Source organism: Lolium perenne, chromosome 2, assembly GCF_019359855.2.
Source record: "Lolium perenne isolate Kyuss_39 chromosome 2, Kyuss_2.0, whole genome shotgun sequence".
In the NCBI taxonomy this organism is placed as follows: Eukaryota; Viridiplantae; Streptophyta; class Magnoliopsida; order Poales; family Poaceae; genus Lolium; species Lolium perenne.
Window position 1 is genome coordinate 196,828,224 of NC_067245.2, and position 72,089 is coordinate 196,900,312.

Below are 72,089 nucleotides of genomic sequence, written 5' to 3' on the forward strand. Positions count from 1 at the left end.
GGGGTCCTTTGTAATCACTTTGTTCTCCCTCTGTTGTTGTAATGCAAAGGTTCTGACCCCTTCTGGGGCGCTCCGCTGTTCAAAAACAAAATCAGATGAAAACTCCATGAAAACAACAGTAACACAACAACAACAAAAAATCTATTCACACTAATTCTGAAAAAGCTCATGTTCGTTGTGTCATAGAAGCATTCATTAAGCCTTGACACGTTATCCCTCTTGGCTATACATCGTCTTGCGTCAAAGAAAAGTTCCTATTTATTACTACATGCTCGCGTATGGAAACGGTAAGGTGGTATATTTCATTATTTCTACATAATTCAGATGCATACTTCTGAAGCTACATTGAATCCGCGTTTTTGTAGACCATGCACGTCAAGATTTGATGTAAGCTTTTACTTTCTTATTTATAAATCTTCAGTCAAACTACAACATTCTTGCCATCGCAGCTATTGCCGCCTGCTACTTCCTGATTATCCACTGACTCAGAAGTGTGCTAGTAACACACAAGCGCCAGCAACAAGCCCCGGAATGAGTTCAAGAATGGCAGATGATGACAGCGGTCAAAAAGAGTTTGAAGGTTTACAACATTCCATGTACTACTATACTAACAACTCATCATCTCTCCATTGTGCAATGGCCTAATGTTGTCCATACAATGTACAGTTGATTCTATACATAAGATTTCCAAAATCCAATAATAAATGTATGCAGTCATGTGACATCGAAACCCATCGCACTTTTGACAAATGCTATTTTACACCTCTCGGCTCTTGTAGGAAAGAAACACATTTTCTATCGTCTGATAGAGGGCCAGCCAAGTCATACTGTCAAGCTGGCAGAGTGAGCTTCACATTGTTCTTCAAACTGCAAGATTGGTCATCAATATTACCATTAATGCCTCGATGAGAAATGCAACATGGTAACTTGAAAATTCAGTGCGTCAGCATGAAAAATGATCAGTTCAAGAACATAATATTTCTTTACCTGTTGAGGTAATAATAGAAGAAATCTGCGTACAACATTGTCTGCACGAATCCGGCTATCCAAGCTGTTCAAGCAACAAGATCGGAAACATTATTTATCTTGTTTAATGGGTATAGGCTAAACACGAGATCAACCAAATGAGAGATGTCATACTTATCCAGTGTACATAATGTGGCTCCGTGAAGTAGCGGTAAACCCAGTTGAGAATGTACAATGCTCGGTATGCACTGCATCATGGCAGTCAGTGAATAAGAAAAAATAGTCATGGTTCCTATCAACGAAAAACTGAAAAGTATATCAAGTTTTTAAGAACCATATGATTGTGTCTTCTGAAAATACTGTTCAGGCTCATAGCATAAATTTATAGTGTCAAGATATATTAACTTTCTGACCTTAGCAAAGAAGAGTCATTTGGAGATGACAAATGCGGATTTTCACAACAAGAACTACTATTGTCCAAGTTCATTAATAGAAAAAACCCAAGCCGACTGAAAACTAATCAACCAAGTTGTGTAGCAAACAAGGCCAAAGACAAGTTTCTAGTTGATCTGGATTGCCGGTAGTGAGGTAAATGGCTGGTTCAGTTCTGAAATTTGATTTACAAATTATTTTGCATTTTCCCTCATCTCCTTTTTTTTGAGCTGAAAACTGTAGGGGAGGCCCCGACAGTAAATTTTATTAAAAAAAATATATATATGTACAAGATAGAGGGAGGGAATGTACAAAAGGGCTTAGCCCAGGGCATAGCCCAAAGGAACTACAGATCGTCTAGCCAGGCTAAAAGGGGGGATTTGAGATCATCCTTCATTCTGTAAGAAAGGAGGAAGAGGTCCCTTTTCCGTCTATTATTCATATGCAACGAGCTAATTTTTTTGTCATTCCGATCCACTGTACTGCTTTTTAAGATTTCCCTCTACTTAAATGATATTTGCAGTGATGTTGTTTCTTCAAATAACAACAGTCGTATGTGTTAACGTGAGCCCTTCACTTTAACGATAGTAACCATTACCAAGATTCTTAAAGAGAGCTCATTACAAAACAATCTTATTTAAATAGATGAGCAAATAAACACATGATAGAATGCATCAGTTTGTATATATAATAATAATCTAGTATTGCTACTATCATATCGAAGGAAAACAGGGGTAAGCAAGAAATACTAACGGAATATTGCAAATGCTCAATGCTTGACCTTGAAAATCTAAGTTAAGAGACGCGCATATCTATTATACATGAAAACTTACATACATCACAATTCATAAACCATATGGTTGGATTTGGGCTATATCACACATCATGAGTACTAGGAAGGAGAAAAGGAATAAATGGGGTTATAATCGCTTCAGATAAAGAATTCCATTTCCCTTATTCCCTACAACCCATGTAACATAAGAAAATGACTTACCCTAGGAAGAAAACGTATTGCCCAGTTAAATTATCAATATTTTTCGTACGCTGTAGTAGTACGAGTTGAGGAAGAATGGCAACAGCTTCTAGATAAATAGAAAATGTCCACATCACCTAATTAAGATAAATAAAATTGTCTGGTCATTATTTATGTAAGTAAAGGAAATGGAAGGTGAAATGAACAACATACTATCTACACGTTCAGAAAAGCTAGCTTGATAAAATACCTCCTTGAAAGTAAACTTCTCATGTATAAGCAAGGCCAAGAGAATACATGGTAGAACAATAAATTGATGTCGGAATGTGTCATGCTCCTTATCATATGATCTACGGACCATTTTGTGGCGCCTTATATACCAAACAATTGAGAATGAACTACCCAGGAAAATCAGCTTCATAGCCGTATTGTACAGGGATATGAAGCTTGTAAACAAATCCAAGTAGCGAGTAGCAAAAACAAGAGCATATAACTCTTGTGTCTTCAAGGAAACACCTACAAGGTGCAAGAAGGAAGAAACTGAATTTTAGCTTTCATTTCTTTTCTTGTATAAACAGTATTTTTATTGTACAAACAGTAATTATTCAACACAATGATCACAGGGTGCGTAGAAGAAAATAAATGTCATGAAAACACACATTTCCCACCAAGTTCTAATCTTAACCACACTGGAGTTGTGTGATGATTTTTTTAAAAAAATAGGCTCCCCTGCCAAGTCAGAGCAGTAGCTGAAGCAAAACAATACCTCAGGTCTCCACGCACATCAAACTATGTAACCAAGATTGTCCCCTGCCCTCTGAATTGCCAGCCAGGGAAAGACGTAGAATCTCAGAATCCATCCAAACAACGCCAAGATTTAGCCTCACAAAACAGCATTATGTCCCCCTATTCCCCAAGATCTAGAGCTGAATCAAAATAAGCTACCCAACAAGGCAGGACACCTGATTCTTGAGCTGGTAAATCAATCCATGAATCCGACGGGACAACACCCTAAGAAAATATGAAGAAATGTGGGCAGGGCGGTTGCAGGGGTTGTCGGTTCTCACCGGCGCAGGACTTGATGGTGTGGATCTTGAGCAGGAGGACGAGGACGCTCATGAGGTGCGTCATGTCCCCGGCGAGCCTGAAGGCGTTCATCTCGCCGGATGATCAGGGCCTGTCGTATCACGAGCGTCTACGGCGACGGCCACGGCCACGGCGCGCCCCCGGTGTGTCCCTCCCGTCGTCGTCGGTGTGGGCGCGTGGCGCTGTCTCGGGGTTGGGCTGTGAAGCGTTGAGCCGTGAAGTTGGATGCTACCCGCCGTGCACGTGGAGTGGGGAAGGTTGCGAAAATTCAGAGGTACATGGAATTTTTTTATGCAACCATATACTCTATTTCATTAGACAATCTGTTTACAGAAATTATACATACTAACAGAATATCCGTGCTTCGCTACGGAGAAAACAATAGTTAATACCTTTCAGACTTATCTAAGGCCATATACTATGTGGTGCCGGTTCAACACAAAAAGGTGTCAGAGTTGAGTCGAGCCACATTTAGCTGTTGTGTGTGAACCGCATCAATACTGCAGCAATGGGGTCCAGTTTGAATAAAAGATGATTATTTAACACCCTTTCCTACTCCTTCCATGCATGAACTTTGCTCTTCACAGTCAGGGATCAGTAAAGAATGCATTGTTTAGTAGAATGAATCGAACCAAATTTTTGATTCGCTTCTTCTGTCAGAATCCACAATGCGATGCCCTGCTATGTATAGAACCGATTCAAAGACCATTTTGGTTCGCTCTACTACAACATAGTGCATGGTCTAAGGGCAGTAAAAGATACCTCGAGGTGCAGTGTACAATTTATGCACACACAAGCAAAGGACCTTTGGCTCTAGAGCATTGTTGCCTGTTGCCTGTAGCCTGTAGGTACAATTTTAACTGTCACTTTTGCCCATATAATTACAACAAAACATGATCATGCCATTAATAACGTTGGCCATTTTGACATGATCATAATTGTTTCAACAATCACTTTTAATCAACCCTTTAAATTTTAATCATCACTTTTGCATTTTTCAAATTTAAAATGCATCTTTAAGTATTTGCAGCGGAAACTTTGAATTCATTAAACTTTAAAACTTTCAGAAGCATCTCTGTTACTTTTTAATTTCCTAAAACAAATTTCTCGTTGGTTCAATTTGCTCAGGAAAAAACTTGACAAAAATGCTTCTTTTACTATTGCAGCGGAAACCTTTACTTTAAACTATTAACTTTTGAACTTTCCAGAGGCATGTCTTTCACTTTTAATTCCTAAACAAATATCACGTTGGTTCTATTTATTCAGAAAAAAAAACTTGGACAAAATTAGCCAAAATTGACCCAAAACTTCCTAAAAAATGCCTCTGGAAAAACATAAAACAGTAAAAAAACTGCTGTTACTGTGCTCACGTGGCCCGCGGCCCACGCTGCCTGCACGCACCGAGCGGCGTACAGCAACGCTGCGCCCACGCGGGCTGTACGCGGCAGCCTGCTAACGCGGCCTGGCCCGCGTCGCTCACGCGGCCTGCCACGCTGCCCGTACGCTGTTTCCCACCGAGGCCTCCACGCGGCCCAAAACACGGCGCCGGCGCGGCCACGTACGGCGCCCACGCGCCCGCACACCGAGCCCACGCGGAGAGCCTGCCCGCACGCTCCTGGCCGTCGGATTGAATCCGACGGTCGGGCGCCTCTTTCGGCCGGTATAATTGGCCCGAACCGGCCAAAAAACCCTAACCCTAGCTTCATTTGACCTGCGCCCCTTTCTGTGTCTCTCTGTCCAGCGGCGGCGGAGAGGCTTCTCCTCCCGCGCGCCTGCCCCGTCCCGCTCGCTCGCTGTCGGTGACGGCGGCAGCAGCCCGCGCCTGCCCCGCCTAGCAGCAGCCTTCCGCGCGGCGCCGCCCCGTCTGTGAGCTCGCCGGCCACGGCGGAGCTCCTCCCTTCTCCCCCAGCCACCATACATCGACAGCGACCAGGAGACGCAGCAGCAGCGCCCCCTTTGGCCCTCTTGCCGGCGCGTGCGTGCACCCTTGCGTGGGCGCACCGCCGGCAAGCGGCTCAAGAGGTGGTGCTCTTTTCTTACCTTTGCCGGTGCCATGAGCTTGAGCAGCAGCTGCCCGAGGCGGCTCAGTGGCGGCGCGGTTTTCTTTGCCGGCGCCACGGCCAAAAGCAGCGGCAGCCGGTGTTTCCTTTCTTTGCCCCGTGTGGTTGGGTTAGGCGCGGCCAAATGGCGGCGCAGCTTTGCCCCCTCTCTTTGCCCTTCTTTACTTATTAGGGTTTCGGTTTTCTTTGGCTCACGGTATGAACTATGGTTTCGGGATCGATCTAGGGACTAGGGTTTACTTCTTTAATTTTCCTGTCTACCCGAAAACAGACAAGATCTACAACTAGCAACAGGCTCTGATACCAATGTTAAACTGTGCTAGATCGATCTTTGCCGGGTAGGAGAGGGACTGTGAGCATTTACTTTATCCCTGGAGGACAACGAACCTGTCGAAGTCGACATGGTGGTGATGGCGACGGTGAGGGCGTGAGGTCGGGAGAGGAGTGGCGGTGGATCTTCCCGTCGGCACTGCACTAACCCTAATCGGTGGGTCATCTGGTGGGGCGAGTGGCAGCTCAGGGCAACCTCGTACCGAGTGCCACTGGCCCCCACCACTCTATATAGTGCAGGCGACAGGGGCCCACCAACCAGCGAACGGTTGGGCGCCCCCGATCAGGGCGCGGTCAAAGGGCACGTCGAGCCGTTGGGCTCGAACGTGGTGGAGATCAACCTAACACGTCTATCTATTCCAACTATATATTGGTGTTTTACAAAGGCTCGGACTTGAATCATAAGGGAGAGAAAAGTAGAGAAGCGAGACATATCAGGGCATAAGGAAAATCCGTACCTAGGCCTGAGAAAAAATCATAAGCCCTTCAAAATTGTCATGGTGATGCAAATGTATAATGGGTGCCAGCCTTTCCCGTAAAACTCATAACGAACATGCGGTGAATGAGATTTTCAAAGCATCAATTTCATAATGGAGTTTGATTTAATACATATCGGTGTCAACAATAAGATTTAACATAATGTCTAACTTGGACGAAAAATAAGCTCACTTTAATCTTTATTATTTAGAACAGAGAAAAATGAGAGTCTCTAGTATGTGATCCAAAAAGTTTCTCATGATTCATTTAATGATGAGAAAATTTTCTTTCTGAAGTGCTCTTATCAATTCAGTATGAGCAAGATGCATTTTGTACCAATGAGGGCATGATGAATCAGAAGTAATAGCCCTTTGCATGAATGTCTATAAGTGATTTTCCATTACACAGAATGATATGAAGAATTTCAAAATATGTATTGATATTTAATTGATCAATCTAATGGCACACAAAATTATGAATATTCTGAATGTTAATGGATAAAAGCAAGTTGAACAATAAAACTGATAAAACTGATCCTGTACTGGATCATGCGCAATTTCCTAAATATAGCTAAACTTTGAGTTTCACGCCACTAAACTTTAACAGGTTCACTCATCTACCAAGTGCAACACCTTGATTATGAAGCTGCAAAACAATAAGAAATTAATCTCATGACATGTCTCTTAAAGCATGTGAATCAGCTAAGAAGCTGGACAACGTAGCCGAAGTAGAGCTGGACGCCTTTGTTGGTTCCGGCCATCTAGCCGAAGTAGAGCTGGACGCCTTTGTTGGTTCCGGCCATCCGAACACTACAATCCCTTGAGCTATTGAAGAAATACTGGAGACACCGCATCTGGGATCGCCTCGTTTACATGAATAGAACTAAAGAGTACAGAGACAGCTGCATAGGATGGACGTGACGAGGATGTGGAAAAGAAGCGGAGATCCGATGGCGTCGCTCTCGTGGAGCCGCCGCACGACCTCCACCTGCTCGCTCGGGAGGTTGAGGCCGAGCACGCATAAGGAGGGGGTGGCGGTGGAGCAAGGTTACTCTAGATACGTATTATGGATTGTTTCCTGATCGGTAGTGTGGTCAGTTCTTTTAACGATCGAGCCCTAGGACAACGAAGAAAATTAGCGATGGACCAAACATATAATCACCACACAAGATAAACATTTATGTCAAACAACTTTGCACAAGGAAACTCACAATAAGTAAAACTACAAATTCATCCTTGAAGAGACATGTGTCACATGGAATTGGGGACACGGACACACGGTGATGGTTGCGCATTTGATGCTGTCCGATCGAAATCGCGCGCTGGCAGCCATCCTGTTAAGACAGGCAAATTATAGCAAACCTCTTTTTTAAGAAAACAAATTACAGCAAACTTGTGTTGTACATATTTAGGTTAGCCTTGTTTGGCTCAGGTGATGTATAGATTTCCACTGCTGTTTTTAATTTATTTAAGATCTTTTCGACTATGTCCAACGGGAAGTGCTTAGAGTGGTACTTACAGAGATGCTTATAGAAATAAATCATTTTTTCTAAACATCAATGCTTTTTTATATAGGAAACACTTCTAGTTAAGCATCTAACTTGTATAAATAAGAACTATTGATTAAGAAGAAAAGATTTATTTTTAAAGCATTTCTTTAAACACCCTACATTGTACATGTCCTCTTAATATGTTGTCTCTTAGCATGTTTTTTATACGAAAATTTCACCAATTTATTAACAAACATTGACAATATAATAGTCATCAAGTACAAAGAGCCCCAAAGTAGTAAAAATCTTAGGGTATATTAAAACTTAAGAGATGGTTCATAGATGTATGAGATTGGGTTATAAACTTATTTTCTATATTTTCGTGTGAAAATTGTATCTTCGTTAAATTTTAATATAAATCAATTTCTCGTTTAATATAGTGCCACATAAAAACGTAGCAAATTGGAGTTTCATTGCCTCTCGCCGGTGACATCGCTGATCTGTCTCGCCTATTGTGGCCTTAGAGCCATAGAGGCGTGGTGAATCCCAGTCCTTGTCGACGGGAGGGCCAGCTCCTTTTTTGTTTTTTTGTTAGTTTATTTAGAATTTGTGTTCTACTTAGAAAGGTGTGGCTGTAGCGACTCCCTCGAGCTAGATTAAAGTCCTCCGTTGTGGTGATGCGTCTAGTATTGTCGGAGGGTGCATGGAGGTTTGTCTCCGTCGAATCCTGCTAGATTTGCTATGTGTTGCTTCTGATCTACACTTCTCTTCATCCGCGATGGATGCCACTCTCGTGCTCTGGTCCTTTCGAATCTTAGCACAACGACTTCACGTCGGTCTACTAAAACAAACTCTACTAAAGTAAGATTTACCCGACTCCAATGAGAGAGGGGTGAGGACGGCGACGCTAGATAGTCTAAAGATATTTTTGTAATTTTTATTACTTTTAATTTTTCATATACTCCTATCGAAAATTATGAATAAATTGGTGAACTTTTCGTCAAAAGAAAACACAGCATTCACTTTTTATACCGACCGAATGACCGATGTCTTTCTCTGGAGTATCATGTACAACCCTAATCATGAGCAAAATTGGTTAAAGCTGGACCATTAACATAGCCACGTAATTTAGATATAATAACAAAATATGATGTGCAATGAGTATTTTTTTAGTCTTATCTTCAGTAATCAGATATCTTAAATTTGTGGTGAGAGAGATTATGCTAAGAGATCATCTTTTAATTAAGAGAAGACAGATATCAGTGCCCTGATCTTTTTCTCGGAAAATATTCGATGGAAATCGCAACCACTAGTAGAAAAAGGGGCAATAGGCCCGGTCCATTTGGGCCTTCAGTCCCGGTTGCCGAACCGGGACCAATTAGGCGGGACTAAAGGGGGTACCCTTTAGTCCCGGTTCAAAGATTAACCGGGCCTAAAGGCCTCGACACGTGGTGCGGCCAGGGAGCTCGCGGTGGAAGGCCTTTGGTCCCGGTTCGTGGTACGAACCGGGCCTAGGTTTCTCTGCCGCGGCAGAGAATTGCTATTTCTCTGCCGCGGCACAGATTTAGGTTGTACCATCGTTTCTCTGCCGCGGCAGAGAAACAGGCCGTTTCTCTGCCGCGGCAGAGTTTCAGCAATGCATATATATCATTCAAGAAACCACAAAAAATCGTCATGAATATATATAGACATCGTCAACAGTACACGACATAGTCAACACAGTACACGTAATGCATGCATATTTACAATACAACATCTCCTCGACGAATATCCTCCGCCGTCACGATCTTTCGATAGTGCTCTCCACCTGGGGTAAGGACCTCGGTAATAAAGAATCCCGCGATTTCCTCTTGAATTGCTTTTATTTGATCCGCTGTTATGAGAGTGTCCCGCAGGCGTGTCATCTATATTTAAAAAAGGAGATCAATATATGAATGGAACTCAATACAATAGATGGTACTAATTAAGATTAATTGTGAAATTTTGTTATCGTACACGAGTGTGGTGTATACGGGCATCCCCACCCTTGGGACAGGCCATGTCACGCATGAAGGTGCAGACGTAGTATCCACATAAGTTATTCCCTTGTTCCTGCCTCATACACTTTACGAAAAAATAGTTCGATCAAACTAATAATCAAGCATCGTATTGAAAGTAAATATCATATATAAAGTTTCACGGACATAGCTATATATATATTAATAATTACAGGTAATCTTCAAATGTAAGCTCCGGTTTCCATTTACCCGGAACAGTATTGATGAACTGCTTCCAAGCCCTGCCCGCAAAAAATAATGAGTAAATGAGTAATTGATTAGTTGATGATATCTTCGAATTAGAGCAGATGAAGATGCCAATACGAAATTGATTGAAACTACCTACGGAGGATGGCAGCCATGTCCGCCCATTCCGCATATTCTTTACGTTTCGAGTCCATGACTTTTACGACTCAAGGTGAAGATCAATGATTAGGAGAATAAAGTGGAAAGCGCACAAGCATAGCTCAATGATTACGAGAATAAAGTGGAAGGTGCACAAGCATAATGTATGTTATATATAACACTCACTTGAAGTTGTAGGGAAAGAATATATCCTCTTTGTCTGCTTGCTTCTCTAAAAACATTACGATGTTGTCCTCTGTGTCCTTGGCGAAGTCTCGAACCGTAACTTCATGAACTGTGTTTGGATCTATGAACCCCAATGTAGGAGCTTGCCTCTTTTGTATTCCAGCTTCTTCATTCTGCATAATTAAATGTATAGCGTACACAAAGAATATAATGAGGATAATTGTTAGTGCAAATGAATGAGCTACAAACTTAATTACACAAATAAATCACTTACGAGTGCGTAGTAAATCGATGACAGCTTTGTCGAGGGCGTCTTGATTGAATAATCTGAAACAGTTCTTCTAACTCAAGGTTTATCTCGTCTTTCCCCGGAAGTAATGCTCATCTCTAAGATACACCGTGAGGTAGGCATCACCTCTTCGACAGGCTTTCAGTACCAAATCATGCAACCTTCGCATCCGAGTCCCTAGACGCGCGAGCTCGCTGTGTTTGACGAGATCAGATCCGTATCTATACTTGTTTACCACTTGAGCCGTTGGATAGTAATCTTCGTACTCAACTGATGCTCACTGAGCTCTAGCCGCCCGTTCGATCATCGATGCCGTCTCTGGATCATGATAGGGCTCCACGATGAAGTGGGGTACGGCCTGAATGTCCTGCTGTCCAAGCTGGGCGACTTTTTTTTGCTTCTTTGCTCGCTCTAGAGGACTGTCCAAGAGAGCGGTCATAATCAGCTCTCAGCTCAGGTCTCTTCATTCTCATCTCGGCAAAGTGCTTCAGCTGCTGCGGTGGAATAAACATCTTCTTCGGCGCAAGAAACGCCTTTTGCTCTTCGATCTGCTCATGTGGTAACAACTCCGGAGTCTCGTGCCCTCATTGGAGTTGATGATCTCTTCGGAGCTGTAGGAGGTGCCGCGGACCGCTTCCTCTTTTGCTTAGGTGGAGGCGGCGGAGTCTCCGACGAGGAGGAGGAGGCGGCGGAGTATTTTCACGCGGAGGAGACCGGTCATGGATAGGGGAATCATCATCGCGCAGAGGAGAATCATCACGCGGAGGAGACTGCACAGGTGGCGGAGGAGGCGGAGGTGGCACTCGCTTGTTGGCTTCTCACCTGGAAACACAATGTTCTCCTTCCGCCATTGCACGGTGGTTCTACGTGCTTCTCCCAGTTCTTTGATTTCCCCATCTTCACCTGCAGGGTGCTCAAGCACCAACCCCTCATACTCTCTCAACACTTCATCCACCATCACAACAGCAAAGTCGTCTTGGACCGGACGGCAATGGTAAGACCTTGTAGGTAAGAGGATGCCGACCGCCGCCTTGAAGGATAGGTTGAAAACTTTAACATGCAGCTCACAAGGATGGCTCTCAGTGAGATCATCCACGGGGGGGTAGCGAGGAGGCTCGACCACCTGGTCATCATCATCATCATTATCCACCGCCGAGAGGAAGCCACGCTGCTTTTCCGGTGTGGTTGAGATTGCGGCGGGCGAGGGCATTGAGCAATGCAGATCTACAGCCTGCCCCGAGCCATCCGAGATGTAAGTACTTGGGTTACCATGGTTAATTGGGCTTTCATGGTGCTCATACCCTCCTCTAAGTTAGCCAGCGGTCTGTTTCCCTTGCCTTCCTCCTCTCATGGCTTTTATCGTGAAATCTCTTCCTTTCCGCAGGAAAGCCATACTTCCACGGAACGGAGCCTTCTGTGCCTCGTGTTCGTCCGCCGTGTTCTTTGTTCCCAAGGGCGCGTGTCAGCTCATTGTTCTCTCTTTCGGGCTGGAACAACCCCGCCTCCACGTCCCTATGTGCTCTTTCCAGGGCATCAATGGGAACCTTCAGATGAGCTTTCTTATAGATGCACTTCCCTGTTTCTGGATCCAACGTTCCCCCAATCCCGTAGAACCACTCCTTGCACCGTTCGATCCAACCATGTGTTCCTAATCTGATCCCTTTATCGTCGGGTTCCGCCTCAGCTGCACTCGCCACTTAGGACGGTTAGCCCTGTATCCACCTGGACCCAGAATTTGGTGATATAGCTTCAACGCAGCATTTGCCTTATTTATTTCCGACCTTCTCTTAAATTCTTCTGACTCCGTGCTGTACTTCACGAATTCGTCCCAGTGATTTTTTACCTTCTCATTGTCCGGAGTCTTCTTTAACTTGATAAGGCGGCGCAATCTTTTCTTGTGGCTCTTGAATAGTTCGGCCATCTTCTTCTTGCCAAACTCGCGGAGGGCCTGCTCCATCTTGGCCTTTTCAGCGTCACCCCCCTCTTCGGGTACTATGTTGAAATGTGACATGAGCTTGTTCATAATGCTGTTTTTGGCTACATCATCGATATAAAGACCTTGAGCTTCTTCCTCTGGGCAGACAGCACTAGTCCCTTCGGCTTGTGCCATTCTCGAACGGTGATCGGGACGTGGTCCCTAACAAGCACTCCGCATTGAGCTATAAATGCCTTTGCACCTTTCTCTGGAGCAATCGGTTTACCATCCTTTTCGATGTGGGTGATGACGTGCCTAACACTGTCATCCAACTTTTTGGTCGGGCCTCGCTTCCTCGACTTTACAGAAGAAGTGCTCGATCCGGAGGGCTAAAAAAGAAATAGTTCATAGTCAGTACAATTTAATTAGTTAATGCATCTAGTCGATCAACAGCGGCTTAATTAATTTATATACCTCGGTGATAACTACAGTTCGGGAGCCATTATGATGATCTTGTTCCTCACCGGCGCCACTAGGATCTTCTTCCTCAATATTCTCCGCTCCCTCACCGGAGTCATTCAAATAAGTTGCGGTGACATCGTCACCGCCATCATCTGGAATAACGTCGTCGTCGCGATCATCCAGAGTACCGTTTGCTATGAGTTCCTCCATGAAATTTTCTTGAATTTCATCTCTGTCCATGCTTTCTACAACGACCTGCAAGCTATACATAGGAACCATCATATGATCAAATTAAGGATAATGCAGAAAACTGAAAATGGAGTTACATATGTAGTTCTTAACTAAGGATCGATAATATAGTGCTGAAAGCAGATACTGCAGTTACATGCATACATAGATCGGGTTCATGTTTATTTAACCCTAATACATATCAATCACTACTACAACCACTCAACCGCGCAGACCGGGTCCTAGAGGGCGCCGACCGGGTCCTGAGCCGGTGTTGGTGTACCCCCAAAGCCACGGAACAACAACGGGAGCATAGCTAACATGAGATCCCCGCATAACGCTCCATCCGGTCCTATACATGTTGTCTAACGCGTACATGTAACGGCGAACGTGCTGGTCCTCCGCTTCAATGCGCTGAGCTACCTCCTCCGGCGGGGCCGGCTCCCTCTGAAACGACCGTGGCCCATAAGACCTCCACCAAAGAATATCCGGGTCGACAACGGGACCCGGATTCCGCCTGGGTGCGCGACCGGAAGCTAAGACCTCCCAGTGCCACCCCGGCGGAGCCCAGTCCCGGACCTCCCCCATCTGCTCCATCTCCTCTAGAAGAGTCAGACCACGGCGCGGCGGCTGTCGCGGCATCGTAGCTACGAAAACAAATCATATATGTACTAATATAAATAAAAAAACATGATATTGTGCTAAATAAAAAACTTCACTACTTTTGTACTAACGCCGCGTTCCACGACCCCGGATCGATCGATCCGGATCGGGGGTCGGGAACGACAGCGGGAGCGGTAGCGGGAATTGAATGACCCTGTTTTGGGGGCGTCGGCAGGGGCGCCGGAAGTACCGGCACCGCCACGGACAAGGCGCTCCTCCTCGCTCGCTCTTTCTCTATTTTGCGACCCTAAGTCTATGTCGCGGCGGCACCGCTACGGACTCGGCACCGCCACGGTCTAAGTCGTCGGCGCGCGCGGGGGGCGGCGCCGACATAAATGAATCTATTTTGTTAATTTTTTTGTAACTAATAACTACACTAATTTAAATCAAACTAACTATTTCTAACTAATTTACTAACTATTTTTGTAACTAAACTAATTCAAGCTATGTACTAATTTAAATCAAACTAACTATTTCAATTCTAACTAATTTACTAACTATTTTTGTAACTAATTTACTAACTATTTTTGTAACTAATTTAAATCAAATTATGTACTAATTTACAAATCATCTATTTTGTAACTAAACTAATTAATCTAACATATATAAAAACAAAAAAAAATTGAAACTATATGCATGGCCGTGGCGCCTCCGGTCGGCCAGCCGGAGGAGGGAGAGGAGGGAGAGGAGGGAGGCGCCATACCTGCGCGCGCGGTGGCGGCGGCGGCGGAGGTCGACCGTGAGGAGGCGGAGGCGAGCGGTGGCGGCGGCCGGCGGTCGAGGAGGCGCCGCGGCGGACCGGGCGCGCGGCCAACGCGTGCGCGCGCGTGCGGGAGAGAGAGGAGGGCGGCGGACGGCGCGGGTGGCGGCGGCGGTGGCGATGGCGCGCGGGAGGGCGGCGGCGATGACGGCTGCGGCCGGCGGCGATTTCGGCAGCCTGGCGGCACAACTGCTTCGTCTCCGCGGGATTGATCTCCGCGGAGACGAAGTGTTTTCTTTTATACTGCCCCCCCCCCTTTGGTCCCGGTTCGTGTTACAAACCGGGACCAGTGTCTTTGGACCCGGTTTGTAATACAAACCGGGACTAAAGGCCATTTTTGTTATGCGTTTTCGCTGCGCACGCAAAAAAGGCCTTTAGTCCCGGTTTGTAATACAAACCGGGTCCAAAGGCCACTTTTTTTAAAAAGTTTCATTCCCGCCTTATTTCAAATGAAAAAAAAGCCACCGCACTGCCACACGTGTCCACCGCCGCCACCGCCATGCATGTGCAGGCCACCGTCGCCACCGCTGTGTACTGGCCACCGTCGCCACCGCCTGGCCACCACCGTCACCGCCATGTACGGGCCACCGCCGTGTACTGCCCACCACCGCCACCGCCATGTACTGGCCACCACCGCCACCGCCACACGTGTCCCTTCCCCGTGCCACGTGTCGCCGCCGCTTCCACGTGCCTCGCCCCGCCGCCACCGCCGTGCGACGTGTAGATCCCACTTCCACGTGCCACGCCCCGCCGCTTCCCCGCGCCACCTGTCGCCGCCGCTTCCACGTGCCACGCCCCGCCGCTTCCCCGCGCCACCTGTCGCCAAACTTGCCGCGTCGCTGTGCTATAAAGCGCCGCGTGCGCGCGGAACCACACGTCGCCGTCGCCTCCGTTCATTCGTCGCCGGATGCCGCCGCGCCGTCGCGGCTCGTCCGGCTTCCATGGCGTCCGAGCGCGTCCGAACGGTAGGTTCTACGCCGAGATGCGCGCCGGTGGCTTCCGGCTCACCCTCGGCACGTACAACACCCGGAGCTGGCGGCGCGCGCTTACGACGCGGCCGCATGGCGATTTCGGCGGCCACGGTGCGACATGAACTTCCCAGACGTCGAATCGCTAGAGGAGGCGGAGTTCCTCGCGCCGACGCCGTGCCTCGTCGATGACGAGGACCGTCGCCGCCACCGCCACCTGCCGCGCCGGAGCGCAATCGCCGAGCACGACGAGGAGTTGATGCGCCAGTGGAGGGCGCAGTTCCCCAACGACGTCGACAACACCGCCGCGTTCTTCGCTGACCTCCGGGCACAACGCAGGTCCAACAGGCGCCACCGTCGGGCCGTCGCCGTGTTCGAGCTCGATAACCCGAATACAACTTGGGCCGACAACGACCCTCGGTGGGACGACATTTGGACCGAGACAACCTCCGACGACGAGTAGATCGACTAGACTAGTTGTTTATCTATTTTATTCTATTTTCAATAAAGTCGTTGTGGCGTACGCTGATGATGAGAAAAGTTTCCTGCCAGATTACATGTGGAATTAAAGTACAGTAACTCAACTGAAAATTAATTAAGATACATGGCCAGATAGTACTCGTGCCTAGCCCTATAGTACTCGTGCCTAGCTCAACTGAAAATTAATTAAGATACATGGCTAGATTCGACTGTTCGAGTCATTCAGTCATACTCGTGCCTAGCCCTATAGTACTCGCCACTATAGTCGTCGTAGTCGCCGTCATCATCGTCGCCGCATCGGGGTCGCGGTAGTCAAACCTCGGCGGGAGAGCACGCGTGGGCTGGGACCGAGGGTAGCGCAGCGGGGGCCACGGTGGGCCATGACGCCCTGGAGAGTCCGGTCGCGCCACCACAGCCGACGGCCGGCCTCGTTGAAGTTCGAAGGAGGCGGGCCGCCCTCCTCGTGCACAGCGAGCGCCCTCTCACGCCGATTGATGAAGAAGCTTTCCCAAGTCGGGCTGTAGTCGGGATGCCATCGGGGATTCCTCCGCTGCCCGGCGTGAGCTCGAAGTAGTAGTGGTTCGTGATGGCCATCTCGCGCGCCACACCTAGAGGGACAGAGGGACCGGTACCCCTCCGACGCTCGGCAACCAGCCGGTAGGGACGCGGTAGCCCGGCGGGCGGGGTAGTTCGACGCGCAAGCGCCTCCGCCTCCCGGAGGGTTAGAGATACGATGGAAGCCATGTGACCTGGTGATGAGGTTTGCAGATATGAGTCTAGATGTGATATGTAAATGGAGGCCAAGCCAACATATATATAGTGAAAAAATGGCGGGAGGACGGAGGCGGGAAGCGGTGGAAAGCGCGGGAAGAAAAATAGGCGGGAACGCGGTGGCGCCAAAAAGCGTCGGTGGGATAAGGACGTGTGGGTAACCTTTAGTCCCGGCTGGTGGGTACAACCGGGACTAAAGATCCTTTTTTGTGTCATCTAACAAAACTGTCGGTGGGATAAGGACGTGTGGGTAACCTTTAGTCCCGGCTGGTGGGTACAACCGGGACTAAAGATGTCGACGAGATAAGAACGCATGGGTGGACGCACCGCTCGATGAGATAAAGCATGTAGCGCACGACGCCCGTCGAAGGAACAAGACAAAGTAGAAGAGGTGCCGTGCCTATAAAAGGAGCATCGATACGCCTTGCCAAGCGGATCAACAAGCCAAGCGAGTTTCATTCCCATGGATGAAGGGAAGGGTTGGGAAATCTCCGTGGCGCAGCTTCTCGAAGATGTCGTTGGTGCACACGCCCTACGACATCTTCGTAAGCTGCTCCTCGAATTTGTCCCTGCAAGCCCCTAAACGACTACATCTCATCTAACAGTGTTGGGGAAAGGGTTGGGAAATCTCCCGTGGCGCAGTTTCTCGAAGATGTCGTTGGTGCACACGCCCTACGGCATCTTCAGAAACTGCGCCTTGGAATTTTTCCCTGCAAGCCCCTAAACGACTACATCTCATCTAACAGTGTTGGGGAAAGGGTTGGGAAATCTCCCGTGGCGCAGTTTCTCGAAGATGTCGTTGGTGCACACGCCCTACGGCATCTTCAGAAACTGCGCCTTGAATTTTTTCCGCAAGCCCCCGAACGACTACATCTCATCTAATGTTGTTGGGGAAAGGGTTGGGAAATCTCCCGTGGCGCATCTCCACTTTTAATATCTTACATACATTTACATGATTACACAAAAATAAATGGGAAATTGATTGCCATGTTGAGATACTCATTTGTGCCATGAACATTCTTCAATTAACTTGATGATGGAGCATCTTCATCATTTAATTAATCTTCTTCGGCCGTAACCATGGAGCATCTTCATCATTTAACTTGATGCTTGGATCAATGTTCACTCTGAAGGGTGGAATTTCATCAAACTGATTATAATCTTCTGACATGTCTGTCTTGTCCTCCACTCCCACGATGTTTCTTTTTCCAGAAAGAACTATGTGGCGCTTTGGCTCATCGTTTGATGTATTTGTTTCCTTATGTTTCCTTTTTCTTGGTTTGGTAGACATATCCTTCACATAGAAAACCTGGGCCACATCCTTGGCTAGGACGAATGGTTCGTCTCTATACCCAAGATTGTTGAGATCCACTGTTGTCATTCCATACAACTTGTCTACCTGAACCCCGCCTCCTGTTTTGTTGACCCATTTGCACCTAAACAAAGAGACCTTAAAAGAAGGTCCATAGTCAAGTTCCCATATATCCTCTATGTAACCATAATATGTGTCATTTGGGCCTTCATTCATTATTGCATCAAACCGGACACCACTGTTTTGGTTGGTGCTCTTTTTATCTTGGGCGATCGTGTAAAATATATTCCCATTTATCTCGTACCCTTGGAAAGTCACTACAGTCGAAGATGGTGTCTGGGCCAACAAGTACAACTGATCTTCAATATCTTTGTTATTCAGGAGATGTTTTTGCAACCAACCGCCGAAAGTCGACATGTGTTCACGTCTAATCCAATCGTTCGACTGCCCGGGTTACGGGAGCGTAGAAAGTTCTTGTGGTCACCGATATACGGAGCCACCAAGGTGGAACTTTGTAGAACGTGTAGTGTGCTTGAGTCAAAGAAATCCCGTCCCTACATATCATTGATTTCCTTCCTAGCGTGCCTTTTCCACTTAGTCTCCCTTCATGCCGCGATTCGGGAACACCAATCGGCTTAAGGTCGTGAATAAAGTCAACACAGAATTCAATGACCTCCTCTGTTCCATAGCCCTTGGAGATGCTTCCTTACGGCCTAGCACGGTTATGAACATATTTCTTCAAGACTCCCATGAACCTCTCGAAAGGGAACATATTGTGTAGAAACACAGATCGAGAATGGAAATCTCATCGACCGGGTGAACGAGGAGATGTGTCATAATATTGAAGAAGGATGGTGGGAACACCAGCTCAAAACTAACGAGACATTGGACCACATCATTCTCGCAACCTCGGTAGAATTTCTGGATTTATTACCTTCTCGAGAAATTGCATTGAGGAATGCACATAGCTTCACAATGGGCGATCGAACATTTTCCGTAGAAGCCCCCTCAATGCAATCGGAAGCAACTGTGTCATTATCACGTGACAGTCATGAGACTTCGTGTTACGGAATGTTTTCTTCTCCATATTTATTATTCCCTTTATATTGGAGGAGAAGCCGGACGGGACCTTGATATCGCTAAGACATTCAAAAATATTTCCTTCTCTCGCTTTTGTAAGAGCGTAGCTGGATAAATGACGTCCTTTAACTCTCTCATGCAGCTTTTTGGGGTCTTTCCAACGTTGCTGGTCCTCCCGTGCTTCTGGTGTATCTTTTGTCTTCCGTACACACCCGTAAAGCCTAGCAGGTTCACGCAAAGATTCTTCGTCACGTGCATCACATCGATTGAAGAGCGGACCTCTAAGACTTCCCAATAGGGTAGATCCCAAAATATAGATTTCTTCTTCCACATGGTCGCGTGTCCGGCATCGTCATTCGGAACAGACCGTCCGCCAGACCCTTTCCAAATATTACATCTAGATCCTTGACCATACCAAATATATCAACACCATCACGATGGGGAGGCTTCCTCCGGTGATCAGCCTCACCGTTGTAATGCTTGCCTTTCTTTCTTACGGGATGGGTAATCCTAAGAAATCGACGATGCCCTGTGTACACGACCTTCGACCTTTTTCCAAATAATCACCTTCGAGCTCATGTAAACAGTGTGTGCATGCATTGTATCCCTTGTTTGACTCGTCCCGAAATGTTACCAAGAGCAGGCCGGTCATTGATGGTTACGAAAAGCATCGCTCTTAGGTCAAATTCCTCCACGCTTGTGCTCGTCCCACACACGTACACCTGCTAGGGACCACAGCTGTAGAAGTTCTTGGACTAATGGCTTCAGGTACACATCAATGTCGTTCCCGGGTTGCTTCGGGCCTTGTATGAGCACCGGCATCATAATGAACTTCCGCTTCATGCACAACCAAGGAGGAAGGTTATATATACAAAGAGTCACGAGCCAGGTGCTATGGCTGCAGCCTCTGCTCTCCAAAAGGATTCATGCCATCTCGTACTTAGACCAAACCGTAAGTTCCTTGCATCCTGTGCAAAGTTTGGGAACTCTCTATCGATTTTTCTCCATTGGGAGCCATCGACAGGTGCCTCAACATCACGTCTTTCTTACGGTCTTCTTTGTGCCATCGCAACAACCTAGCATGCTCTTTATTTCTGAACAAGCGTTTCAGCCGTGGTATTATAGGAGCATACCACATAACCTTGGCAGGAACCCTCAACATCACCAGGGTCATCTCGTCTGATCTTATACCGCAATGCAGTGCACACCGGACATGCATCCAAATTCTCGTACTCATCGCGGTAGAGGATGCAGTCATTAATGCATGCATGTATCTTTTGCACATCTAATCCTAGAGGGCAGACAATCTTCTTCGCTTCGTACGCATCGCGGGCAATTCGTTACCCCTTGGAAGCTTCCTCTTAATTATTGTCAGCAACTTTCCAAATCCTGAGTCAGTGACACCGTTCTCTGCCTTCCATTGCAACAATTCCAGTGTGCTGCCTAGCTTTTTATGGCCATCTTCGCAAGTTGGTTATAACAATTTGTTGTGATCTTCTATCATCTTGTCGAAGGCCAACCTTTCCTTTTCAGTTTCACATTCTCTCCTTGCATCAGCAATGGCCCGGCCAAGATCATCATCAGCAGGCTCATCTGGTGCCTCTTGATCTTCTACTTCATTGTCTTCATTGCCTTCTGCAGTATCATCGTATTCAGGGAAATTGGGATAACCGTCATCATCCTCTTCCTCTTCGTCATTGTCCTCCAGCATAACCCCTCTTTCTCCGTGCTTGGTCCAACAATAGTAACTGGGCATGAAACCGGATCGCAAAAGGTGGCTGTGAATGAGACTCGAGTGAGCGTAATTTACGGTATTCTTGCAGTCCACACATGGACAATACATGAAGCCACCATGTTTGTTTGCCTCCGCCACGGCCATAAAATTATCCAGGCCCGCAGTGAACTCGTCAAACCGTCGGTCAATGTACATCCATTGCCGATTCATCTGCATGATATAATTAAGCTGATCAAAACCATTACAGAACATCACGATGTATATATACACATGCATTTTATCAATTGCAGATGAAAATGATAAAGTTGTTAACCTCGATGAAGAAGAAAAAAGCAAGTTAAGTGTGGCTTGATTTGTGTAAACTCAAGTGGCAAATCCTCTTAAGCATTTCATCGAACACCTCTTGTGCATGTGAAGAAGAGAGGAAAGCAATACACCCCTCTTGTGAAGATAGTGAAAAAATGGCCAAGTGTGGCTCACACTTGGGCAGGGGCAAGGTTATATAGCCAGAGGCGGGGCCTTTGGACCCGGTTTGTATTACAAACCGGGACTAAAGGGTTCCCCACGACAGACACCGCCAGCGGCGAACTCTGGTGGACCCTATAGTCCCGGTTAGTAATACAAAACTGCTCCAAAGGCCACTACAGGACAGGCGCCAGCGGGTGGGGTCGTCCTGGGCAGAAACGAACCGAGACCAATGCCCCCATTGGACCCGGTTTGGTTCAGCACTGGGACATTTGCTTGGGACCAAAGGCCTCTTCTCCACTAGTGAACTCCGCCCGAACAGATCGACGTGGAAATCTGGTCGTGTTTCCGAGCGACCTCTTCTTCGAGATCTTCTGCCGCCTTGACTCCACCGACGTCGTCCGCTGCCGCCTGCAAGCCGTGGCGGCGCGGCATACTCCGCAGCGCCTCGTGCCTCCGCCCCGGCCGCTTCTGCCCGGAACCTCCTCCTCGGCTTCTTCCACACGTTCTACTACCGAGGCTAGTTACCGGATCCGTTGAAAAACCGCACTCCTGAGGCTACAACATCCGGGTTTTTTTTTTAGATAAAAGGCAAGGATTGCCCGATTTTAAATTAATAAAGCTCCCAGGTTCAACACAAACAGAGTTAAGACATTACATGATGCGGCATACAGCTTCGCCGAATAAACGAACTAGGAAGAGTAGCGAACAACAACAGGGGGCACAGATGCAACTCAGGTGGCTTGCTCATTTCTTCTTGGGGCAGTTGCGTCGTGAAGAAGCTTGAGCTCGACGATCGCGTGTTCTATCCACGGCCGATCCAGAGGCTTTGCCAGGGGCTTCCACATCTGTAGAAAAAGCATCATTTTAAAGATAATATTAGCGGGGTGTTTCATAAACTTTGACTCGATGATCATCTTGTTTCTAAAGAGCCACAGTGCCCAAGATTGTGCAATAAAAAGGAGCCAAACACATCTTCTAAATCTACCCGAAAGACTAGAGATGATAGCAAATAATTGCGCAAAGTTAGCGGGGCACCAACTGCACCCCAATAGCTGACGGGTCACACTCCAAGCGAAGATTGCCGTGGACCAGGTGAAGAAAATATGCGCGGCATCCTCCGGCCTACCACATAGTTTGCAACAGCTGTTGCATGACCCCTGCCGAGACGCGATGTTGAGGCTCGTGGGAAGCTTGTCCAGCACCAGCTGCCAAGAGAAGATCTTGGCACGTACGTGCTGGTCACCGGCTACAACATCCGGTTTCAGCGCGTGCCGGGGGAGTTCCAGGAGTCCGCGCTCCCCGTGCTCCCGGCCTCCGTCTCTGCCGCGAAAGACTACGACGATGAACGTTGGAAGTACGCGATGGTCTCCTCCTTCCTACGCGTGAACGCGGTGGCCGCTGCCGGCGTCGCCGATCTGGCGGGCACGTACGACCGGCCCTTCTCGTCGCGCGACGGGCTCATCCTCCTCGGGGGGACGGGAACCACGGTGGACGGCCTCTGCCTGTGCAACCCCGTGACAGGGGCCTGCGCTTTCATCCCAGCCGCCGCGTTCAAGGCGAGCACGTACGTGCTGGTCACCGGCTACGATCTGTCCCAGTCCAGCTCCGGCTTGGACGACCTGACGACCCTGATACTCGCCGTGAAAAACGGGGACATCGAGCGCGGCATGACTTACCAGATCTTCACTGCCACCGCCGGCGCCTGGGGACCCGTCGTGCGCTCCGAGAAGTTCCAGAAGGGTCTAGGCGCGCACGTGTACCCCGGCCGCGAGGTCGTCTGCCGTGGCGGCGTCGTGCACTGGCTCGGCTGGTCCACGGACACCAGCCGGCTGCGAACGGGCCGGACGTGGACGACAGAGCTGCCGAAGCAGTTCATCGGACTAGACTACACCGACACAGTGTTTTTCGGCTCTTTGGCGGTGGCGACGTCCGGGGATGGGCAGCTCGCCGTGGTCAGGTCGAAGCCAGGCCACCTGGTGCGGGTGTGGGTGCTCGGCGACGGCGACGGAGGGTGGCAGCTGCGGCGGACGATGGACGTGCGGAAGCTGCTGCGGCATCTGCCGTACGACGACGGGCGCGTCCGCCTGAGCGCATTCTGCCGAGGAGCGGGTGCATGCTCGGGTCGGTGACCGTGCAGGAGGTCCGCGTCGATATCGACGTCGAGGTCAAGAATAGCTCGCCGGCGCGGCGGATCGAGTGCGTCGGCACCAATCGTGATGGTGGCTTCCCATACGAAATGGATTGGTCTACTTACATCTCCAAGATGAAGCACTTCTAGTTTTGGCGCCAAGGCTTCGATCCATAATCGGAATTCTCTCTACGATCGTACGTGTCGGTCTGGTCTGTGCTGGTAAGATCAGATTGCTGGATGCGTTGCTGAATGCGTCGTTTGTACGTTCTACCGCTATGGTAGAAAAGGTCATTTTTTTCTCAACTTGTTGGATCCTGGAAAACTGAATATCGGTCTTAGAGAGCGGATTTTCTACCGTGAATGGGATATAGCACATCCTTGGTTTCCAAAATTTGAAACCTTCATTGATTCTGAAGTCTGAACCAAAAATCCAACTTAGGGCATCCACAATGTGCAAATGGCCAAATCTGACAGAACACTTTATTTGACATCGCAGTGAAATTTGGCTACGGCTCCACAACGTGACCATTGCTAAATAAGTGTATCGTGGGTCCCATCTTCTACATCTACACTACTTAAAAAGAAGGAACGGGTTCCTTATTCTGCCAATACGTCAAACACCTTCGTCGTCCCACTTCGTCGCGCGTTATCGCGGCCGAATGGGCCAAGCCCAACAAATCCATCGCACACACTACAATACTACATCGCCTCCCTCACGAGTCACGAACCATGGAACCAGCGCCGCCGCTTCCTAGCTAGGGTTGGACGGAGGGCCGGCCATGGAGTTGGAGATGCAGAGGACGAACGGGAGCAGAGGGGGTGTGTCGCTCCACGATGGTGGTCGTCTACCTCCGGTCCACTTCCCCATCCGCGCGGCCGGATCTCCACCCCCTAAACTTCCCTGACCAGATCAAGCAATTGTTCCTCCCCGATCAGTTCGTCGACCTCGAGATGCAACCCGTATGCCGCTCCTGCAGTTCCTTGTAGAACTGATCCTCCCTGACCTACAGCCGTAGTCGTTCGTCTTCGTTCGGCCATCATTGATGAAGAGAAGAATTACAAGAGCGCGTTGCCTAAGTGGACGCTCCCACATGACCATGAGGTACTACTCCTAAGTCCGCTAGATTCATACGTATTACGAGAGAAACCTGCCAAAGTCCCAAGAGTGCTTCAGTGCATACATGACTCCTCGATGAACATGTAGATGATGTAGACTGGTAATGGCATTGTGCACTAATAGATTGGCATATATACATGTACCAGTTGATTACATTGATAGATGACTTTTTTCCCATTCTATGTAGGCCATACACACTATTTCACTGAGTCATATTGAAAAATGACTTATGTGAGGTTCAGGCTGTTGAAAAAGGCATGTGAGGAGATCTACGAACTGATGAAATTTAACATCCACATGAATATCAAGGTAACCACCATCTGATTACATATTAATTACATCCCTTGTTGTTAGGAGATACCATATTTACTGTATCTGGTGGTATTGGCTGTCGAAAAGAAAAAAATGCAGTTGATGTAAATGGAGTTTGTGTAATTGCTACAATTTCTTTAAAAAATCATTATCTAAGACATGGAGTGTGAATATGTATTTTGTTCCAGGGCCGGTCAATTGGACAAACATTTAAGAGTATCTGTCAAGCTGCACGCATGATGCTGAAGGTCAAGATTAGCATTTTCCTGAAATTTTCATTAGCTGATGGTAATTTTTTATAGGTCTCGGGATACCCGATCAGTTGAAATCTAAGAATGCGCACAGGTACAGTCGTTTTGTTGTTCATAGGGTAAATAATAAGAATGGATACATGTTTGTGATATTGCATAAATAGGCATCATTCTTCACACCAAGAGGATGGAAAGATTTTCTTTGACAACATGGCAGCACCTGTTTACTATCCATGGCTATACTCTGCATCATCATCAAGTTTTGGGTACTTCGTGTTGCAACTTATTTTACAATCTTGAATATTGTTTTGTTAGAAATAACTAAAGTGGTTCCTTATTCTGACATCCACAATATATTTCGTAGTTCTTGGTCGTCTCTGCTCCGCCCCGCACGCGGACAAATGGGCCAAGCCCAATAAAGCACAGTAACCATCACCTCCCCTGACCACGTCCTAGATTTCGAGAAATCCACAGACCCTCGCACCCTCCTCCAGAGATCTTGGGTGCCCTAACATGCGTGGCCGGGGAGGATCCCGACCGAAAGGAATGGGTCGGTCTCCCGACGGCGAGGTAGGAGGGACGTAGGAGCGAGCGAAGATCCGGCCAAGCCGGCGCCATTGGTCATGGCCGCGGCGGCAGCGACGACCCCATCCAAGTCCGCCTTCCGTGGTGGTCCTATTCCTTCCAGCTCGCTCCGAGAGGGGATCCGACCGCCTCTCCTTCATCACCGGTCAGGCGAGCATCCTCCCCTCCGACCCATACCGATGTAACCACAGGGGAGCAAAATTATTTTGGGGGATTCGGAAGCTTGTGCGTGCACGCCAGATTGGATTAGACTGCAGCTGCGTTGGATAACTTAGTCCTGTTTCATGTTATTTAAAGTGCTCATGTGCTCTAGATCTCTTCGATTGGTTAGCAGATTTAGATTTTAGAACATCTGGTGCCACATATATTACACGTTTCGTCCTGCGGAATCTTAGGTTTCAGATCACTGGACATGAGATTTTGTTATTTAGAGTGTTGGCAGCGGAGGATTTATTGGATGCATAACCCGATTCTCTTTAGATATTCTTTTGCGTTACACTTTTCTTATCAGTATGCAAAGGTGTGTTAATGTTTTGTTGTATTGATAAACCTTCTCCCAAATATATGTATTTGAGCTGTACGTGAGGCTCGTACTAATAAGTCTGAAAAGAATGTGAGCCCTCCTCCCGAGTCACTATTGCTATGAGATGTGTCTTGTTACCTGCACTTCTTTTTCTAGCACTTAGAGAGATGTGCATGCTTAAACATTAAGTTTGGGATTTGGTGGACGTCAAATAGCTCAAATTTACGCACAGTATGACTCAGTTTACTCTTTTGATACGTCCAGAATATCTGGTGTTGACATGGAAGAAGCCCCTATGCCGGCACTTCCAAGTTTCAGGTTTTCATCTACCTTAATCTCCCATGGTACTATATCGATGATACAGAATGCCAGCTTGGATGGTTGGACCTCTTTGATGTGCTAGAACATTGTGGAATCTGGGATTGAGTTAGTACCAGATATCGTCTTCTTCAGGACCCCTACATCTTTGAGATCCTTACATGTAGGAACGTGAAGTAGGTCTGGCAGGACGGACAGAGGGAAGGTGAGGAAAGCTCCCTAAGCCGAAGGAGAGATGGTGCCCGGAGGAGCACTAGCGCTTCCTCGACAGTCTCCTCAGGTCAGTACAACGTCATGCCATGAAGACATGTCCTATTCTGCTCTGAACTAGCTAATCTGCAGTCCCTGAACTAGCTGATTGATTTGTGTGGATTTCAGGTTTGACCGCGCCTAGAAGAAGATCGAGGAGCACATCTGCACCAAGACCGTGGTACTGGTAATCCAAATTCATTCCCGCTCATTATGTAGAAGCTTGGCCTTGCCACCAGGCTTCCGCCGCAATACCCAAGCCGCAGGCTTGCCGTGCCGCAGCCGCCGCAGAGCTCGCCAGCGGTTCTGCACGAGCACCCGCAACACTGCCCAACTGATGTGGTTTAGAGTCCCAATGGCTGGGTTAGAAATAATTTAGTTCAGTGTCCATAGGGTTCAGATAAGATCACTTTTCACACCAATATCGAAATTCAGAACCAACTGAATAAAATGTGAATCAGTAATGCACACTAAGTGATAAAATTTCACAATATAACGAAATTCACAACCGACTGAATAAAATGTGAATCAGTAATGCACACTAAGTGATACGATTTCACAATATTCATCATCCATGGATTACTAAATTCACAGTGAGTGATCCATGTTTGTTCAGTTACAACTGTCTTCAGATATCTAAACCTACACGCTCCCATTGACTGAAACTTGCTGGTATGTAATGGCTGCACAACTATCTTCAGTTACAATTATTTTCATATCCAATTGGAAGCACACAAAGACTTGAACTAATTTAAGTAGTAGAGATTTCTAATTTTTATATAGAAGAAAATTATTTACCTATGTTTTGTAATTCCTAACTCCTAAGCAGGAGATGTCTATGGCACTTTTAGAATCCAACTCCCTTAAATATGGTCATCATTTCATGTATACTTCTCATATGGTATGTCAGCGCTTACATGCTAAGGATTCATCGAACTGTGACAAGCTGATAGTGTAAATTCACTAGGAATGATGGTTGAGAATAAATTTGAAAGGATAAATCACCTGATGAAGTTCTACACTGCTTTCAACACAACAAATGAAATGTTTATTTCACGCTATTCGCTCACTACGATCGACATATACTACTCAGCATTTAGATAAAGTGTGAGCTGAGATTAAGAGATTCAAAAGTGTCCGTTTAGATTATCTAGAGTTTGGAAAAAATAGGCCAGTCTTGAAGCATGGTCACCAAATAAGATTTTTTTACTGACATACTAATAGCATTATGTTAACGACTTGTGACATATCATTGCTTTCCAAGCATGTATCGCTAACAGTGTTTAGTATTAATCATTTGTGACCTGAATTCTTGATTGATCCATATTATTTATTCAAACTATCACTTAATTCATGATGTCTGTAGAAGCTTGCAGGGGTACTACATGAGCTCACATTAGTTGTTTCCGTGCCAATGGACCTTACAGTGGTAAAATTTGATATTCTCTAATCCTTCAGGCCGGTGTTGTGATTCATCACCAAGTTTTCATGTTTAGTTCTGTCTCAAAAAGGTAATTTATGAAAATGAGCTCATATCTCCTCACCGGGATTGTGCATGCAGAAACTCCTGAGGGCGAAGCACGCACCAAGGCAAACGATCAGGAGAGGTGGAGATCATCACAACTATCTCAGTTCAGCAGGAAGAGTGATTACAATGAAACGACCAGGCCAGTGTGGTGTCACCTGCGGCCCACAGGAAACAATCTTAGAAAGTGACAATAAGAAATGGATAAACTTAGATGCATATCCTAATATGCCAATTGGTAAAAAAAATAGCAATATTATGTTACTCCCTCCGATCCATATTAATTGACTTCAATATAGATGTATCTAGAACTAAAATGTGTCTAGATACATCCATATTAGAGTCAATTAATATGAACCGGAGGGACTGAGCTTAATTTGCCACGTTTGCCATAGACCTAGCCATCTGTTTTTACCGGCTGATAGCCTGATACACATTTTCACCTTCAAAGCGTGGACAGGGACCATTGTGTTCCTCAGTTGAGGCAGTTTTCCATCTTCTCTGATCAACCAATTATTGCATCTTATTCTCATAGGTCTCTCATTTAATATGGTACTGTTTTCTTTTCTGATTCATTTAATTTTTGGACACGTCATTGTTAGCTGATTTTTTCTCTTTAGATTTTCTTCTAAATTTACTACTGATTCTCGTTAGTGCATTTCCATATATCTAAACATGGAATCTGGGACATGAACCATGCAAACTGAAACTATGTTTGGCCCAATAGGAGTGTCAACTACTGAATTTAATTGTCAGCAAACATGCAATGGCTGTGTTATCTATATTTTCTGTTAGTAACCATTTCCATGCTATACTATAGCCCTCTATTTTCTTCTGTCTTTATACTGCTTCTGATTGTTTCAATCACCTTACTCTGCAATGACTATGGTCTCTGTGAAATCAGCTCTTCCTTTGCTTTTCTAATTTTTATTTATTCGTCAGGTTACCAAAGATAAGCTTATGGTCTTTGCTTATAATAAGAATATAAGGTGCAACAAATCTCAGCTTTCGGAGTGAAGTTCAGCTTTTCCACTTACCTTCCTTAGGGGCCGTATACTTGGTGCCAACACGGCCCGTCGAGCCCCCCTGATGGTACTGATTCTCTTCTTTTTTTCCTACATTAGTTAACAATCTCTACTATCAAAATTGCAAATGTTCAGAAAAAAGCAAGCCAGAAAAGCATATAATTTTGATTACTTGATTAGACATGCATATCTCTGTTATGCTATGTGCTGTGGGTTTAGATTTTAGAACGAATGACTATCTATTTGGTACAACCTGCTATTGCTCTCCTGTTGTTGATGTCGGACGTGTCAGGTTATCCATATGCCTCTCTGTAGCTATATTATCGTGCTCTTTTTAGTTTTGATTTTAATCTATGTCATTCATATACCCTTCTAACAAAAATTCTAACGGATACTCTCATGCTCAGGTTTCTACTGCCTACAGGTTTACCCGCCTGTTCATGGACTGCCCTGTTATCGTCCTCCTATCGTAATATCTGATCCATGCCGTATCATCTCTGGGTGTGTTTTACTACCTAAAATGCATTCAGCTCAGTTTTTAGTGTATTTTTGAAGCAATCATCTAATAGCTATCTTTTCCAAATGCCTACTCTGTGCTATGTATTATGCTACGTATCTTTACTGATTCATGCTTTTACACCACTTTCCGCTGCTATGGAAAGTATATGTGGTGCCACGCCTACACTACAACCAAACTGAATGAAACTGTCCTTGACAGCTACAATCTCCTTCTGATCAAAGTGACTACAAAAAGTTTCCAAGTGTTAAAAGTGGTTTCATCTTCTGAACTTTCCACTTGGTGGGACATTTTTTGTTCAAATGTAAGCAATTGGTGTGACAAATAGAATCGCTGCTATTGAGATACTACATAGAGTGGTAACATACCGATAGCGAGAGCGGGCAGCTGGATGTAAGATCGCCCTTGCTCATCCTCAAGCAGCCGTGCTTCCCTGTTCCTCTATTCTCGCTGCAGCATCCCGCTGCTGCCGCAGCACGCCACACGGTTCGGATGACGGACTGACTTTTAAAGACGCCGTGCAATTCATATCAGCAGAAGCAACGGTTCATTTGAGCAGATGGTGAGCTGCCGTGGGAGGCACGAGCTGAACTACAAAGCGGCGCGAAGTGGACTTGCAGGGCGCTGGTGCACTGGACGGCCTCGAGCCTGCTCTTCCCAATGGGGAACACCTGGGCAGCAGTGCTCCCTCGCCGCGTGAGGCGTGACAGATGGGGCGGCGCGCAAGTTGGGGAGAGCTGCGCATCTGCGCCAGCGAGCTCCACAGAGGGTCGAGCGGCTGTACGGGAGGCTGGGAGAAGACACACGCCGCGAGTGGAGGTTGGGGAGGGTTGGGGCGGCGCCATCGCCCGGCTCTCGCCCATCGTCCACCCTGAGACTCCTTGCGAGTGGAGGTTGGTGAGGAGTGGGGCGGTGATATGCACGTGTCGGAATTCCTTCGGCCAGATGGAGACTGTAGAGAGGCCGGTGGTCGGGGTCGGAGCCGCGCGGCTGCGGCGGCGGACTGCTGGGCGGCACGCGGGGTAGGATGTAGATAGCTCCCTGGCAAGAGGGTGGGTGGCGCGGGGCAGGCGAGAAGGTGGTGGCCGACCGACGAGCGAGCAGGAGGTGGGGGCGAGCGGGCAGATAGTGGCCGGTTGTGGAAGATGATTACCCTAGCTCCGCACTAATGTAGATCGGCCTTTGCGCTCGCGAAATGGACGGCGAGCCAGCTGGGGAGAATCCAGTGCCACCGCAGCGCATGCACCGTCTCCCAAGAACAAGCGAGCAGATAGACGTCGCCGCGACCGCCCAAGAACAAGCGAGCACCATTTTTCTTCTCTGGCTTTACTCTTTTTTTTTTATAGATTTTAGACTCTCCGTGCCTTTATTCATATATCGATTCAAGGTTCTCTCGCTTTACTCGATTCATTTTTTTCTTCTTTCCCTTAATTGTAAAGAGCAGAAATTAGGGGCGTGAGTCCAGTTATCCTCTTGGATCACTGCAGTTTTTTTCCGGTGAGGTTTCCACCCGAATATTTTGGACACTGTGTTTGTGTTCAGGAGCAAACATGAATTTATTATTATGTAAACTTATGATATGTACACATATGCGATTAAAAGTGACAGGAAGTTAAGCCTACTGATGTTGCCATCCATAGCTTCAAACCCTGATAGGGACTTCACATATGTAAACAATATGTTGATGCATGGTTCGAATATAATGTTCATTGTTCCATTGTTAAGAAATAGACACATGAATATAATACCCTTAGGTTATATTTTTTATACATATATTTGTTTTGATCCCGTAGCAACGCACGGGCATTTATATTAGTCTAACTAAAAAACATATAAAAAGGGGGTCTTCCGGTTAGCATGTTACCTAGCTACCTCTCATGCATACAAGTAGAGAGAGAAATATACTATTTTATTGGGATGGTGGAATTTGGCATCGGAGCAAGAAGTTGCTCCGGTTCCCTATTTTTCTCTATTTAGAACCACCCTCACAATGTAGGGAACTGGTTCCAAAAGCCAAAAGGTGAATTTGGAACTGCTTATGGCTACACGTTGTGGATGCCGGATCAGTTTTGGGGTTTCTCACGAGTCACGACCAGAGCTTCAAAACAAGACTGGTAATTAAAATATTTGAAAATACTTAAAATTTGAACTGTGATATTTGCTGAAAATTTATGAAACAATCCAAACACGTGCACTTAGTACTGCAAATGCTGTAAAACGTCCAATTCTGTATACACGACAATTAAATAGACAGTGGCGTCTGCTTAAATAAGGTGCCACCATGACAGAAATTACGAGAAGTGAGTGAATAAATTGAAACAACCCCGTGAAGAACCCAAGTATGAATATGTTCATGCCCAAATCATGCTTACAGGTACAGATGGTCAACTTGGAAACAATATCGACATCTAGTACAAATGTGCATATTACATCAAAGTAAAAGAGAGAAGAATGCAACAAGGGCCGAGACAAACAAATGGAAATTAAAATGACCGGCACACGAGATACAGAATTGTGCTACCAGTACCAGCTTAATGACTGGCCGGTTTCCTGATTGATTACTTTTGGAAGCCTTTTTTTTTGTTCTCATTTCAGGGGGCGTGGACAGGGACCCCGTCAGGCCGTGACACCAGCCAACGAAACCATAGCTCACCGTGACAAACATCGGTCACATATAAGCTGTGGCACCTGGACGCTCTGCTCCTGTCCTGGTTGTGGCAGCGGGACCATCACTGGTTACACGTGTGCTTCAGATGGTACGTGATATGAAAGCGTTCCGGGTCATTGTCTCTGCAGTCCACCTGCCTCTTCGCTTTGCATCCCTGCGAGCGGTGGTATGTGCACCGGAAGTAACATCTGCAAAAGTTCAATTTAACAACAACACGGGTCAGCCTCCCTCGTTCACTTGCAAGCAGAAAAAAAAAAGGCAAGTTCAGAGTGGATTCAGAAGAAGCCTTTGCTAACCTTGGGTGCTTGGCGCCAAGGATCTTCTTCTGGCCGTACTTCCTCCAGCTCAAGCCATCAAGGAGGCTTAGAACCCATAGTTCTACGTGGATATTCTTGAGGTTTAGCAGGTGCTTGATGCCCATAGGATAAGTGCCATAGTCCGAATCTAATCTTATATCAAGCTCTTGGACACTGGGCATTGCGCCTGCTTCAAACGTCAGTTCTGATATCTTCTTGGAGGACAGCCTAAAATCCTTGAGAACGGGGAATCCTGTTCCGCAGATGACTAACTTGTCTTCAGCTTCAGGAGTTCCTTCGATGTGCAATTTGAGGTGGCTAAGAGATTGCAACTGTGCAAGAATTCCGATATCATTCTCCAACACCTCAACCGCAAGATCAAGGTCAAAGAGATTATGGAGCTCTCCAATCCACACAGGAACCCTCGAGAACACCCACAACCTCTGAAGTCTCTGAAGTTGGCAAGATAGCGGATTCAACGCATATGTACTGCTGATTTTAGAATCCGTGAGCAGGTTTCTGAGGTTGCAAAGTTTTTCAAGGGAACATCTCAAAACATCCAAACGTTGTCTTCTTTCCATGTCATCCAAAGCCTTCAATTTGGCAAAACATATTCGAAGATCCCTCAAATTGGTCAGATCTCCGAGGTCTCTGATGTTGTCTATAGGGTTCAAGCCGACATCAAATGCATGCAGTGTACATAAATATTTCATGTTGCCAATCCCACAGGGTAACTTTGTCCCAATAGGGATGATCAGGTGCAGCAACCGGCGCAAATGAATAACATCTGAGGGAACTTCAAGACCATAGGCTCCCAACTCCAATGTCTCCAATTGCTCCAGTCCCCGAATATTACTTGGTAACACTATTTTGCAATAAGCTTTAATTTTCAGATGCCTCAGTTGGAACAAATGACACATTCCAGTGAGGTCAATTATCTCCAGACTGTTCCCACTTGAAAATTCAAGAGCTAAAACTCGGAGATGCTTGAACTTCAAGAGAGGAGGTGCATATGCAGAGGTACCAAATCTTGCCAGCGCTCTTACTTGTGAGAGCTGGATGGTTTCCAATACCGTGCCATCTATTATACCGTCAAGGTTCAGGGAGAGTCGGCGGACCTTGTCAGGCAAACTTATTATGGCCTGGATATCATCTGTTGCAGTGATAAAATTTTCTTCTCTGCACTTGTGTATAATAAGGTCAAGCATCATATCGTGCAATCTGCACGACAACACTTCATTATTATGATCAATATTAACTGATTGAATGATGCTCCTGTTAATAAGCTCATTAAAATAGCCCTCTGCAACATTCTCTGGATCTCGCCCATGTGCTTTATTCACAAAACCTTGCGCTACCCATTGCCTGACCAAATCATTCTTCTTCATTATGTAGTCCTCTGGATATATACACAAATATAGCATGCATGTCTTCAAATAATAAGGAAGATTTATGTAGCTAAGGCTTAGTATGTGCCTCATTCCCTCCAATGTTGGCTTCACTTCAAAATTTGGGGACAGAGAATCCATTATGTGCTCCCAGTGCTCCTTCAATTTGGTTCCCTCACTAGCCAAAAGGCTCGATATAGTGACAATAGCGAGAGGCAAGCCACCACATCTTTTTAAAATTTGAGCTGAAACTTCTTCCAAATACAGAGGACAGGCATCCTCTGAACCAAATACTCTTTTGAAAAATAGCTTTCTTGAGTCTTTGTGGCTTAGTGACTTCATCTTGTAAACATAATCACGTTGGTTGCTGCAGCAAGCTCTAGCCACAGTATCAATTCGTGTAGTTGTTATTACCATGCTACCTTTAGAGTTTTTTGGAAGAGCACATCTAATAACATTCCATGCAGTTTCATCCCAAACGTCATCAATTACAATAAAATACCTGCAAAATTAATCACATAAACTAAAATAAGTATCAGCCAGTGGTAACCATAGGGAAAAGTAAAATATATATGAAAGCATACTCACTCCCTATCTCTACAACTGCATCTCAACACCGTGAATACACCGTAAACAAACCTTTATCAGTCAATGGTTGAAATGCAAATCTACTTGTCTATAATGAAGTTGAATCTTCTATACACATTTGTGAGAGCAGAGTTGATCTGAGGAATTTATTTCCAGAATAGATAAAAAGCAATTGTCCGATTTATAGTTTTACAAACTATAGTGCTTAAACTAGTTCCACTAGTCAACCACAAACGTATAATCTATAAAGAGGGGTACAGGAATTTTGCCAAGAAAGTACCAGCAGGCTAAAAAACAGTTAGATCACCAAACATTATAAATTACTTGGGTTACTGTCATCTCCAAACAGGAGTACCTCTTATCCATAAGGAATTTTCTGAGCGCACTGATCAGTTCATCCTCTGCCCATATATCCATGTTGGTTCCCTCCGGAGCTTCATAGCCAACTTCAGAGAGCATTCTTCTGAAAATATTTCTAATGTTTGGTTTCTGGGATACGGAAACGAAAGCTCCACAGTCGAAGTTGCACATTAGCTTCCCGTAAATCTGGTTCGCAAGCGTAGTCTTACCCAGCCCTCCAAATCCCATTATAGAGAGGACCTTCATCTGTTGTGTGGGGACATCCTCTTCATCAACCATCAGTTTAATTAATTCATCCCTCAGCCCGTCGATACCCACAAGGCCTGATTTATCTTCATATAATGCCAGCAGACGAATATCAATGGGTGTGTTGTTTGGCTTGAAGACAGCATCATCAATCTTGTATCTCGTGCGTCGTTCGCTCGCCTCCACGACACGGCGCTTGAGGCCTCGGAACTCCTTGGCAATCTTATGCTGAGAGTTCATCGTTGTCAACAAGTTCATGGTCCTATGAACAAACCCCTTCAAAAATCCACTCGGCTTCCTGTTGGACTCACATTCCACGGACCGCATGAAGTCATCGACGCTGTCCTCGATGTCATAGGACAAATCACGCACCTCCTTTGCCCAGCACTTGGCTTGCTTGTCGGGCTCTTCGTCCGCTTCGGACATCCTCTCCAGGAACGCGCGCATACTCTCGAGCTCAGCTTTCAGTGACACGATGTCATCTATGGCTTCTTTCAGCAGGTTGTAATTGCCAGCGAGCAGATCGCCAAGCTTCCGAAGCAGGGAGCCTATGGCGCCCTCCGACACGCTCACCACCGCTGCCTCCATACAAATAGCAGCACAGCTTGTAGCCCTTACTCAAGACGAGCATCAAAAGATTGCATCTGCAGCAATGAATTGAAACCAGCCCCTTGAATCAACTTGATACATGGCAGCTGTGTCTGAAGAAGGAAAGTAAAGGGAATCGACCTAACCTTCATCTTCAACTGATGTGAGCACTTGGAAAACTCAATCAGATCCCACTGTCAGATGCAAACTGCCGTGTGCCGCCAAATCATCTTCCGCGCTCGCCAGATCGAGCTCGTCGGAGGTCCCACCTTTCCTCAGGGCCTCCTCCTCGTCTCTGCAGGCGAAAATATTCTGCCCGGTCACCGGCGAGGCGCTCAAGGCACGGCCAGCTCTAGATGTAGGTATGTCGTCCTCTCGATGTAGAGCTTGGCCTTCGCGGACATTCTTTTAGTGTCCTCGAGAGCTTTCTAAGAAGCTACCTATCCTCTTCCACGAGGCCTCCTCCTAAAGTTGAGAGCATTGACTATTTGCTACTAGGTACTAAGAGCATCTCAACTCGTCTCCCCACAGAGGCCCCCACGGCCACTTTTTTCATCCGGACGGCGAAAAATGGCCCCCGGTTCCTCGTTTTGGTCCGGATTTGAGCCTATTTTCGTCCGGACTCCCCATGCCATCCTCGGTTTCCCGGGGGTCGCCCGGGGACTCCGGATGAAGCTAAACCAACCGCCCACGCCCACGTGTCTCCTCTTTCGTCCGGATTCCCCGAGCCATCCTCTTTTTCCCCGAGAAACGCCGCTTGGGGAGCACACGACTGGGAAACTACTCCTCCCCACGCCAAATCTTCCTCCAATCCGGACGAAAATTTCGCCGGATTTGGGCGTGGGGAGCGCCAACGAGTGGGGATGCTCTAAGTTCCTGGCACTTTGACAAGGACATCTCGAGCGTGACGGATACGGACAGTTGCGAATCGTGCGGTCAGAAAATGGCTCCAATAAACGACCCGAGCAGGGCCATTCGCGAAGACGCGCACATGGTGTATATTTATATCTTGGATGCGTCTCCGCGAACGTTGCGCGGTCGCACCGAGTCTCACAGGCCCGTTTGGTGAGCGCATTGCTTTCGCGACTGTTGATGCGGCGATCATCGCTTCCGCGTCTGCGTCGCAACGTTAATGCCATCGTTTCCCCTTCCGCACTAGGACTAGCGGCGGCAGCTGGGCTTTTGTCCTGTCATCAATGGCATTGTCTCCCGCACACGCCCGTCCTTTAAAAGGCGGTGGACATCATCCCTACCATTGCCCACACCACCGACACCTCAGATCCCACCCTCACCACCGCGCGCCGCCGCATCCACCCTGGGAAAGAAGAAGCACGACTCTGAGGCATCCGACATCGGATATATGGATATATTTATTCAATGAGGAAGAAGTCTGAAACATTTGAATAGATTTAAATAAATTTAAGCATTAAGTAGAAATCATCGTAATAGAAAAGTCAAATATCTATGATTGGATCATGGTGGAAATATTTGAATTACGAGTTTTAGCAAACATCTAAGAGAGTTACGAAATTGGTCCACAACTCACGCTTCTTGGAACACCATAGTTATGATGGAGTATTCGAAAGACGTATCCAAACCTTGTTCGAATAATGATGATATAAAATGAAATGATGCCATTATATTTTTGTAGATTATGCTCTAGAGACTACCGCTTTTACACTAAATAGAGCGCCATCAGCTGGTTTTCCACCTATATATAGGGGAGGAGAGGGAGGGGCTGAACACACCAAGCCAGATGCACCATCAAGGGGCTCCCAGGCCGGCGCCCCAAGTGCCCCCTCTCCCAAACCCTAGCTACTCCCCCCTCTTTCTCCCGCATCGCTTACGGCGAATCCCTGCCGGAGATCTCCACCACCATCGTCACCATGCCGTCATGCTGACGGGATTCCGAGGAGCATCTACTACATCTGCTGCCCGTTGGAACGGGGAGAAGGACATCGTCATCAACACTGTACGTGTGACCGAGTGCGGAGGTGTTGCCCGATCGTGGCACCGTCAAGATCTTCTACGCGCTTTTGAAAGCGGCAAGTGATCGACTACATCCACCATGAGATTTATCTCGTTAACGCTTAACAATCTTCGAGGGTATGTTAATCTTCACCTCGTTGCTACCATCTAGTAGATTAGATCTTGGCTTGTTATTCTTTCTTGTAGTGGGAAATTTTTTGTTTTCTATGCTACGAATCCCTACAAACCCGAAGGTTACAGCAAATCCAGGTTCGGGCCCGGGGACTTGAACCTGTGTAGGGTAACGTTGTTTTTGCCTTCGGCAGTTAACCAGTATCAGTTTGCGGAATAACACTGGGTTTGTTACTTCTATCCCTTACGTACAATCAATTGTTCGGCGTCACCCGAAGTCTCAGAGGACCCGATATACTCAAAGTATCAGATGGTGAAGGAAGTTCAAAAAACATCGACATCAAGATCTTTGAGTAGTACAACTTAAGTCTACGCACGGTTGCAAACATTCGTCCCTACTCCCATCGGGAGTGCTGGACGCGCAACCGATACTCAATCTTCTTTGACTTATCAAGATGTTCGGATGAAGGCAAATTTAGTCCCTGCCCGAAACTTCGCTTCGGCCAGTCACTCGGGGGCTACTGATGTGGGCATTACCCTTCGGGTAACTGATACGTCTCCGACGTATCGATAATTTCTTATGTTCCATGCCACATTATTGATGTTATCTACATGTTTTATGCACACTTTATGTCATATTCATGCATTTTCTGGAACTAACCTATTAACAAGATGCCGAAGTGCCAGTTGCTGTTGTTTCATTGCTTTTGGTTTCAGAAATCCTAGTAAGGAAATATTCTCGGAATTGGACGAAATCAAAGCCCAGGGGCCTATTTTTCCACGAAGCTTCCAGAAGTCCGAAGACGAAACGAAGAGGGGCCACGGGGTGGCCAAACCCTAGGGCGGCGCGGCCCCACCCCTGGCCGCGCCGGCCTATGGTCTGGGCCCCTCGCGCCGCCTCCTGACTTGTCCTTCCGCCTACTTAAAGCCTCCGTGACGAAACCCCCAGTACCGAGAACCACGATACGGAAAACCTTCCAGAGACGCCGCCAACGCCGATCCCATCTCGGGGGATCCAGGAGATCGCCTCCGGCACCCTGCCGGAGAGGGGAATCATCTCCCGGAGGACTCTACGCCGCCATGGTCGCCTCCGGTGTGATGTGTGAGTAGTCTACCCCTGGACTATGGGTCCATAGCAGTAGCTAGATGGTTGTCTTCTCCCCATTGTGCTATCATTGTCGGATCTTGTGAGCTGCCTAACATGATCAAGATCATCTATCTGTAATTCTATATGTTGCGTTTGTTGGGATCCGATGAATAGAGAATACTTGTTATGTTGATTATCAAAGTTATATCTACGTGTTGTTTATGATCTTGCATGCTCTCCGTTACTAGTAGATGCTCTGGCCAAGTAGATGCTTGTAACTCCAAGAGGGAGTATTTATGCTCGATAGTGGGTTCATGCCTACATTGACACCGGGACAAGGTGATGAAAGTTCTAAGGTTGTGTTGTGTGTTGCCACTAGGGATAAAACATTGATGCTATGTCTAAGGATGTAGTTGTTGATTACATTACGCACCATACTTAATGCAATTGTCTGTTGCTTTGCAACTTAATACTGGAGGGGGTTCGGATGATAACCTGAAGGTGGACTTTTTAGGCATAGATGCAGTTGGATGGCGGTCTATGTACTTTGTCGTAATGCCCAATTAAATCTCACTATACTCATCATGATATGTATGTGCATGGTCATGCCCTCTTTATTTGTCAATTGCCCAACTGTAATTTGTTCACCCAACATGCTGTTTGTCTTATGGGAGAGACACCTCTAGTGAACCGTGGACCCCGGTCCAATTCTCTTTACCGAAATACACCCATCTGCAATACTTGTTCTACTATTTTCTCGCAAACAATCATCTTCCACACAATACGGTTAATCCTTTGTTACTGACAAGCCGGTGAGATTGACAACCTCACTGCTTCGTTGGGGCAAAGTACTTTGGTTGTGTTGTGCAGTTCCACGTTGGCGCCGAATCCCCGGTGTTGCGCCGCACTACATCCCGCCGCCATCAACCTTCAACGTGCTTCTTGGCTCCTCCTGGTTCGATAAACCTTGGTTTCTTCTCGAGGGAAAACTTGTCGCCGTGCGCATCATACCTTCCTCTTGGGGTTCCCAACGAACGTGTGAGTTACAGGTGCCATCAAGCTCTTTTTCTCGCGCGCCGTTGTCGGGAGATCAAGACACGCCGCAAGGGGAGTCTCCACTTCTCAATCTCTTTACTTTGTTTTTGTCTTGCTTAGTTTTATTTACTACTTTGTTTGCTGCACTAAATCAAAATACAAAAAAATTAGTTGCTAGTTTTACTTTATTTGCTATCTTGTTTGCTATATCTAAAACACAAAAAAATTACTTTACTTGCATTTACTTTATCTAGTTTGCTTTATTTACTGTTGCTAAAATGGCCAACGCTGAAAATACTAAGTTGTGTGACTTCACAACCACAAATAATAATGATTTCTTATGCACACCTATTGCTCCACCTGCTACTACAGCAGAATTCTTTGAAATTAAACCTGCTTTACTGAATCTTGTTATGCGAGAGCAATTTTCTGGTGTTAGTTCTGATGATGCTGTTGCCCATCTTAATAATTTTGTTGAACTATGTGAAATGCAAAAATATAAAGATGTAGATGGTGATATTATTAAACTAAAATTGTTCCCTTTCTCATTAAGAGGAAGAGCTAAAGATTGGTTGCTATCTCTGCCTAAGAATAGTATTGATTCATGGACTAAATGCAAGGATGCTTTTATTGGTAGATATTATCCCCCTGCTAAAATTATATCTTTGAGGAGTAGCATAATGAATTTTAAACAATTAGATACTGAACATGTTGCTCAAGCTTGGGAAAGAATGAAATCTCTGGTTAAAAATTGCCCAACCCATGGACTGACTACTTGGATGATCATCCAAACCTTCTATGCAGGACTAAATTTTTCTTCACGGAATTTATTGGATTCAGCTGCTGGAGGTACCTTTATGTCCATCACTCTTGGTGAAGCAACAAAGCTTCTTGATAATATGATGATCAACTACTCTGAATGGCACACGGAAAGAGCTCCACAAGGTAAGAAGGTAAATTAATCAAGAAACCTCTTCCTTGAGTGATAAGATTGATGCTATTATGTCTATGCTTGTGAATGATAGGACTAATATTGATCCTAATAATGTTCCATTAGCTTCATTGGTTGCACAAGAAGAACATGTTGATGTAAACTTCATTAAAAATAATAATTTCAACAACAATGCTTACCGGAACAATTCTAGTAACAACTATAGGCCATATCCTTATAATAATGGCAACGGCTATGCTAATTCTTATGGGAATTCTTACAACAATAATAGGAGTTCACCTCCTGGACTTGAAGCCATGCTTAAAGAATTTATTAGTACACAAACTGCTTTTAACAAATCTGTTGAGGAAAAGCTTGGGAAAATTGATATACTTGCTTCTAAAGTCGATAGTCTTGTCATTGATGTTGATCTTTTGAAATCAAAAGTTTTGCCTAATGAGAATCATCATAATAAAATTACTACTACAGAAAATGCCATCCAAGTTAGAATTAATGAGAATATAAGATTAATGGCTGAACTGCGTGCTAGGTGGGATAGAGAAGAAAATGAAAAACTAGCTAAAGAGAAGAATGTAGCTAAAGTTTGGACTATTACCACCACTAGTAATGCTAATGCTACACATGTTGCTGCACCTCCTACTACTAATAAAAGGATTGGTGTTAGCAATGTTTCCACTTCTAATGCAAAGTGCGAGAAACTGCCTGAAACTGCTAAAACTTTGAAACCGCTCGTGATAAAGTCACTGAAATTTTTTCCAACATTGGGGATGATGATCCCATTGCTTTAGATTATAATGGTTTGAATTTTGATGATTGCCACATCTCTGAAGTTATAAAGTTCTTACAAAAACTTGCTAAAAGTCCTAATGCTAGTGCTATAAATTTGGCTTTCACACATCATATTACAAATGCTCTCATAAAAGCTAGAGAAGAGAAACTAGAGCGTGAAGCCTCTATTCCTAAAAAGCTAGAGGATGGTTGGGAGCCCATCATTAAGATGAAGGTTAAAGATTTTGATTGTAATGCTTTATGTGATCTTGGTGCAAGTATTTCTGTTATGCCTAAGAAAATTTATAATATGCTTGACTTGCCACCGCTGAAAAATTGTTATTTGGATGTTAATCTTGCTGATCATTCTACAAAGAAACCTTTGGGTAAAGTTGATAATGTTCGCATTACCGTTAACAATAATCTTGTTCCCGTTGATTTTGTTGTCTTGGATATTGAATGCAATGCATCTTGTCCCATTATATTGGGAAGACCTTTTCTTCGAACTGTTGGTGCTATCATTGATATGAAGGAAGGTAATATAAAATATCAATTTCCTCTCAAGAAAGGTATGGAACACTTCCCTATAAAGAGAATGAAGTTACCTTTTGATTCTATTATGAGAACAAATTATGATGTTGACACTTCGTCTCTTGATAATACTTGATACACACTTTCTGCGCCTAGCTGAAAGGCGTTAAAGAAAAGCGCTTATGGGAGACAACCCATGTTTTACCTACAGTACTTTGTTTTTATTTTGTGTCTTGGAAGTTGTTTACTACTGTCGCAACCTCTCCTTATCTTAGTTTTGTGTTTTGTTGTGCCAAGTTAAGCCGTTGATAGAAAAGTAAGTACTAGATTTGGATTACTGCGCAGTTCCAGATTTCTTTGCTGTCACGAATCTGGGTCCACCTCCCTGTAGGTAGCTCAGAAAATTAAGCCAATTTACGTGCATGATCCTCAGATATGTACGCAACTTTCATTCAATTTGAGCATTTTCATCTGAGCAAGTCTGGTGCCATTTTAAAATTCGTCAATACGAACTGTTCTGTTTTGACAGATTCTGCCTTTTATTTCGCATTGCCTCTTTTGCTATGTTGGATGAATTTCTTTGATCCACTAATGTCCAGTAGCATTATGCAATGTCCAGAAGTGTTAAGAATGATTGTGTCACCTCTGAATATGTCAATTTATATTGTGCACTAACCCTCTAATGAGTTGTTTCGAGTTTGGTGTGGAGGAAGTTTTCAAGGATCAAGAGAGGAGTATGATGCAACATGATCAAGGAGAGTGAAAGCTCTAAGCTTGGGGATGCCCCGGTGGTTCACCCCTGCATATATTAAGAAGACTCAAGCGTCTAAGCTTGGGGATGCCCAAGGCATCCCCTTCTTCATCGACAACATTATCAGGTTCCTCCCCTGAAACTATATTTTTATTCCATCACATCTTATGTGCTTTTCTTGGAGCGTCGGTTTGTTTTTGTTTTTTGTTTTGTTTGAATAAAATGGATCCTAGCATTCACTTTATGGGAGAGAGACACGCTCCGCTGTAGCATATGGACAAGTATGTCCTTGGTTTCTACTCATAGTATTCATGGCGAAGTTTCTTCTTCGTTAAATTGTTATATGGTTGGAATTGTAAAATGATACATGTAGTAATTGCTATTAATGTCTTGAGTAATGTGATACTTGGCAATTGTTGTGCTCATGATTAAGCTCTTGCATCATATGCTTTGCACCCATTAATGAAGAAATACATAGAGCATGCTAAAATTTGGTTTGCATATTTGGTTTCTCTAAGGTCTAGATAATTTCTAGTATTGAGTTTGAACAACAAGGAAGACGGTGTAGAGTCTTATAATGTTTTCAATATGTCTTTTATGTGAGTTTTGCTGCACCAGTTCATCCTTGTGTTTGTTTCAAATAAGCCTTGCTAGCCTAAAACCTTGTATCGAGAGGGAATACTTCTCATGCATCCAAAATATTTGAGCCAACCACTATGCCATTTGTGTCCACCATACCTACCTACTACATGGTATTTTCCGCCATTCCAAAGTAAATTGCTTGAGTGCTACCTTTAAAATTCCATCATTCACCTTTGCAATATATAGCTCATGGGACAAATAGCTTAAAAACTATTGTGGTATTGAATATGTAATTATGCACTTTATCTCTTATTAAGTTGCTTGTTGTGCGATAACCATGTTCACTGGGGACGCCATCAACTATTCATTGTTGAATTTCATGTGAGTTGCTATGCATGTCCATCTTGTCTGAAGTAAGAGAGATCTACCACCTTATGGTTAAGCATGCATAATGTTAGAGAAGAACATTGGGCCGCTAACTAAAGCCATGATCCATGGTGGAAGTTTCAGTTTTGGACATATATCCTCAATCTCAAATGAGAAAGTTATTAATTGTTGTTACATGCTTATGCATAAAAGAGGAGTCCATTATCTGTTGTCTATGTTGTCCCGGTATGGATGTCTAAGTTGAAGAATAATCAATAGCGAGAAATCCAATGCGAGCTTTCTCCTTAGACCTTTGTACAGGCGGCATAGAGGTACCCCTTTGTGACACTTGGTAAAAACATGTGCATTGTGATGATCCGGTAGTCCAAGCTAATTAGGACAAGGTGCGGGCACTATTAGTACACTATGCATGAGGCTTGCAACTTATAAGATATAATTTACATGATGCATATGCTTTATTACTACCGTTGACAAAATTGTTTCATGTTTTCAAAATCAAAGCTCTAGCACAAATATAGCAATCGATGCTTTTCCTCTATGGAGGACCATTCTTTTACTTTCAATGTTGAGTCAGTTCACCTATTTCTCTCCACCTCAAGAAGCAAACACTTGTGTGAACTGTGCATTGATTCCTACATACTTGCTTATTGCACTTATTATATTACTCTATGTTGACAATATCCATGAGATATACATGTTACAAGTTGAAAGCAACCGCTGAAACTTAATCTTCTTTTGTGTTGCTTCAATGCCTTTACTTTGAATTATTGCTTTATGAGTTAACTCTTATGCAAGACTTATTGATGCTTGTCTTGAAGTGCTATTCATGAAAAGTCTTTGCTTTATGATTCACTTGTTTACTCATGTCATATACATTGTTTTGATCGCCGCATTCACTACATATGCTTTACAAATAGTATGATCAAGATTATGATGGCATGTCACTCCGTAAATTATCCGTGTTATCGTTTTACCCGCTCGGGACGAGCAGAACTAAGCTTGGGGATGCTGATACGTCTCCGACGTATCGATAATTTCTTATGTTCCATGCCACATTATTGATGTTATCTACATGTTTTATGCACACTTTATGTCATATTCGTGCATTTTCTCGGAACTAACCTATTAACAAGATGCCGAAGTGCCGATTCTTGTTTTCTGCTGTTTTTGGTTTCAGAAATCCTAGTAAGGAAATATTCTCGAATTGGACGAAATCAAAGCCCAGGGGCCTATTTTTCCACGAAGCTTCCGAAGTCCGAAGACGAAACGAAGAGGGGCCACGGGGTGGCCAAACCCTAGGCGGCGCGGCCCCACCCCCGGCCGCGCCGGCCTATGGTCCGGGCCCCTCGCGCCACCTCCCGACTTGCCCTTCCGCCTACTTAAAGCCTCCGTGACGAAACCCCCAAACATCGAGAACCACGATACGGAAAACCTTCCAGAGACGCCGCCAACGCCGATCCCATCTCTGGGATCCAGAGATCGCCTCCGGCACCCCGCCGGAGAGGGGCAACATCTCCCGGAGGCCTCTACGCCGCCAGGGGCGCCTCCGGTGGGCTGGGTGAGTAGTCTACCCCTGGACGATGGGTCCAGAGCAGTAGCTAGATGGTTGTCTTCTCCCCATTGTGCTATCATTGTCTGGATCTTGTGAGCTGCCTAACATGATCAAGATCATCTATCCGTAATTCTATATGTTGCGTTTGTTGGGATCCGATGAATAGAGAATACTTGTTATGTTGATTATCAAAGTTATATCTACGTGTTGTTTATGATCTTGCATGCTCTCCGTTACTAGTAGATGCTCTGGCCAAGTAGATGCTTGTAACTCCAAGAGGGAGTATTTATGCTCGATAGTGGGTTCATGCCTACATTGACACCGGGGACAAAGGATGTAAAGTGCTAAGGTTGTGTTGTGCTGTTGCCACTAGGGATAAAACATTGATGCTATGTCTAAGGATGTAGTTGTTGATTACATTACGCACCATACTTAATGCAATTGTCTGTTGCTTTGCAACTTAATACCGGAGGGGGTTCGGATGATAACCCGAAGGTGGACTTTTTAGGCATAGATGCGGTTGGATGGCGCCTATGTACTTTGTCGTAATGCCCAATTAAATCTCACTATACTCATCATGATATGTATGTGCATGGTCATGCCCTCTTTATTTGTCAATTGCCCAATCGTAATTTGTTCACCCAACATGTCGTTTGTCTTATGGGAGAGACACCTCTAGTGAACTATGGACCCCGGTCCAATTCTCTTTACCGAAATACAATCTACCCATCTTCGTTTCTACCGTTTTTCGCAAACAATCATCTTCCACACAATACGGTTAATCCTTTGTTACAGCAAGCCGGTGAGATTGACAACCTCACTGTTTCGTTGGGGCAAAGTACTTTGGTTGTGTTGTGCAGGTTCCACGTTGGCGCCGGAATCCCTGGTGTTGCGCCGCACTACATCCCGCCGCCATCAACCTTCAACGTGCTTCTTGGCTCCTCCTGGTTCGATAAACCTTGGTTTCTTTCTGAGGGAAAACTTGCTGCTGTGCGCATCATACCTTCCTCTTGGGGTTCCCAACAAACGTGTGAGTTACACACCATCAGTAACCGACATTAGTCTACCTCCTTGGCCAAACAAGGGGCCCATGAGGATTTGTCGTCGTGGTGAACAGACAGATGCCATAGGATGGCTTAAGTTGGGGCCTAATGTGCGCTAGAGGATTCGGGGGAGGGTTTTGGTTACACAAGGGTGGATTTTGGATGGAATACCGGTATCTTATTGATGAACTTGGCTTTGGCCAGAGGTTGAAGAAGAACAGTACAAGCTCTTCTTCTCTACTGCTAACTCGTGATCTCTACTGAGCTCTCTCTGTCTAATGAGTCCTCTGTCGTATTTTTGCACAGGGGTGTGCTCCCTCTCCTTATATAGGGGAGAGGGTGGCTTACAAGGGAAGGAACCCTAATGGCATCTTTGACTAGACAAACTACTTTACAAAGCCTCTTTGGCACCAGGTGACACCGGTATGTCTTTAATCAGGGAATGATGACATCCTCCGGTAGCTTTTACATCATCTCCTGCTTTGGCTTCAGAGCTTCGATTAAAGCTGATATGCTTCACTCATCCTTGTCCTCTAGTCCTTGAGGGAATCTGTGACCAGACTGCCGACGTGCTACAGTGTGGCCTGTACCGGCACTCCGGTATCATCCTGAGTTTAACACATTCCGGCATACCCCTCCTGGGATACCGGTATAGTTACACTTAACCATGAACTTAACTCTATTATCCGGATTAATCTTTAAACCGGTACCTCGATAGCCTGAACCAGGCTAGTTTGCCATGCCTTTGGCATAACGGGGGTCATCCCCCCAACATTAGTCCCCGAAGCTGGTATAGTCCGGCGGATTCTATCCGACGGACCATGCCAGGTTCCCATCTAAAATGTACCGGTTTAACCCTTCCTGATTCCAGTTAAAATCTTCCGGCGTTTCTGCCGAAACCATATCACCACATCTCTTTGAATAAAGCTTCCGGTATCGTTCTCCCGATTGCTTAGCCATTAAACCTTCCTCAGCGAAGTCGAGAACATGTTGGAAACCGTGCCTGTTAGAGACATGCGCACTGTTTCTGACGCTCCAGTGTCAGGGGTCACTTCCCTTCGAATCCCGTGCTCTCCTTAAATGCGCCACACCGGATCCTTGCCGCCGTTCCAGATCCTTGTGGCCTTCGTGTGGCATCTTGTTTTTATGTGTGTATCCTCACGCCACGTGGCGGCCCACGGGAAAAGTGAAGCGAGCCAGGCCGCACCGCAGCCCATTAACCCTCTTAGTATAAAGGGGCGCTATGGTTCCCCTGCGTTGCCCACGCTTCACTTCATCCTCAACCTCCGCCAGTTCGAGCCCTCTGCCGCTTGAGCTCTCAGCGCTTCCGCCCGCCATCGAGCCCTTGCCCTCTGGCGAACCTTCGCGAGGGAGCATCAGAGAACTTGTTCGCCCGTCCTCGTCGACATCCTCTTCTTCTTCTACGCTGGAGCGCCGCACGGCCGCTTCCGCATCCTCTGCAGTCGCCGTTGCCGCCGCTCTCCTCGACAAACTTCGGCGGATCCCCGGACCTTCTGACGTCGTGGACCTCCGCCGTCGCCCTCAGGTGGGTTCCTTTAGCTCAACTCGTTTCCCTCTGTGCAACATTGTTCTTGGACTGGTAGATATTCATTTCCTATTTTCTTTTGTCTTTTCTCTTACTCGGTGATCTTCGCGAAGGGATAGACTTGGGGAAAGTTGTTTGTAGCTAGGTTCCGCACTTAGCGAAATATGTCTCCAGAGGACTCCCTTCCGGAACTCTCCGCTAGCACCCATAATAGCGAAAGCCCCAATATCTCTTCCGGAGAAGAAACTCTGGTTGATCAGGCTGCCGATGGGCTCGAGGAGGACATCGCCCAGACTGAAGAAGATACCGGTAGCTCTAACCAAGCTACTGGTGACCAAGGAAGAGAAACCAGCAGCTCGAGCTAGGGTGCTGCTGCCCACTCTTCCGGCATAGATCTGGACTCTTATACACGCGGGGCCTGGATGGGTTCCAACGTGACTCAAGCAGAGATCAATTGGCTCTACCGGTCCCGGAGAATACCGGAGGAGGTGTTCTGCCGGATCCCTGGAAAGGAGCGAGAGCATGTGCCTCGTCCAGGCGAGTATGTAGTCTTTTCCGCCCATTTTGAGCGCGGTTTAGGCCTTCCAGTGTCGGACTTCTTCCGGCACTTCCTAGATTTCTATGAACTCCAGCCCCATCATCTTCCGGGCAACTCCATCTTTTACCTTTCTTCCTTTACAGCTTTCATGGAGGGATACGCCGGTATCACTCCCTCTGTAGACAATTTCTCCTTCTTTTACTATCTCCGGAAGAATTCTATCCAAGATAGGAAACTTCCGCACCCTAAACCCTTCGTCCGGTGCGGGGGCTGCATCCTCTCGCCCGCCAAGGGAGCAACTTCTACAAACTCTCCGGTCCGGAGTCTGTCCGGACCTGGAAGAGATCTTTTTTCTATGTCCGGAACGGTGGCCCGGAAGATTTTATCAACCTTCCGGAATATGTTCCGGGCCTCCCCGTATGAAGAACTGGCTCCACAATCCCAAGGACGATAAGGAGTCCAAGCGAGTGGCCCTTTTCGTCGAGACGAACAAGAAGGAGCCCAACCTTTGCGCGGATGACCTCGTCAGGGTTTTTTCTCTCGCGTCGGGTCCTGCCCCTTCAGCACCGCGCTCATAAGATCAGCCAGATGTCAGGCCCGAAGGACCCGGCAAGAATCACCACCCATTCGCTGAGCGCCACTGACTTGGTCCTTAAGGCCAAGCAGATCTGCCAGAACACGCTGAGTCCCAGCGGAAAATACGGGCTGCTCCCTTACAGCCGCAACAACTCTCCTCTGCCCCGAGTAAGATCTCGGGATCTCCGAAAAACCTTTTACCGGTGTACTTGTGAATCCTTTGTTCTGACTTGTTCTTTTGTGCTGCAGAACTTCTCCCGGATCGCCAAGGAGGAGCCGCCCTCTTACGCCCCCAACCGACGTTTCCACGACGACTCGGACGCTGACCCCTACGTGAAGGGGAGACATAAGATGGGTCCAAAGCGCGTCAGGCGCCCCGGTAACTTTTCAACTCCTCATCCGGCAAATGGTTCCGACATTGACGATGAGGTTGTTATCCTCGAGGTATATTGTCCACCTCTTTTGCCTTATAAAGTTGTTTCTCCGTAGTTCCTCCTTCAGCTGGTGAAAACCCTCAGGTCGTTGAGCACGTTGCTCCTCTGGCGGCCGAGGTTGGCCAGGAGTTCTTGGACAACTTGGCCTCCCGGGGGCGGAAAAACAAGGCTCCGGCCCCTGAGGCCGGCCCCAGCGAAGCTCCACCCGCCAAGCGCCACAAGAAGAAGGGGAGCGCTGGGCCTTACGGAAGGAAGCGCAGGCACGAGATGCCGGTCGCTACCGGGTAAGACTCCGGACTTTCATATTTCTTATTTTCCGGTTGAATTTCTCCTTGCTCATTGCTTTTTACTAACTTCCATATGTTTTCTTTCTCAGGGACCCCCTGGTCCTTACCAGGAGTGCGCCAGGAATGAAGCCGGAGGCCCCCGCGGACGCTGCCAGGACCTCTCCTCCTGCTCATGCAAGTCCGGTACCTTCGGGTGCCGACAAATCTCCAGCCTCCCCTCGCGGAGGAAACACAAGTTTGGGGCGCGCGGACCCCGAACCTTCAAACCCCTGCGCGGAGGAGGACTCTATCTCCCCTCCAAATGTTGAAGACACCGGCGCCAGCAACATAGGCGCCGGTAGCGAAGATACTGAGCGGGTGGAACCTCCGGTTCCTCCCACTCCCAAGAAGAAGAAGAAAGCCGCTGCTTCCCCCTCCAAGACTGCGCTGGAACCTTCCGTGCCAGCAACCTCCTCGCCGGCTAAGGAAGTGCAGGAAACTCCTTTACCGGCAAAGGACGCGCCGTCACCGCCTCCGGCACCTCCTACCGGCAAACCAACTACTGCACCCTAGCCACCTCGCCCGGAAGGTGCAACATTCACCACTCAGAAACTTGCTGCAGCGGTTACCGCGGCGACTTCGCCCCCTTCCGGCTCGCAGTCGTTGGTGCTGCACGCCAGCCGCACCGCAATCGTTGCTGGCGAAAAGGCTTCAGCTCAGCTGGGCCGGATCGTCGAGCTCAGCCGCGGCGAGGTTGACTTGGGCCCTCTGCGTGAGTACGCGGAGAAGTGGAACCGGGCGGATCTGTCCGTCGCCACTCGCGGCCTAGGCAAAGACAAGCAGCCGGTCGTGGACAACTCCGGCCCACGGAGCACGGCGCAACACTTGAGCCGGCTCAAGCGTGTCGTGAAGGAGTTCGACACAACCTGGCACGACGCCAGCGCCAACATGGTGGTAAGCTATTTATTCCAACTTCAAACTTTTCTCTTTTACACCAATGCCGGTTTTCAAACCCCGAACTTATAGATATATCTTCATAGTCCCCGAGTTTCGGGTTAAGCACGCAGTACTTAGCGCGAAACTTTGTTGAAACAAAAAACCGGCATAGCTAGTCCCCGAGTTTTGGGTTAAGCACGCAGTTCTTAGCGCGAAACTTTGTTGAAACAAAAAACCGGCATAGCTAGTCCCCGAGTTTCCGGTTAAGCACGCAGTTCTTAGCGCGAAACTGCAAAAAACCGGCATAACCTTACCGTAACTTTTAACTTGGACAGGGCACCCTGGACACCCGGAAGCAGCTCTTCGAGGAGCTCCTATGGGAGCATTGGCACCTCTCCGAGACCTTTGCCAGCCTCGAGCTCACCCACGGCAAATGCCCAGGTTAGTTTCCACTTTGCCGGCCTATTTTATACCGGTTTACTTTTGACAACCCATACCCATAAGTTCTTTCTGCAGCTGCTCTTTCGGAAGCCTCGCTCGAGGACTGATGTCTACGGGAGCTTCTATTCTTGTAGACAGTGTTGGGCCTCCAAGAGCAGAGGTTTGTAGAACAGCAGCAAGTTTCCCTTAAGTGGATCACCCAAGGTTTATCGATCTCAGGGAGGAAGAGGTCAAAGATATCCTTCTCATGCAACCCTGCAACCACAAAGCAAGAAGTCTCTTGTGTCCCCAACACACCTAATAGGTGCACTAGTTCGGCGAAGAGATAGTGAAATACAGGTGGTATGAATAAGTATGAGCAGTAGCAACGGCACCAGAAAAGTGCTTTGCTATCCAGGACTGGCGTGTAGTTGATGGTGGTAATATTGCGGGCAGTACAGATGCAGTAGAACAGTAAACAAGCAGCGATAGGAGTATTTAGGAACAAGGCCTAGGGATCATACTTTCACTAGTGGACACTCTCAACATTGATCACATAACAGAATAAATAGATAGATGCTAAACTCTACACTCTCTTGTTGGATGATGAACACCACTAATTGCGTAGGGCTACAAGAACCCTCAATGCCGGAGTTAACAAGCTCCACAATATTTGATATTCATGTTTAAATAACCTTAGAGTGCAAGATAGATCAACACAACCAAACCAAGTACTAACATAGCATGCACACTGTGACCATCACACTATGAAAGGAGGAATAGATCACATCAATACCATCATAGTAATAGTTAAGTTCATAATCTACAAGAGATCACAATCATAGCATAAACCAAGTACTTCATGATGCACACACTGCCAACATTACATCATGGAGGAGGAATAGACTACTTTAATAACATCACTAGAGTAGCACATAGATGAATTGTGATTAAAAACTCATATGAATCTCAATCATGTAAGGCAGCTCATGAGATCATTGTATTGAAGTACATAGGAGAGAGATTAACCACATAGCTACCGGTACAGCCCTTAGCCTCGATGGAGAACTACTCCCTCCTCATGGGAGACAGCAGCGTTGATGAAGATGGCGGTGGAGATGGCAGCGGTGTAGATGGAGAAGCCTTCCGGGGGCACTTCCCCGTCCCGGCGGCGTGCCGGAACAGAGACTCCTGTCCCCCAGATCTTGGCTTCGCGATGGCGGCGGCTTTTTCGTATCGAAGATTTAGGTCGAGGGGCTTCTTATAGGCGAAGAGGCGGCGTCAGAAGGTCAACGAGGCGACGACACACTAGAGGGGCCCGGGCCCCCCCTTGGCCGCGTCGGCCTACCATCTGGTGGGCCTGTGGCCCCCCTCTGGCCTCTCTCGGGTGTTCTGGAAGCTCCTGGGGATTCTAAGATGCTGGGCGTTGATTTCGTCCGATTCCGAGAATATTTCCTTACTAGGATTTCTGAAACCATAAACAGCAGAAAACAGCAACTGGCCCTTCGGCATCTCGTCAATAGGTTAGTTCCGGAAAACGCATAATAATGACATAAAGTACGCATAAAACATGTAGATATCATCAATAATGTGGCATGGAACATAAGAAATTATCGATACGTCGGAGACGTATCAGCATCCCCAAGCTTAGTTCCTGCTCGTCCCGAGCAGGTAAACGATAACAAAGATAATTTCTGGAGTGACATGCCATCATAACCTTGATCATACTATTGTAGGCACATGTAATGAATGCAGCGATCCAAACAATAGTAAATGACATGAGTAAACAAATGAATCATATAGCAAAGACTTTTCATGAATAGTACTTCAAGACAAGCATCAATAAGTCTTGCATAAGAGTTAACTCATAAAGCAATAATTCAAAGTAAAGGTATTGAAGCAACACAAAGGAAGATTAAGTTTCAGCGGTTGCTTTCAACTTGTAACATGTATATCTTATGGATAGTTGTCAATGTAAAGTAATATAACAAATGCAATATGCAAGTATGTATGAATCAATGCACAGTTCACACAAGTGTTTGCTTCTTGAGATGGAGAGAAATAGGTGAACTGACTCAACATAAAAGTAGAAGAAAGCCCCTTCAACGAGGGAAGCATCGATTGCTATATTTGTGCTAGAGCTTTGATTTTGAAAACAGGAAACAATTTTGTCAACGGTAGTAATAAAGCATATGTGTTATGTAAATTATATCCTACAAGTTGCAAGCCTCATGCATAGTATACTAATAGTGCCCGCACCTTGTCCTAATTAGCTCGGATTACCTGGATTATCATCGCAATGCATATGTTTTAACCAATTGTCACAAAGGGGTACCTCTATGCCGCCTGTACAAAGGTCTAAGGAGAAAGCTCGCATTGGATTTCTCGCTATTGATTATTCTCAACTTAGACATCCATACCGGGACAACATAGACAACAGATAATGGACTCCTCTTTTATGCATAAGCATTCAACAACAATTAATTTTCTCATATGAGATTGAGGATATTTGTCCAAAACTGAAACTTCCACCATGGATCATGGCTTTAGTTAGCGGCCCAATGTTCTTCTCTAACATTATGCATGCTCTAACCATTCTAGCGGTAAATCTCCCTTACTTCAGACAAGACGGACATACATAGCAACTCACATGATATTCAACAAAGAGTAGTTGATGGCGTCCCCAGGAACATGGTTATCGCACAACAAGCAACTTAATAAGAGATAAAGTGCATAAGTACATATTCAATACCATAATAGTTTTTAGGCTATTTGTCCCATGAGCTATATATTGCAAAGGTAGAGGATACAAATTTAAAGGTAGCACTCAAGCAATTTACTTTGGAATGGCGGAGAAATACCATGTAGTAGGTAGGTATGATGGACACAAATGGCATAGTAGTTGGCTCAAGGATTTGGATGCATGAGAAGTATTCCCTCTCGATACAAGGCTTAGGCTAGCAAGGTTATTTGAAACAAACACAAGGATGAACCGGTGCAGCAAAATTCACATAAAAGACATATTGTAAACATTATAAGACTCTACACCGTCTTCCTTGTTGTTCAAATTCAATACTAGAAATTATCTAGACCTTAGAGAGACCAATTATGCAAACCAAATTTCAGCAAGCTCTATGTATTTCTTCATTAATAGGTGCAAAGTATATGATGCAAGAGCTTAAACATGAGCACAACAATTGCCAATATAGTTTCAGGTGGGATGGATTCGGGACGTCCGCCTCCACTAGCTAATCTGCCAATTATCCCGCTGTCCCGTGAATCCCTATCCCGCTTGTCCCATGCCTTTTCCCATGGTCCCACTATCCTGTTAATTGATCCTGTAACTGCCGCGTACGCAAAGTCCAGCCCAAACACAACAAGCCCATGAATCCCTGTCGCAACCCCACCCAAAACATGTTGACTGCGATCGAAAAGAGCGAGAGTCATCCCCTCCAAATCCGGCGAGGAATCGGCACGGAAGCGATCTGGGAACAACTCTGGCCGGTCTTCCCGTCTCACCTGAAACCGCACGATCATCAGCCGAGCCAGGCCGCCGGCGTTCGCGCTCCACAGCACGCGGCTCGCCCAATCCCGCTCCGCCGGTCTGTGCGGCGAACATGCCACCCGCCGATTTCAGCCACTTCGCCGGCGGGAGGTGAGAAACACGCGGGGGCTGCACTCTTCCGTCTGGCCCGATGCTCCGAATCCCGTCTGGGGCGATGCCTGGGTTGTCCATGGCCTGTGCTAGAGTGCTCAGGGGATAGGGACAGGACTATCGGGATGCGTGGGTTGCCCATGGGCTAGACGGGCTCTTTCCTCTAATCCCTCTAATCCCGTACGGGATTAGTAGATTTTATTAGAGGGATGAGTGGGATTAGAGGGATGGGATGGGACACGGGATTGATGGATAATCCCATCCCACTTGAAATTCTAATTGCCAAGTATCACATTATCCAAGACATTATAGCAATTACTACATGTATCATTTTGCAATTCCAACCATATAACAATTAACGAAGCAGTTTCAACCTTCGCCATGAAAATTAAAAGCTAAGAACACATGTGTTCATATGAACCAGCGGAGCGTGTCTCTCTCCCACACAAGCATTTATTCAAACAAAAACAAAAACAAAAACATACAGACGCTCCAAGTAAAGTACATAAGATGTGACCGAATAAAAATATAGTTTCAAGAGAAGGAACCTGATAATGTTGTCGATGAAGAAGGGGATGCCTTGGGCATCCCCAAGATTAGATGCTTGAGTCTTCTTGAAATATGCAGTGATGAACCACCGGGGCATCCCCAAGCTTAGAGCTTTCACTCTTCTTGATCATATTGTATCATCCTCCTCTCTTGACCCTTGAAAACTTCCTCCACACCAAACTCAAAACAACTCATTAGAGGGTTAGTGCATAATCAAAATTCACATGTTCAGAGGTGACACAATCATTCTTAACACTTCTGGATATTGCACAAAGCTTCTGAAAGTTAATGGAACTAAGAAATCCATCCAACATAGCAAAAGAAGCAATGCGAAATAAAAGGCAGAATCTGTCAAAACAGAACAGTCCGTAAAGACGAATTTCTAAGAGGCACCAGACTTGCTCAAATGAAAATGCTCAAATTTAATGAAAGTTGCGTACATATCTGAGGATCACTCACGTAAATTGGCATAATTTTCTGAGTTACCTACAGAGAATTAGGCCCAGATTCGTGACAGCAAGAAATCTGTTTCTGCGCAGTAATCCAAATCTAGTATGAACCTTACTATCAAAGACTTTACTTGGCACAACAATGCAACAAAATTAAGATAAGGAGAGGTTGCTACAGTAGTAACAACTTCCAAGACACAAATATAAAATAGAGGTACTGTAGCAAAATAAACACATGGGTTATCTCCCAAGAAGTTCTTTCTTTATAGCCATTAAGATGGGCTCAGCAGTTTTAATGATGCACTCTCAAGAAATAGTAGTTGAAGTAAAAGAGAGCATCAAGAGGAAAATTCAAAACACATTTAAGTCTAACATGCTTCCTATGCATAGGAATCTTGTAATAAACAAGTTCATGAAGAGCAAAGTAACAAGCATAGGAAGATAGAACAAGTGTAGCTTCAAAAATTTCAGCACATAGAGAGGTGTTTTAGTAACATGAAAATTTCTACAACCATATTTTCCTCTCTCATAATAACTTTCAGCAACAACATGAGCAAACTCAACAATATAACTATCACATAATGCATTCTTATCATGAGTCTCATGCATAAAATTATTACTCTCCACATAAGCATAGTCAATTTTATTAGTTGTAGTGGGAGCAAATTCAACAAAGTAGCTACTCCCTCCGATTCATATTAATTGACTTCAATATGGATGTATCTAGAACTAAAATGTGTCTAGATACATCCATACTAGAGTCAATTAATATGAACCGGAGGGAGTATCATTATTATTCTCATCATCAAATATAGGAGGCATATTGTAATCATAATCAAATTTATCCTCCATAACAGGCGGCACCAAAAGGCTACTATCATTATAATCATCATAAATAGGAGGCAAAGTATCATCAAAGTAAATTTTCTCCTCAATGCTTGGGGGACTAAAAAGATCATGCTCATCAAAACCAGCTTCCCCAAGCTTAGAATTTTCCATAGCATTAGCAACAATAGTGTTCAAAGCATTCATACTAATAACATTCCCATTAGCATGCATATAAAGTTCCATGGGTTTTTTAATTCTCTCTTCAAACACATCATGTCCCAATTCAAGATAAAGTTCATAAAGATCTCTCATATTTTTGTTGTTTTCCATTATGCCTAACTAGTGTAAACAAGAAACAAAAAGATGCAATTGCAGGATCTAAAGGAAATAGCTTCGAGCACACACACAATGGCGCCAGAAAAGTACTTAGTTACCTGGAACCGGAGTATGAGTGCCTTTTACCTTTCCTCCCTGGCAACGGCGCCAGAAAAGTGCTTGATGTCTACGGGAGCTTCTATTCTTGTAGACAGTGTTGGGCCTCCAAGAGCAGAGGTTTGTAGAACAACAACAAGTTCTTAAGTGGATCACCCAAGGTTTATCGATCTCAGGGAGGAAGAGGTCAAAGATATCCCTCTCATGCAACCCTGCAACCACAAAGCAAGAAGTCTCTTGTGTCCCCAACACACCTAATAGGTGCACTAGTTCGGCGAAGAGATAGTGAAATACAGGTGGTATGAATAAGTATGAGCAGTAGCAACGGCACCAGAAAAGTGCTTTGCTATCCAGGACTGGCGTGTAGTTGATGGTGGTAATATTGCGGGCAGTACAGATGCAGTAGAACAGTAAACAAGCAGCGATAGCAGTATTTAGGAACAAGGCCTAGGGATCATACTTTCACTAGTGGACACTCTCAACATTGATCACATAACAGAATAAATAGATAGATGCTAAACTCTACACTCTCTTGTTGGATGATGAACACCACTAATTGCGTAGGGCTACAAGAACCCTCAATGCCGGAGTTAACAAGCTCCACAATATTCGATATTCATGTTTAAATAACCTTAGAGTGCAAGATAGATCAACACAACCAAACCAAGTACTAACATAGCATGCACACTGTGACCATCACAATATGAAAGGAGGAATAGATCACATCAATACCATCATAGTAATAGTTAACTTCATAATCTACAAGAGATCACAATCATAGCATAAACCAAGTACTTCATGATGCACACACTGCCAACATTACATCATGGAGGAGGAATAGACTACTTTAATAACATCACTAGAGTAGCACATAGATGAATTGTGATACAAAACTCATATGAATCTCAATCATGTAAGGCAGCTCATGAGATCATTGTATTGAAGTACATAGCAGAGAGATTAACCACATAGCTACCGGTACAGCCCTTAGCCTCGATGGAGAACTACTCCCTCCTCATGGGAGACAGCAGCGTTGATGAAGATGGCGGTGGAGATGGCAGCGGTGTCGATGGAGAAGCCTTCCGGGGGCACTTCCCCGTCCCGGCGGCGTGCCGGAATAGAGACTCCTGTCCCCCAGATCTTGGCTTCGCGATGGCGGCGGCTCTGGAAGGTTTCTCGTACCGTGGCTTTTTCGTATCGAAGATTTAGGTCGAGGGGCTTCTTATAGGCGAAGAGGCGGCGTCAGAAGGTCAACGAGGCGACGACACACTAGGGGGGCGCGGGCGCCCCTTGGCCGCGCCGGCCTACCATCTGGTGGGCCTGTGGCCCCCCTCTGGCCTCTCTCGGGTGTTCTGGAAGCTCCCGGGGATTCTAAGATGCTGGGCGTTGATTTCGTCCGATTCCGAGAATATTTCCTTACTAGGATTTCTGAAACCAAAAACAGCAGAAAACAGCAACTGGCCCTTCGGCATCTCGTCAATAGGTTAGTTCCGGAAAACGCATAATAATGACATAAAGTATGCATAAAACATGTAGATATCATCAATAATGTGGCATGGAACATAAGAAATTATCGATACGTCGGAGACGTATCAAGGACTTCACCAGCCAAATCTCTGTGCTTAAAGGTAAAACTTGCTTGTTCATTTGCCTTGCCTTTTTTTGAGCCTGTTGGTTTCTTTTTTACTGAATTGTTGTTCCTCCAGATTGCAGCTGAGAAGGAGCGGCTCGCCCTCGAGCACCGCAAGGCCCTGGACGCTCAGGAGAACATTTCTGCTGAACTGAAGGACAAGCTCATCCAAGCTGAACTTCAGCATGCGCGGGAGATCAAGGAGGCCAAGGCTGCCGGCGAGGCGAAGCTGGATGAAGCTTTAAAGGACTTCAGTGACGCTAGCGGGCAGCTGCAGAAGGAGCTGGAGGAGGAGACCAGGCTGCTGAAGGAGGCGCAGGTCCGAAACGTGACCCTCGCGTCGGATCAGGCCGAGTTTGACCGGTTGGTCATCCAAACCGATGAACTGGCTCTTAGTAATTTCTTTTTTCTTCCCTTTTGCTTATTAGCTTATATCTTTCGGCAATATGTCTTTATATCGGTTCCCCTCTTTTTTCTTTTTCCTTTCTCTCAGAGCTTTTCCCGGACTCCCAGCCACACGCGCACAAGAAGGTGACGGAGCTGCGGGCTGAACACGCCGTCAGCAACCCGGATGCCCCGTGGAACTGATGTCTACGCACGCTTCTATTCCTGTAGACACTGTTGGGCCTCCAAGAGCAGAGGTTCGTAGAACAGCAGCAAGTTTCCCTTAAGTGAATCACCGAAGGTTTATCGAACTCAGGGAGGTAGAGGTCAAAGATATCCCTCTCAAGCAACCCTGCAATTTAGATACAAGAAGTCTCTTGTGTCCCCAACACACCTAATACACTTGTCAGATGTATAGGTGCACTAGTTCGGCGAAGAGATAGTGAAATACAAGTAATATGGATGATTATAACTAGTAATTGCAATCTGGAATAAAAATGGCAGCAAGTGAACATGTAGCAGAACTTGTTGGAAACGGTGTTTCAATGCTTAGAAACAAGGCATAGGGATCATACTTTCACTAGTGGACACTCTCAACAATGATCACATAATTGAATAAATAAATGCTACTCTCAAACACTCTCTTGTTGGATAACAAACACCATTCATTGTGTAGGGCTGTAAAAGCACACCTCAAGCCGGAGTAAACAAGCTCCACAACATCATAAAGGAATCGCACACGATGCGCACACTGTCACCATCACACCGTGGAGAGTAACTCCGAAGTTCATATTAAAGTAACCTCTAGAGTGCATAATAGACAAGAGTAACATCTACATATTCAACTAGATTACAAAGCTCATGATCACATAAAGAACACACCATGGGAGAGAGAGATGAACCACATAGCTACCGGTAGAGCCCTCAGCCTCGGGGGAGAACTACTCCCTCCTCATCATGGGAGACAGCAACGGCGATGAAGATGGCGATGGAGTCGATGGAGATGGCTCCGGGGGCAATTCCCCGTCCCGGCGGCGTGCCGGAACAGAGATTCTGTCCCCCGAAACTTGTCTTCGCGATGGCGGCGGCTACGGAACTCTTCGTGGAATATGACTTGATATATTAGTGTTTTCGTGACGGAAGGAATATATAGGCGAAAGGGCGGCGCGAGGGGGTGCCCGATGGGCCCACCCCATATGGCGGCGCACCCCCCCTCTTGGCCGTGCCGGCCTATGGTGTGGAGGCCGTGGGCCTCCCCCTGGCTTGCCCTTCTGGCTCCGTGTGTCCCTCGGAAAAATAGGAGGTTTGGCTTTTGTTTCGTCGAATTTTGAGAATATTGCCCGAACAGCTTTTCTGGAACCAAAAACAGCAGAAAACAGGAACTGGCACTTCGGCATCTTGTTAATAGGTTAGTACCGTAAAATGCATCAAAATGATATAAAGTATGAATAAAACATGTAGGTATTGTCATAAAACTAGCATGGAACATAAGAAATTATAGATACGTTGGAGACGTATCAAGCATCCCCAAGCTTAGTTCCTACTCGCCCTCGAGTAGGTAAACGATAAAAAGGATAATTTCTGGAGTGACATGCTACCAACATGATCTTGATCAATTCTATTGTAAAGCATATGAGATGAATGAAGTGACTCAAAGCAATGGTCTATAGTTTGCTAAAAAAAGATAATGACTAAACAACTGAATCATATAGCAAAAACTTTTCATGAATAGTACTTTCAAGACAAGCATCAAAAAGTCTTGCATAAGAGTTAACTCATAAAGCAATAGATTCTTAATAGAGGGTTTTGAAGCAACACAAAGGAAGATTTAAGTTTCAGCAGTTGCTTTCAACTTTCAACATGTATATCTCATGGATAATTGTCAACACAAAGTAATATGATGAGTGCAATAAGCAAGCATGTAAGAATCAATGCACACAGTTGACACAAGTGTTTGCTTCTAAGATAGAAAGAAGTAGGTAAATTGACTCAACATAAAGTGAAAGAAAGGCCATTTGCAGAGGGAAGCAGGGATTACTCATGTGCTAGAGCTTTTTATTTTGAAAACATGGAAACAATTGTGTCAACGGTAGTAATAATTCATATGGGTTATGTATAAAACTTCCTATAAGTTGCAAGCCTCATGGATCAAATACTAATAGTGCCCGCACCTTGTCCTAATTAGCTCGAATTTCCAAGGATTATCATCGCATTACATATGTTTCAACCAAGTGTCACAAAGGGGTACCTCTATGTGTAACATCCCAAATTTTCAGACAAAGAAGAAAATGACTTTTCCTTTTTCCAAATTTTGGAACCAACAAAAACTTTTATTAAATTTAGTTTGATGCATAGTGATCTTTCTTATTGGGTGTGTAGTTGCCATGTTTGATTGTTAAAATAGTTTGAGATGATCTAAAACCCTAAACCCTACTCTTGCACTTACCCTTCAAAATAAAACCAAATAAGAAGAAATCAAATTAAAAGGAAAGGGCCTATGTGCCTATACAATTTTTGATAAAACTTATACCTAGGCCTTTCTACCTTGTTTAGATGTTTTGAAAACATCAACACACCTAACCTAGTACCTACCAACCAAATCAAGTGAGAAACAAAATTCAAATAAAACATATGCATAGAGGCATATGTGGCACTTAGCCATTTTTACCAAATCTTGACCTATGCACTCACACTTTCCCCAAATGGTGTGGACCCTTCACCAAACTCAATCTAACCCTAAATAAACCCTACACCATGCCTAAGTAAAGCAAAGAAAAAGAAAAGAAAAGAAAATACAAAATTCACCTCAACACACACATAGGGCTTATGCCATTTTTGCAAATTCTTAACCTAGACCACTTTGGCTTGCACCATGGGTTGTAAATGGTTACTAAACACTTATTAACACTTTTGGAAACAAAGAAACTCAAATCAAAGTGAAATCAAATGCAAATTCCAAGTTACATGCAATATGGTCACTTGTGACAATTTTAGCCTGATGCCCTCTTTGAGCCCTGATATTTTGAGATTTCCTTTCTACACCTTGCCAACTCTTTGCACCTCGTCCAAGAAAACATCAAGGTGAACAACTTTGCCCAAAACCACCCCTGCAAATTCCTTTTCAAATTCCATTGGTGATCAAGCAAAGTTGGAACCTTGAAGCATATGTAAGATCATATGCAATTTGGATTTTTTTCAAATCACTTCAAATTTGACCACCACCACCACCATTCTACTGCAAATAATATATGATTCAAGCCCACCAAAATTCACTCCAAATTTCCAAAGTAAAGTTCTTTCGGCCATTAACACAAACACCTTGTGTGCAACACTTCTACCAACTCCCTACATGCTAAAACCCAGCAGATTCTTGCCCTAACCATCCATCCTAGCTCAGCACTGGTACCCTCTTACCCCTCTGGCAGCATTGCAGTACCAGAGACATCATCGTTTGAGCAAAATATTGCACCACCATGTCATGCCGTATGTGCATGACACACACACATGCCCAAACCATCTCTGGTCAACTCCTTGGCGCCCAACCATGTCACAGCCCTTCTCCCCACTCCCCTGAACCAGATGGTACACGCCCACGCACGAGACAAGCACCACACCGACCGCCCCGTACGCGCCCAGGACACCCAGAACACGTCGGGACGCGCATGGTGACGTCCCAGAGCGCGCCAGTCCGTCGCCCGTTCCCGTCAATGCTGACCACGCCTCGCCCTCTCCCTCTCTCCTACGCCACCACCAGGTCACCACCTACCTCCCAGACACGCTCACTGGCTCTCCCGCTCCCTGTAGACGACGACACGATCGACATCTGCCGCCACTGTCCGCCAGTACACGATGACCGCCCACCTGCTCTCGTCCACCCCTGTCCTCGCCAGGATGCGCGTCGTGATCACCGTGACACCAGGAACAGGACCACGCACTCGCCAACGCCTCTCAGCCACCGTAGCCATGACAACACCGTCACCTGCCCCGCTCGCCACGGCCAGCACTTCGCGCTATAAATAGAGGCCACCACCGTCGTCGTTCTGCACACCAATCCTCCTCCCTCACCTCAGAACCCCTCCTCGAGCAGCGCCACCCACCAATTTAAGCCGTAGCCCACGAATTGCTTGCCGGAGCTCCGCCAGTACCTCTGCAACATCGCCGGCGATTGGAGCCACCATTGGAGCTGCTGCGACCATCGTCTGCCTCGCCTTCATCGACAACGCCGATCGCCCGCATCACCGACCCCGTTGGACGCCGGTAAACCCCCTCCCTAGACCCTCCTGGCCGCCGGCTAGGGTTAGAGCTCGTCGGAGCTCGTCGCCGACGAGGACGACTGACGGCCGCCCGATTTTCTTTTAATCCTACGGCCATCCTCGCTCCTTACCGGTTCGTCGCTTAAAACAGGCTGACAGCTGGGGCCCGCACTGTCAGACAGCCCACGGCGCATCTGCGCGTAGTTGGGCTGGCCCAGACCTTTTCCTCTCACACTGGCCCAACTCCGTTCCCGCCCCCGTTTGAATTCAAATTTTGTTTAATTCTTTTTCATTTAAATTGCTATCAGATGCTTTGCTAGAAATCAAATATCTCCAAATCTACTTGGCCATTTTTAGTGAATTTCATATGGTTGGAAAGCCTGTGAAATTATCTATCCAATGCCACTGGATTCAAACCAATAGCTGTTGTAGAATTAAAGTAGCAAAATAAACAAGACATAGACTATTCTGACTTAGAATAATTATTAAAAATCAACCCTTTTGAATTTTGAGGTGATTCCACCTCTCATAATTCACATTTAACAAACTCTAATTTATTATGTAAAAATATGATATATGTTCTGTATATGATCATGGGCTAGAAGCAGAATATTGGCTATGTAGTCAATACTAGCCCATTTAAACTATTTCAAATTTTAGGAATTTAAATCTATGAGGTGTAGCACCTCATTTAAATCATTCTCACAAGTGATATGAAGTAATGTGTTGACCTTTAAATGCTTAGGCTCATACTTGCTCACTTGTAGAATTTAAATCAAATAGCATTTAATTTTGCAATGGTTATTTAAATCACATGAGATGATGAATCTCATTTAAATCACTTTTCTCAAATAATAAGTGTGAAGTGTTGACCTTGGTCAACATGTGATCACCCCTGGTTATTTGAGAAGATTAAATCTTAACAAGATTCAATGAGAGGAAATTATTTCTCCAAACCAAATAGAGAAACCCTAATTTCCAACTTTCAATGAGAGGAAATTATATTCCTAATGTTAAATAAAGAAACCCTAGCATAATTTGTGAATAAATGTAAGTAGTGATGCTAGATCAATTGTGTGAGCCATTAAGGCTAAATAAGACTACTTAAGTGTTGTTTGGTGATTGTATCCTCGTATTCGTTTATAGACGCTAGTACCGGAGACTATCAAGAGGAGGAGGTTTTCTACCAAGAGGAAGAGCAAGAGAACTTTGATCACATCACCAACCAAGGCAAGCTATTACCAATGCAAGCTAGACTAATGCAAACTATTTTGGTTTCAAGTTATATTCTTGCAAAGTGCAAAGCTCTACAAGAGCAAGGCACCATTACATTTTACTTTATGAACCTATCCCAAGTTTTTACTTTACAAGCTTTACTTGATTTTATTTATCAAACTTACTTTTTGATTTATGATTCACTTGGTTGAATTATAGAGTAGTACAAGAGAATCACACTTAGCCTAGCAAGCTCCAAGATACTTAGCACCCCTCATAACTAGTGGCTAGTGCTCAATATTAAAAGTGGCTACTCTAGTTGGGAACTTGTGAATTGAAATGACTTTGAAAACCTTGGAATGATGAGTCATTCTATTGAGAGATTTTGAAGGTGAATATGACTGGTAAATGACTTGGTGAATTTTACAAAAAAACTGATGGTTGGGTTCGGATGCGATACCATTCCAATTTTACAAGTACCCCCACAATACCTGAATCTGGGTAAGGCTTAGCTGGAAACTTATGTATTTTAGTATGGGTTCCCTCTGAACAAGCGTCATCGGGGTTATGCTGGAGGCTGCCTCTACAGAAGGAATGATGTGAAATGACGTGAAATGAGGTGAATGTCCGGCCCAAGCCCTGTGCAGTTCCCAGGCTGACCGCGTGTCTTCACTGGGAGGCCAAGCTCATGGGGAGAGGTGCCTATACTAGAGTATGTAAATGAAAGGTTAGGATTGGTAGTTCGCGTACTGCGTATGATAAATCAGGGCCAGTTACCCCTGACGAACTATTGCAATTGTTGTGGCACAAGTGTACAACCTCTGCAGAGTTAAACCTATTCGAATAGCCGCGTCCGCGGTTATGGACAGTTGGAAAGGCCATACTGTTCCGTCATCAGAACTTTTCTAAAAATATGAATGGTGACTTGTGATTTGAATTGAAAGGTGACTTTGACTTTGAATCACAACTGAGTTGTGGGAATGACACTAATGTTCCCACTTGAGTTAGTTAGTCAAATGAAGAGGTTTTGATTTTTAAAGTGCTTATGAAATAAAACTGGCTTTATGCAAATAAAACTAGAGCTTAGAACCCCCTTACTATAGTTGATAGTATTTACCTTAGTATTAGTTTGCGAGTACTTTAAAGTACTCATGGCTGTGTCCCTGGCTATTCAAATGGCCAGACTATGAAGACGAGTACCAGAACCCGGAAGAAGGACAGCAGGACGTCTACGACAACTAGGATCACTCCTGACGTCAACAGTTGCCTATGGAATAGATGGACTACTACTACGCTACTTTCGCTTCCGCTATGTGTTATGTAATGAATAAATAGAACTTCTATTATTGTAATGAGACTGGATCATGTGATCCTTTATTTGTAAGACGATTATGGTATGTAATGAATGATGTGTTGTGATATCAATCTATTATGTCTCGCAAAAACAATATTCCTGGGATTGCGATGAATGGCATAATAGGCATCTGGACTTAAAAATCCAGGTGTTGACACTATGCCACCTGTACAAAGGTCCAAGGAGATAAATCGCATTTGATTTCTCAATTTTGATAGATCTCAACTTAAAGACATCCATACCGGGACAACATAGAAAATAGATAATGGACTCCTCTTTTTAATGCTTTAAGCATTCAACAATAATAATATTCTCATAAGAGATTTTGAGGATTTGAGTGTCCAAGCTGAAACTTCCACCATGATATATGGCTTTGGTTGGCGGCCCAATGTTCTTCTCTAACAATATGCATACTCGAATCATTTCAACTCATGGCAAATCTCCCTTACTTCAGACAAGACGAACATGCATAGCAACTCACATGATATTCAACAAAGGTGTGACAGGTTGATGGCGTCCCCAGATAACATGGTTACCGCTCAACAAGCAACTTATAAGAACTAAGATACACAAGCGACATATTCCTTACCACAATAGTTTTTTAGGCTACTTTCCCATGAGCTATGTATTGCAAAAACAAGGAATGATTTTTTTGAATGGATTTAAAGGTAGCACGCAAGCAATTTACTTGGAATGGCAGAAAAATACCACATAGTAGGTAGTTATGGTGGACACAAATGGCATAAGTTTTGGCTCAAGGTTTTGGATGCACGAGAAGCATTCCCTCTCAGTACAAGGCTTTGGCTAGCAAGGTTGTTTGAAGCAAACACAAGTATGAACCGGTACAACAAAACTTACATAAGAACATATTGCAAGCATTATAAGACTCTACACTGTCTTCCTTGTTGCTCAAACACTTTTACCAGAAAATATCTAGACCTTAGAGAGACCAATCATGCAAACCAAATTTCAACAAGCTCTACGGTAGTTCTCCACTAATAGGTTTGAACTACAAGATGCAAGAGCTTAAACATGATCTACTTGAGAGCTTAAAACAATTGCCAAGTATCAAATTATTCAAGACAATATACCAATTACCACATGAAGCATTTTCTGTTTCCAACCAAATAGCAATAAATGAAGCGGCTTCCAGCGTTTGCCATTGAACATTAAAAGTAAAAGCGAAGAACACTAGGTTCATATGAAAAAGCGGAGCATGTCTCTCTCCCACACAAGCATGTTAGGATCCGATTTATTCAGAGAATTAAAATAACAAATCAAAAATAAAATCACACAGATGATCCAAGTACAGCACATAAGATGTGACGGAATAAAAATATAGTTTCACTAGAGGTGACCTGATAAGTTATTGATGAAGAAGGGGATGCCCGATGCCTTGGGCATCCCCAAGCTTAGACGCTTGAGTCTTCTTGAAATATGCAGGGATGAATCACGGGGGCATCCCCAAGCTTAGACTTTTCACTCTTCTTGATCATATTATATCATCCTCCTCTCTTGATCCTTGAAAACTTCCTTCACACCAAACTCAAAACAATCTCATTAGAGGGTTAGTGCATAATAAAAAATTAACATGTTCAGCAAGGACACAATCATTCCCAACACTTCTGGACATTACCCAAGGTTACTGAAAGTTAATGTAGCAAAGAAACCCGCTCAAACACAGTAAAAGAGGCAATGCGAAATAAAAGGCAGAATCTGTCAAAACAGAACAGTCCGTAAAGACGAATTGTTTCGAGGTACTTAACATGCTCAGATGAAGAAGCTCAAATTGAATGAAAGTTGCGTACATATCTGAGGATTACTCATGAATTTGTTCAGCATTTTTTGATTCTCCTACAGAGAGAACAGCTCAAATTCGTGACAGCTAAAAATCTGTTTCTGCGCAGAAATCCAAATCTAGTATCAACCTTCTATCAAAGACTTTACTTGGCACAAAAACGAAATAAACATGATAAGGAGAGGTTGCTACAGTAGTAACAACTTTCAAGACACAACAAAACAGTAGCAAAATAAAAACATGGGTTATCTCCCAAGAAGTGCTTTCTTTATAGCCATTAAGATGGGATCAGTAATTTTTAATGATGCTCTCGCAAGAAATAAGAGTTGAAGCAAAAGAGAGCATCAAAAGCAAATAAGAAACACTTTTAAGTCTAACCCACTTCCTATGAAAAGGAATCTTGTAAGGGAACAAGTACTGAAAGCACAAAGCAACAAGCATAGAAAGACAACACAAGCGCAACTTCAAGATTCTCAACATAAAGATTGGAAACTTAATATTATTAAGATGCATATAACCATGTTTCCCTCTCTCATAATAACTTTCAGTAGCATCATTGATGAAATCCACAATATAACCATCACTTAAAACATTGTTATCATGGTTCATATGCATAAAAGTATCATTCTCCACATAATCATAGTCATTACTATTAATTGTAGTGGGAGCAAATTCAATAAAATAACTATCATTATTATTCTCATCACCATAATCATCATATATAGGAGGCATATTGTAATTATAATTAATTTTATCCTCAATAGTAGATGGACTGAAAATATCACAATCACCATAACGAACTTGAATATGATAGACAAGCTGTATATTAGAGAGATGGTTTTGGGTAATCCCTCCATAACTATGACAAGTTTCATGAGGATGACTGTAATTATAAACTATGTCATAGTATTCTTTATAATAATTGTCAAAGATTGGAGGCATAGTGTCATCATAAGAAATAGAATAGTTATCTTCCAAAGTGTGTTCATCTGTAAATATACCATCATTGTTACTAGAAGGAGATGTATCAAACATATAATCATCAGTAGCAAAAAGGATTTTCAAACACCTCATCCCCAAGCTTAGAGCTTTCTATATCATTATGGGAAGAAACATGGATAGTAATAATACTATGGCAATTATTAACATCATCATTTTCAGAATTAGTGTCCCAGAGATCTTCAATATCAAAAGTAGTGCGCTCTTCCAAATCATGATCACTAATATAGGTAAAGGGCATAGGAAGATCACTGTACTCAGATTCATTATCATAATAATCATTAGGAGCAACATACTTACGGTTACCTATCGTTATCTCATACACGCGGGGATATGCCATTACCTCTTTCTTTTTATTCCCCCTCTTCTTCTTCTTCTTCGTTCCCTTCTTCTTCTTATTTTCCTTCTCCTCGTTCCCTTCTTTAGGAGGAAGAGGCTTGAAGGGAAGCTTCTCCACATAACCTGATTTATTTCCAAAAAACAATAGAAGAAACTTGGGAGGATTCCTCCTTTTCATTAATAAGTCCAAAACACACATCGGTCCTATCATATTTTGGCAAAGTGTCATATTCTATAATAATTTGTATGTAAGTATTTGTGTGGCAATTATCAATGCAATAAGACACACACCCATGCAGGACACTATTAATATCAAGAGCACTCATATCCACCAAAGAAGTTTTTCTCAATAACTCTTCACACTCCAAAAATAATGTAAGTTCATCATGCTGATTAGAAGTGATTTCACCATCACAATACAAATTTGCAGCACTCATGAGGTTCGAATTATCATTGGAGGAGCATTGAAAATTAAAATGACCCACTCTATGGCAAAGTTCACAAATAAAAGGATAGAGGGCACAAACTTTTTCACCAAGATCATCTAGAGCCCTAGACCACTTTCTAGTTTTTTCATTCCTGTGATGGATACAATATTCTTCTTCAATTTTATTTTTTTCACAAGGTCTATGCATTCCACAAAAATTAACATGCTTATAAGAAATAGTATTTTCAGAAATTTGGGCATGTTTATTGCAATCATTAACAACAATTTCATTTTCCATGCAAGTGTCTTTAAAAGGTTCATGATACATGTACCAATTTTCTTTAGGAACATTAATATGAGAAGCAAAGGCTCTATAGCAATCGACCATAATTTGAGGATCAAGACCATATTTAGCACTAAGCTCTTGAAAATCAGTAGTTTGAGCGAAAGGCTTAATGCAATCATACTCGTAGTTTATACCTGATTCTTTACCTTTGTCGTTCTCCCAATCTTCAGTATTGCTTTGAATTCTTTCAAGAAGATCCCATCTAGCTTCAACCTCCTTGCTTGTGAAAGATCCCTCCAAACAGGCATCTAGATAGTCCTTGTGATGTCCGGAAAGCCTTGCATAAAAATTATTAATAACAATATTACGGGGGAGCTCATGAATGAGACATTTGAGCATTAGTGACTTCAATCTCCCCCATGCTTGGGAAATACTCTCTCCATCGCGAGGATAAAAGTTATAAATGTAATTCCTATCAACATGCACTTCATGAGGAGGATAAAATTTAGAATAAAAGAGAGGTACAATTTCCTCCCAACCAATAGATCGACCATTCTTCAGTATCTTATACCATTCCGCAGCTCTGCCCTTCAGAGATATAGAGAATAGCTTCCTCTTAACTTGGTCCTTTGAAATACCTGCAGTCTCGAACAACTCGCATAATTCATGTATAAAGAGTAAATGATCACTAGGATGGACAGTCCCATCTCCAAAATAGCAATTGTTCATAGCAAGTTCAACAATTTTCATAGGTATCTTGGAAGGAATACTTTCAGTAGGTGGATTTAAAATATCACAAGCATCATTAGAGTTATCTGACACGCGTACAGCACGCGACCGTTGGGAACCCCAAGTGGAAGGTGTGATGCGTACAGCAGTAAGTTTCCCTCAGTTAGAAACCAAGGTTTATCGAACCAGTAGGAGTCAAGAAGCACATTGAAGGTTGATGGCGGCGAGATGTAGTGCGGCGCAACACCAGGGATTCTGGCGCCAACGTGGAACCTGCACAACACAAACCAAGTACTTTGCCCCAACGAAACAGCGAGGTTGTCAATCTCACCGGCTTGCTGTAACAAAGGATTAGATGTATAGTGTGGATGATGATTGATTGCAGAAAACAGTAGAACAAGTATTGCAGCAGATTGTATTTCAGTATAGAGAATTGGACCGGGGTCCACAGTTCACTAGAGGTGTATCTCCCATAAGATAAACAGCATGTTGGGTGAACAAATTACAGTTGGGCAATTGACAAATAAAGAGGGCATGACCATGCACATACATATTATGATGAGTATAGTGAGATTTAATTGGGCATTACGACAAAGTACATAGACAGCTATCCAGCATGCATCTATGCCGAAAAAGTCCACCTTCAGGTTATCATCCGAACCCCTTCCAGTATTAAGTTGCTAACAACAGACAATTGCATTAAGTATTGCGCGTAATGTAATCAGTAGCTACATCCTCGAACATAGCACCAATGTTTTATCCCTAGTGGCAACAGCACATCCATAATCTTAGAGATTTCTGTCACTTCCCCAGATTCACGGAGACATGAACCCACTATCGAGCATAAATACTCCCTCTTGGATTTAATAGCAAAAACTTGGCCAGAGCCTCTACTAATAACGGAGAGCATGCAAGATCATAAACAACACATAGATATAAATTGATAATCAACATAACATGGTATTCTCTATTCATCGGATCCCAACAAACACAACATATAGAATTACAGATAGATGATCTTGATCATGTTCGGCAGCTCACAAGACCCGACAATTAAGCA

General features: G+C 45.0%; 2 protein-coding genes and 1 long non-coding RNA gene across 14 annotated transcripts; 1 reads left to right on the forward strand and 2 right to left on the reverse strand.

Annotated features, from left to right (window-relative positions):
* Positions 1 to 532: 532 nt before the first annotated feature.
* On the reverse strand, positions 533 to 3,710 carry LOC127334320 (ER lumen protein-retaining receptor). The gene is made up of 6 exons (XM_051360754.2): positions 3,439 to 3,710; positions 2,622 to 2,887; positions 2,393 to 2,508; positions 1,141 to 1,214; positions 988 to 1,051; positions 533 to 867 (listed from the first exon to the last, which is right to left on the reverse strand). Exons 1-6 carry the CDS (start codon positions 3,527 to 3,529, stop codon positions 831 to 833), a joined length of 648 nt encoding a protein of 215 aa, XP_051216714.1. The 5' UTR covers positions 3,530 to 3,710; the 3' UTR covers positions 533 to 830.
* Positions 3,711 to 24,338: 20,628 nt separating this feature from the next.
* Positions 24,339 to 30,308, forward strand: LOC127334321 (uncharacterized). 12 transcript variants are annotated; one of them, XR_007872111.1, is made up of 8 exons: positions 24,339 to 24,744; positions 25,002 to 25,068; positions 25,260 to 25,319; positions 26,695 to 26,748; positions 26,916 to 27,028; positions 27,127 to 28,426; positions 28,559 to 29,614; positions 29,955 to 30,308. It is a non-coding gene; the product is annotated as an uncharacterized lncRNA (long non-coding RNA). The 12 variants fall into 12 exon arrangements; XR_007872106.1 differs by having other exon boundaries at positions 26,695 to 27,028; XR_007872110.2 differs by lacking the exons at positions 24,339 to 24,744; positions 25,002 to 25,068; positions 25,260 to 25,319 and adding an exon at positions 25,699 to 26,088.
* Positions 30,309 to 32,391: 2,083 nt separating this feature from the next.
* LOC127334322 (disease resistance protein RGA5) lies at positions 32,392 to 36,613 on the reverse strand. The gene is made up of 4 exons (XM_051360755.2): positions 36,345 to 36,613; positions 35,360 to 36,254; positions 33,029 to 34,918; positions 32,392 to 32,920 (listed from the first exon to the last, which is right to left on the reverse strand). Exons 2-4 carry the CDS (start codon positions 36,196 to 36,198, stop codon positions 32,794 to 32,796), a joined length of 2,856 nt encoding a protein of 951 aa, XP_051216715.1. The 5' UTR covers positions 36,199 to 36,254; positions 36,345 to 36,613; the 3' UTR covers positions 32,392 to 32,793.
* Between the last annotated feature and the right edge of the window lie 35,476 nt (positions 36,614 to 72,089).

Coding starts and splice junctions, on each gene's coding strand:
- LOC127334322 (XM_051360755.2), bottom strand. CDS start 36,198: ATGGAGGCAGCGGTGGTGAGCGTGTCGGAGGGCGCCATAGGCTCCCTG. Junction 34,919..35,359: donor AAATTCCTTATGGATAAGAG/GTACTCCTGTTT, acceptor TTAATTTTGCAG/GTATTTTATTGTAATTGATG. Junction 32,921..33,028: donor CTTGGCGCCAAGCACCCAAG/GTTAGCAAAGGC, acceptor GAACTTTTGCAG/ATGTTACTTCCGGTGCACAT.
- LOC127334320 (XM_051360754.2), bottom strand. CDS start 3,529: ATGAACGCCTTCAGGCTCGCCGGGGACATGACGCACCTCATGAGCGTC. Junction 2,888..3,438: donor CACCATCAAGTCCTGCGCCG/GTGAGAACCGAC, acceptor TGCACCTTGTAG/GTGTTTCCTTGAAGACACAA. Junction 2,509..2,621: donor AGAAGTTTACTTTCAAGGAG/GTATTTTATCAA, acceptor TATCTTAATTAG/GTGATGTGGACATTTTCTAT.